Below are 64,481 nucleotides of genomic sequence, written 5' to 3'. Positions count from 1 at the left end.
CATTCAGCAAACAACGGAATTGCGAGAGCTAACTATGTACTGTCCCACAAAATTGCTAGACATAGCAAGCCATTCGCTGAGGGCGAATTCATTAAAGAATGTTTAATTGACTGCAGCAATACTTTGCCCCGACAAGAAAGAGCGTGTTGAGGACATCGCAGAGAATATGGAACAACAGTTGAAAGACATGGTAAAGGATTTCACCTATTTCTCTTTGGCCCTGGATGAGAGCAATGATGCACATGACACGGAGTAGTCGATATTCTTACGAGGCATAACTCCAGACTTTGAAATTACAGAGGAGGTTGCTTCAGTGCAGTCAATGAAGAGCACAGCCACAGGGAAAGATTTATTGGAGGAGGTTAATAAGTGTGTGTGGCAAAGTTGGGACTGAATTTTGAAAAGTTATTCAGTGTGACAACTGATAGGTGCCCAAACTTGACAGGAAAAAACATTGGCCTTTTGAAAAAGTTGAAGCACCTTTGGCAGCGATTACAGCCTTGGGTCTTCTTGGGTATGACGCTACAAGCTTGGCACGCCTGTATTTGGGGAGTTTCTCCCATTCTTCTCTGCAGATCCTCTCAAGTGCTGTCAGGTTGGACAGGGCGCGTCGCTGCTCAGCTATTTTCAGGTCTCTCCTGAGATGTTCGATCAGGTTCAAGTCCAGGCTCAAGGACATTCAGAGACTTGTCCCAAAGCCACTCCTGCGTTGTTTTGGCTGTGTGCTTAGGGTTGTTGTCCTGTTGGAAGGTGAACCTTCGCCCCCAGTCTAAGGTTCTGAGCACCCTGGAGAAGGTTTTCATCAAGGATCTCTCTGTACTTTTCTCCATTCATCTTTGCCTCGACCCTGACTAGTCTCCCAGTCCCTGCCGCTGAAAAACATCCCCACAGCATGATGCTGCCACCACCATGTTTCACTGCAGGGGTGGTGCCAGGTATCCTCCAGGCGTGATGCTTGGCATTCAGACCAAAGAATTCAGTCTTAGTTTCATCAGACCAGAGAATATTGTTTCTCATGGTCTGAGAGTCCTTTAGGTGCCTTTTGGCAAACTCCAAGCGGGCTGTCATGTGCCTTTTACTGAGGAGTGGCTTCCGTCTGGCCACTCTACCACTCCACAAAGGAACTCTGGAGCTCTGTCAGAGTGACCATCGGGCTCCTCGTCACCTCCCTGACCAAGGCCCTTCTCCCCCGATTGCTCAGTTTGGCCGGGCGGCTGGTTCCAAACTTCTTCCATTTTAAGAATGATGGAGGCCACTGTGTTCTTGGAGACCTTCAATGCTGCAAAAATGTTTTGGTACCCTTCCCCAGATCTGTGCCTAGACACAATCCTGTCTCGAAGCGTTACCGACAATTCCTTCAACCTCTTGGCTTGATTTCTGCTCTGACATGCATTGGCAACTGTGGGACCTTTATATAGACAGGTGTTTGTGCCTTTCCAAATCATGTCCAATCAATTCACGACTGGACTACCGACGTTATCTGCCCGAGGGAGTTATCCAACTGGCCCCTCCATCGCGACGTAACCTGAACGCCCATCTGCGGCCCGCTAATCGTTAGCTGTCTTATCGGCTGCTATCTTAATAGGTCTATCGGACAATTTTCTTGGGCCACTATAACTATAACTATTTTGCCAATTGAACAGGTCCTCCCTACCACACGGAACCCCACTAATCTACAGACGGAAACGCACGAGGTGGCTAAAAACAGACCTCCCTCCATCTTCTGCCAGCTTGCTACCTATGGCCCGGCTAGCTGTCTGAATCTCACTTGGACATTTATGATCACTCGGCTAAGCATGCCTCTCCTTAATGTCAATATGCCTTGTCCATTGCTGTTCTGGTTAGTGTTTATTGGCTTATTTCACTGTAGAGCCTCTAGCCCTGCTCATTATACCTTATCCAACCTTTCAGTTCCACCACCCCCACATGCTATGACATCTTCTGGTTTCAATGATGTTTCTAGAGACAATATCTCTCTCATCATCACTCAATACCTAGGTTTACCTCCACTGTATTCACATCCTACCATACCTTTGTCTGTACATTATACTTTGAAGCTATTTTATCGCCCCCAGAAACCTGCTCCTTTTACTCTCTATTCCGGACGTCATAAACGACCAATTCTCAAAACTTTTTTCCGTACCCTTATCCTACTCCTCCTCTGTTCCTCTGGTGATGTAAAGGTGAATCCAGGCTCTGCAGTGCCTAGCTCCACTCCTATTCATTACATTACATTACATTTAAGTCATTTAGCAGACGCTCTTATCCAGAGTGACTTACAAAATGGTGCATTCACCTTATGATATCCAGTGGAACAACCACTTTACAATAGTGCATCTAAATCTTTTAAGGGGGGGGGGGTTATAAGGATTACTTTATCCTATCCTAGGTATTCCTTAAAGAGGTGGGGTTTCAGGTGTCTCCGGAAGGTGGTGATTGACTCCGCTGTCCTGGCGTCGTGAGGGAGCTTGTTCCACCATTGGGGTGCCAGAGCAGCGAACAGTTTTGACTGGGCTGAGCGGGAACTGTGCTTCCTCAGAGGTAGGGGGGCCAGCAGGCCAGTGGTGGATGAACGCAGTGCCCTTGTTTGGGTGTAGGCCCTGATCAGAGCCTGAAGGTATGGAGGTGCCGTTCCCTTCACAGCTCCGTAGGCAATCACCATGGTCTTGTAGCGGATGCGAGCTTCAACTGGAAGCCAGTGGAGAGAGCGGAGGAGCGGGGTGACGTGAGATAACTTGTGAAGGTTGAACACCAGACGGGCTGCGGCGTTCTGGATGAGTTGTAGGGGTTTAATGGCACAGGCAGGGAGCCCAGCCAACAGCGAGTTACAGTAATCCAGACGAGAGATGACAAGTGCCTGGATTAGGACCTGCGCCGCTTCCTGTGTGAGGCAGGGTCGTACTCTGCGAATGTTGTAGAGCATGAACCTACAGGATCGGGTCACCGCCTTGATGTTAGTGGAGAATGACAGGGTGTTGTCCAGGATCACGCCAAGGTTCTTAGCACTCTGGGAGGAGGACACAAGGGAGTTGTCAACCGTGATGGCGAGATCATGGAACGGGCAGTCCTTCCCCGGGAGGAAGAGCAGCTCCGTCTTGCCGAGGTTCAGCTTGAGCTGGTGATCCGTCATCCACACTGATATGTCTGACAGACATGCAGAGATGCGATTCGCCGCCTGGTTATCAGAAGGGGGAAAGGAGAAGATTAATTGTGTGTCGTCTGCATAGCAATGATAGGAGAGACCATGTGAGGATATGACAGAGCCAAGTGACTTGGTGTATAGCGAGAATAGGAGAGGGCCTAGAACAGAGCCCTGGGGGACACCAGTGGTGAGAGCGCATGGTGCGGAGACAGATTCTCGCCACGCCACCTGGTAGGAGCGACCTGTCAGGTAGGACGCAATCCAAGCGTGGGCCGCGCCGGAGATGCCCAACTAGGAGAGGGTGGAGAGGAGGATCTGATGGTTCACAGTATCAAAGGCAGCAGATAGGTCTAGAAGGATGAGAGCAGAGGAGAGAGAGTTAGCTTTAGCAGTGCGGAGAGCCTCCGTGACACAGAGAAGAGCAGTCTCAGTTGAATGCCCAGTCTTGAAACCTGACTGATTAGGATCAAAAAGGTCATTCTGAGAGAGATAGCAGGAGAGCTGGCCAAGGACGGCACGTTCAAGAGTTTTGGAGAGAAAAGAAAGAAGGGATACTGGTCTGTAGTTGTTGACATCGGAGGGATCGAGTGTAGGTTTTTTCAGAAGGGGTGCAACTCTCGCTCTCTTGAAGACGGAAGGGACGTAGCCAGCGGTCAAGGATGAGTTGATGAGCGAGGTGAGGAAGGGGAGAAGGTCTCCGGAAATGGTCTGGAGAAGAGAGGAGGGGATAGGGTCAAGTGGGCAGGTTGTTGGGCGGCCGGCCGTCACAAGACGCGAGATTTCATCTGGAGAGAGAGGGGAGAAAGAGGTCAAAGCACAGGGTAGGGCAGTGTGAGCAGGACCAGCGGTGTCGTTTGACTTAGCAAACGAGGATCGGATATCGTCAACCTTCTTTTCAAAATGGTTGATGAAGTCATCCGCAGAGAGGGAGGAGGGGGGGGGAGGGGGAGGAGGGTTCAGGAGGGAGGAGAAGGTAGCAAAGAGCTTCCTAGGGTTAGAGGCAGATGCTTGGAATTTAGAGTGGTAGAAAGTGGCTTTAGCAGCAGAGACAGAAGAGGAGAATGTAGAGAGGAGTGAGTGAAAGGATGCCAGGTCCGCAGGGAGGCGAGTTTTCCTCCATTTCCGCTCGGCTGCCCGGAGCCTTGTTCTGTGAGCTCGTAGTGAGTCGTCGAGCCACGGAGCAGGAGGGGAGGACCGAGCCGGCCTGGAGGATAGGGGACAGAGAAAATCAAAGGATGCAGAAAGGGAGGAGAGGAGGGTTGAGGAGGCAGAATCAGGAGATAGGTTGGAGAAGGTTTGAGCAGAGAGGAAGAGATGATAGGATGGAAGAGGAGAGAGTAGCGGGAGAGAGAGAGCGAAGGTTGGGACGGCGCAATACCATCCGAGTAGGGGCAGAGTGAGAAGTGTTGGATGAGAGCAAGAGGGAAAAGGATACAAGGTAGTGGTTGGAGATTTGGAGGGGAGTTGCAATGAGATTAGTGGAAGAACAGCATCTAGTAAAGATGAGGTCAAGCGTATTGCCTGCCTTGTGAGTAGGGGGGGAAGGTGAGAGGGTGAGGTCAAAAGAGGAGAGGAGTGGAAAGAAGGAGGCAGAGAGGAATGAGTCAAAGGTAGACGTGGGGAGGTTAAAGTCACCCAGAACTGTGAGGGGTGAGCCATCCTCAGGAAAGGAACTTATCAAGGCGTCAAGCTCATTGATGAACTCTCCAAGGGAACCTGGAGGGCAATAAATGATAAGGATGTTAAGCTTGAAAGGGCTGGTAACTGTGACAGCATGGAATTCAAATGAGGAGATAGACAGATGGGTCAGGGGAGAAAGAGAGAATGTCCACTTGGGAGAGATGAGGATTCCAGTGCCACCACCCCGCTGGCTCGATGCTCTAGGGGTATGCGAGAACACGTGGGCAGACGAAGAGAGAGCAGTAGGAGTAGCAGTGTTATCTGTGGTAATCCATGTTTCCGTCAGCGCCAGGAAGTCTAGGGACTGGAGGGTAGCATAGGCTGAGATGAACTCAGCCTTGTTGGCTACAGACCGGCAGTTCCAGAGGCTGCCGGAGACCTGGAACTCCACGTGGGTCGTGCGCGCTGGGACCACCAGGTTAGAGTGGCAGCGGCCACGCGGTGTGAAGCGTTTGTATGGCCTGTGCAGAGAGGAGCGAACAGGGATAGACAGACACATAGTTGACAAGCTACAGAAGTGTTGTTTCTTGTATTATTGTCTCCTGTGTCTTTAGAGAACTGTTTCACTTTGATATCCTTTTTCTTCTGTCCTGATTTTCTCTTTCTTTTCTTCTGTTAACTAGATATTCTTTGTTGTTCTTCGTTAGCTAGCTAGCTTCTTCCAAAAGAGTCCCTAGCAACTGCTTAGCAACTGGTAAACAATTCAGCTTGCTAAGATAACTACAATTTTATGAAAAATAGTTATCTTCTTTGTTTGTTGCTTGTTTTTTCTCCTATTCAGTCTTGCAGTTTTCTTTTGCTTTTTCCGGATGTACTTCACTCTAAAAACCATGTAAATTTCAATATTTGTAGGAGCTCATTTTTCAGCTGCTGCTGCTCAAATTGGAGTTCCGGAACCTATTAACCTATAACCTAATCTATTCCCCAGGCACTCTCTTTTGATGACTTCTGTAACCGCAATAGCCTTGGTTTCATGCATGTTAACATTATAAGCCTCCTCCCTAAGTTTGTTTTATTCACTGCTTTAGCACACTCTGCCAACCCGGATGTCCTAGCCGTGTCTGAATCCTGGCTGAGGAAGTCCACCAAAAACTCTGAAATCTTCATCCCTAACTACAACATTTTCAGACAAGATAGAATGGCCAAAGGGGGTGGTGTTGCAATCTACTGCAGCGATAGCCTGCAGAGTTCTGTCCTACTATCCAGGTCTGTACCTAAACAATTTGAACTTCTATTTTTAAAAATCCATCTCTCTAAAAACAAGTCTCTCACCGTTGCCGCCTGCTATAGACCACCCTCTGCCCCCAGCTGTGCTCTGGACACCATATGTGAACTGATTGCCCCCCATCTATCTTCAGTGCTTGTACTGCTAGGTGACCTAAACTGGGACATGCTTAATTAACACCCCAGCCATCCTACAATCTAAGCTTGATGCCCTCAATCTCACACAAATTATCAATGAATTTACCAGGTACCACCCCAAAGCCGTAAACACGGGCACCCTCATAGATATCATCCTAACCAACACCTCTGCTGTTTTCAACCAAGATCTCAGCGATCACTGCCTCCTTGCCTGCATCCATAATGGGTCAGCGGTCAAACGACCTCCACTCATCACTGTCAAACGCTCCCTGAAACATTTCAGTGAGCAAGCCTTTCTAATCGACCTGGCCCGGGTATCCTGGAAGGATATTGACCTCATCCCGTCAGTAGAGGATGTCTGGTTATTTTAAAGAAATGCCTTCCTCACCATCTTAAATAAGCATGCCCCATTCAAGAAATTTAGAACCAGGAACAGATATAGCCCTTGGTTCTCTCCAGATCTGACTGCCCTTAACCAACACAAAAACATCCTGTGGTGTTCTGCATTAGCATCGAACAGCCCCCGTGACATACAACTTTTCAGGGAAGTTAGAAACCAATATACACAGGCAGTTAGAAAAGCCAAGGCTAGCTTTTTCAAGCAGAAATTTGCTTCCTGCAACACAAACTCAAATAAGTTCTGGGATACTGTAAAGTCCATGGAGAATAAGAACACCTCCTCCCAGCTGCCCACTGCACTGAGGATAGGAAACTCTGTCACCTCTGATAAATCCACTATAATTGAGAATTTCAATAGCATTATTCTACGGCTGGCCATGCTTTACACCTGGCTACCCCTACCGCGGTCAACAGCACTGAACCCCCCACAGCTACTCACCCAAGCCTTCCCCATTTCTCCTTCTCCCAAATCCAGTCAGCTGATGTTCTGAAAGAGCTGCAAAATCTGGACCCCTACAAATCAACCGGGCTAGACAATCTGGACCCTTTCTTTCTAAAATTATCTGCTGAAATTGTTGCAACCCGTATTACTGGCCTGTTCAACCTCTCTTTCATGTCGTCTGAGATCCCCAAAGATTGGAAAGCAGCTGCTGTCATCCCCCCTCTTCAAAGGAGGGGACACTCTTGACCCAAACTGCTACAGACCTATATCTATCATACCCTGCCTTTCTAAGGTCTTCGAAAGCCAAGTTAACAAACAGATTACCGACCATTTCGAATCCCACCGCACCTTCTCCGCTATGCAATCTGGTTTCAGAGCTGGTCATGGGTGCACCTCAGCCACGCTCAAGGTCCTAAACGATATCGTAACCGCCATCGATAAGAAACAATACTGCGCTGCCATATTCATTGACCTGTCCAAGGCTTTCGACTCCGTCAATCACCACATCCTCATTGGCAGACTCAATAGCCTTGAATTTTCAAATGATTGCCTCGCCTGGTTCACCAACTACTTCTCTGATAGAGTTCAATGTGATAAATCGGATGGCCTGTTGTCCGGGCCTCTGGTAGTCTCTATGGGGGTGCCACAGGCTTCAATTATTGGGCCAACTCTTTTCTCTGTATACGTCAATGATGTCGCTCTTGCTGCTGGTGACTCTCTGATCCACCTCTACGCAGACGACACCATTCTGTATACTTCTGGCCCATGTTTGGACACTGTGTTAACAACCCTCCAGACGAGCTTCAATGCCATACAACTCTCCTTCCGTGGCCTCCAACTGCTCTTAAATACAAGTAAAACTAAATGCATGCTCTTCAACCGATCGCTACCTGCACCTGCCCGCCCGTCCAGCATCACTATTCTGGACGGTTCTGACTTAGAATATGTGGACAACTACAAATACCTAGGTGTCTGGTTAGACTGTAATCTCTCCTTCCAGACTCACATCAAACATCTCCAATCCAAAGTTAAATCTAGAATTGGCTTCCTATTTCGCAACAAAGCATCCTTCACTCATGCTGCCAAACATACCCTCGTAAAACTGACCATCCTACCAATCCTCGACTTCGGCGATGTCATTTACAAAATAGCCTCCAATACCCTACTTAATAAACTGGATGCAGTCTATCACAGTGCCATCCGTTTTGTCACCAAAGCCCCATATACTACCCACCACTGCGACCTGTACCCTCTCGTTGGCTGGCCCTCGCTTCATACTCGTCGCCAAACCCACTGGCTCCAGGTCATCTACAAGAACCTGCTAGGTAAAGTCCCCCCTTATCTCCGCTCACTGGTCACCATAGCAGCACCCACCTGTAGCACGCGCTCCATCAGGTATATCTCTCTGGTCAGTCCCAAAGCCAATTCCTCCTTTGGCCGTCTCTCCTTCCAGTTCTCTGCTGCCAATGACTGGAACGAACTACAAAAATCTCTGAAACTGGAAACGCTTATCTCCCTCACTAGCTTTAAGCACCAGCTGTCAGAGCAGCTCACAGATCACTGCACCTGTACATAGCCCATCTACCTCTTCCCCTACTGTATTTATTTATTTATTTTGCTCCTTTGCACCCCATTATTTCTATTTCTACTTTGCACTTTCTTCCACTGCAAATCTACCATTCCAGTGTTTTACTTGCTATATTGTATTTACTTTGCCACCATGGCCTTTTTTGCCTTTACCTCCCTTATCTCACCTCATTTGCTCACATTGTATATAGACTTATTTTTCTACTGTATTATTGACTGTATGTTTGTTTTACTCCATGTTTAACTCTGTGTTGTTGTATGTGTCGAACTGCTTTGCTTTATCTTGGCCAGGTCACAATTGTAAATGAGAACTTGTTCTCAACTTGCCTACCTGGTTAAATAAAGGTGAAATAAAAAAATAAAAACATTTGAATTCACCACAGGTAGACTCCAAGTTGTAGAAACATCTCAATGATGATCACCTGAACTCAATTTCGAGGCTCATAGCAAAGGGTCTGAATACTTATGTAAATAAGAATTTTCTGTTTTTTATTTGTCATACATTTGCAAATATTTCAAAACCTGTTTTTGCTTTGTCGTTATGGGGTATTGTATGTAGATTGATGAGGAGAAAAATGTATTTAATCCATTTTAGAATAAGGCTGTAATGTAACAAAATGTGGAAAAAGGGGGTCTGAATACTTTCCGAATACAAATGCTTTTCCTGGAACATAATTTCTCAGCACAACAGTTGTAACATATCCATGATGCACTCATCAGGGAAGCATAAGTTAAAGGGATAGTTCACTCAAACATATTTTAGTATTTTGTTCATTAGTCCACTGTTGATATGGTTGCCAACAATGGGGACATGTCGGAAGGAAAGTCTCCAAGATATAGCACTTTCAGTAAAAATCGAACATGTGAATATGTATTTTCATCACTCTTTTTGCTTTTTAACAAAAGTGTTCCATCTTGAAGATTTTACATTTTCAAAAAAGCAAAAAAAAAAGAATTGGTGCTGGTTGTTTTGAACATTGAAATAAGTGAGGCAGGCACGGTCGTGTGAAATATAATATGCATTATTCTGCCTCCAGAGGGATATACTATAAAATGGGATCAATGAGTTAGCCAGCTAACTTGAATAAATATTCGGAAATTACTTTTTTTTTTTTGAAAACTAACTTGATATGACCATGGTCTAATTGACCCATCCAAAAGCACATACAGTGCCGTCAAAGTATTCAGACCCCTTGACTTAGTCCACATTTTGTTGCCTTACAGCATGAATTATAGATTCATTAAATATATTTTTGTATCACCCATCTACACACAATAACCCATAATGAGAAAGTGAAAATATGTTTTTAGAAATGTTAGGAAATTTCTCAAAATAAATACAGAACTCTCATTTACATAAGTATTCACACCCGAGCCACTACTTTCTGGGTAAGTCTCTAAAGAGCTTTCCACACCTGGATTGTGCAACATTTGCCCGTTTGTTCTTTCAAATTTCTTCAAGTGCTGTCGAGTTGGTTCTTGATCATTGCTAGACAACCATTTTAATTTCTTGGTAAACTGCTCCAGTGTAGATTTGGCCTTGTTTTTATGTTATTGTCCTGCTGAAAGGTGAATTAATCTCCAAGTGTCTGATGGAAAACAGACCAGGTATTCGTCTAGGATTTTGCCTGTGCTTAACTTCATTCCGTTTCTTTTGTTATCATTAAGCCAAATTACAATAATTATTTGGGCTTGCCATAACAAAGGGGTTGAATACTGTTTACTTTGTAAAAACATAATTCCATATTGTGTTTGTGTAGGCCAGTGACAAAAACATCTACATGTAATCAATTTTAAATTATGGCTGTAACACAACAAAATGTGGAAAAAGTCAAGGTGTAAACACTTTCTGAAGGCACTAAGTTTAACTTAATGAACCAGAAAATCGATAGTTTTTTCTGGTTGTTTGTCAAAGTTAGCTGGCTAACTCATTGATCCTGCGTTATTATACCCCTTTGATTTTGTGGACTTGACCAATGAAACAAAACAAGTCTCAAAATAAACCTGGTGGTGGTGCTCCTGTCTGGCAACCATCGCCCTCGTCCGTTGCTCCTCTCCCTCTCTCATCCCCTGGGCCTTCACGGTGCAGGCCACCTCCTTTTGGGGTCCAGTCCCAGCGCCATACATGAAGCATGTGGTCATAGAATGAGCAGCTGGCTATTAGGCAGGACACTGCAGTGCTGTCTTCTGAAGGGTTGGAATAAGGAGGTGGGCCTCCCACAGAGCTAGCAGGTGGCGGGGATAAGCGCCCAGGTATGTAGCGTCCTGCGTCATCCTCCAAGGAGGTGTTAAAGCTGGTAGCTGGAGATTCATACCTAATCCTCATGGCTCTCTGTCTTTGCTCTGTGGTCTACAGATGGGAGCAGGGAGGAGGCTGTTCCAGGGACAAGTGGGACCAGTCTGCCCCATAGGCCAGGTAGTTGTGTAGGAGGCTAGGACGGAACATGCTCTTCCGCTGCCCTCTAAAGGAACAAGTGAAAAATACAGGTTTGACACAATGACAAAACATTACCAGCTATTAAATTACAATTAGTACTATAAACCTTTTCTGTTGGATTGCCCCTTTAAAAATCAATCAGACATGGTAGTTGTAAAGGGTTAAGTTTTCATGTGAGCATCATGTCACTGTCTAGCCTCAGCTCTCACGCTTTGCTCGATTGTGTGGTGAAAGCCTGTGCAGGCTAGCCCCATTCAGACTCCCCAGGGCTTGCTTGCCTGGCAGTGAAGGATGTGGCAGTTGCCAGTGCTCATGGGTAGGATGCCACTTCAGTCACCACACTCCTCCACCCAGGGCATTCTCACTGAGAGGCTGGCACATGTTCCTCTCGTCCCACAGCAACACCTGCTTGTCATAGATAAAAATAAAGTTTACCTTTATTTTCCAAGAGCGACCTGGTCCAATAGCTGGTGTTTTCGCCCGGGACCTTTCGCATGTCAAGCAAAGTGATTACCACTACACTACAGAAACGACCACTACACTAGATAGATACAGATACAAGATCATAGAGTACTATAAGCCCCCTGCCATCAGAACAGCCTGATTTTGTTGGGCCATGGAGTCTACAAGGTGTCAAGAGTTCCACAAGGAAGCTAGCCCATGTTGACTGTATTGCTTCCCACAGTTGTGTCAAGATGACTGGATGTCCTTTGGGTGGTGGACCATTTTTTTGATACACACGGGAAACTGTTGAGTGTGGAAATACCCAGCAGTGTTGCACAAGGCGGTGCGCCTGGCACCTACTACCATACCCCGTTCAAAGGCACTTCAAACTTTTGTCTTGCCGATTCACCTTCTGAATGGCACATATACTCATTCCATGTCTCAAGGCTTAGAAATCATTCTTTAACCTGTTTCCTCCCCTTCATCTACACCGATTGAAGTGGATTTAACAAGTGACATCAATAAGGAATCATACTGTGGCTTTCACCTGGATTCACCTGGTCAGTCTGTCATGGAAAGAGCAGGTGTTCTTAATATTTTGTACACTCAGTGTTTCCTATAGGAATCCCATAGTGCTTTTTTGTAAGGGAAGTTGCATTTTGATGAAATAACATATTTTGTTGCCACCAGCAGCTACCTTATGAATGAAGACAATAGTATCTAACCACAAGATTGAGATAATTAACTATTTCCCATTTTAGAAATACTGATATGTATTTTGCAAGTACAGTAATTAGTACTGCATCTTAGTACTTACCATCTTCAGTATAGAGTAGTGTAATTGTTTTATTGTTTGTTTTTTTGCCTACAAAAATACATTACAGATGGGCTATTGTCAAAATGGTCCCTTACATTGATAAGACACAAGCACACAAACCCCAGCCACCTGGCTTGATCAAGCACTTCCCAACTCAAGTTCTCCCATTGACCTACCATACTCTGCCTTTTTATGAACTGTGGTTCAGGGTGACAAAATGCCACAATATTCCCTGTTATCCCTGGATAAAATGGTTCCACAAGGAAAGATGTCAAAAGATCAGTGAATCAACTGTCATATGATGTGATCTGTGTGGGAATGTTGGGAGAGTGTGTGAGAGTCAGAATAGATTATTCCCAGATGTTAGGTCACCTGTAAACTTATTTTCTTGTTTGTGTCTGCTGCATACAAGCACTTGCATTGGGCAAATGCGTGGGTTTGTCTCCATTTTTTCCCATTTACTAAAGTCTCCTTGATGCATTCTTAAGAAGGCTAAAATGCATTTTCGAACAGTACAAATAAAAAAGTTCAAGTCTGTGCCTGTGCACAGCAGTGTGTCTTCTTCAATGTGCTGGTGAAACTGAGTCTCCAAGACACCTAGCACAGAATATTGCATCCATTAGACTCGTCTTATTCCCAGTTGTGATTCCTGGCAGTCATGGCTGTTTTATTTTTGTGTAACTCATGTCAAAATAGCTTAGATACAGTCCCTACTATATGGGTAGCACTAAGGCTTTTTCCAGAAAGTTGTCTTGATTCAGCAAGAAGGCAGCTGGTAGGAAATGCACAAGAGCCTTTCTACACTAACTCAGTAATCGGAGTTTGATACAGAGAGGCAGAGACTACATCTGACAAATTGCATGCTTGGTACTAAACTGAAAGGGGAGGTGTAGCTTGATTTGATGTGTGTGTGTTTGGTTTGTGTAGCCTACAGGAGAGGTGTGGGGGGGGGGGGGGGGGGGGGAGTGGCTATGGATTGTCTATTCCCCCTGACACTACCCAGTGTGTATGTCTGGGCTGAGGAATTGTGTTGTGGTCAGAGCAGACATACACATTCTCACACACAGGCCGAGTTTGTTGTTGCAGCCAGACAATCTTAAAGAGCCAGTGGGTCTGCCATGGATTTAATAGAGCTGTTCTTTGTCTGCCTTGGTGCTGCAGTCGTAGTCTTTTATGGAGTGAAAATGGTCCGCTTCGCTAAGATGCTTTATCCCAGAGTTTGCTTTCCGCAGCCAGATTCCTTCTTTACATCAATGGGAGAGTGGGCAGGTGAGCTCTCTCTGTGTGTGTATGTATGTGTGTGTGTGTGTGTGTGTGTGTGTGTGTGTGTGTGTGTGTGTGTGTGTGTGTGTGTGTGTGTGTGTGTGTGTTTACCCAGAATAAATAACTGACATGCGCTGAAGTTACATTACTGATTATAAGTAACTTATTAGGAAGACAAATCTGTAAACACGTTTCATGAGGTTTTAAAAAACGAATGATGTAAATTCAGTCTTTGTATGAGCACTACATGACAAAGTCCTACTTCAGTCCCTGTTCCACTTGTGGTCTCAACTTGCTTCTAAGGTATTGTACTGGATGTAATGAAATGTGGCAACTTGTGACCCCACTGTGCAAATTATACTGAAGAACAAAGAGTTCCATCTGGAATGGGATTAAAGCCCATTATTTAAAAAAAATCCAGATCTTTAAATGTCTGGGAAACACTCTATAAGGTCACTCACAGCTAGGTGGATCAGTAAGGAGGCTTTATAGAATATAGGTGGGTAAATGAATGTTGTTTTTTACACCACAGCTATCAATGCCATTTTATTATCACGTCGATGTCATGTTGACACATTGTATTATCTGGTGGGGATGAAGTGTGTCATCTGACAGGGTCACCTGGGGAGATTATCGGGCTGACTGACATGGAGCCCAGGAAAAACAAGCATGATGTCTACACACTGTTTAGATACTATAAACTAAGTGTAAACGGTGTATGGCAGGGGTCTTCAACCTTTTCCTACCCAGGCAAACCGGCGACCCAGGGACCCCCATCATATTATCCGGTGAATGATGATGACAAGTAATCAATATTTTAAAATGAAATTGGTCAATAGTTTTTCATTATTTTGACCTGCCCACATTAACATTGAAAGAAGTGTAAACTCTAACATAGCCTATTAGCTAGAAAGGTAACTCCAAACTAGGGCTGGGACGATTATGGATTTTTGGGTAATGCTTAATTGTCATGTAAATGCAAAAAAAATAAAAATAATATGGAGCTTGTAATGCATCTTTGAAAGACATACCTAATGAATACAACACAGCTTTGGTGACACCCCTGTCTCAAAAAAGGAATGGTTTTGACTGTTTATAGAACTTTTGGAAATGAAGCTTCCCCTTCAACTTTATGTAAAAATGAAAAACTGCTATTGGGTAAACTATATCTACTTGAATATAATGTTGAATCCCCCTTCTCCTAAAATTCATGTATTAAGATGATTATTATACAATAATTGTGCCAGCTCTACTCCAAACACGTTCGCTAATTGCAGCTGTTTAGCTGGTTTAACAAAGGTTAGCAATATGTTGGCAAACATGTAATTACAAGTCAAGAAAGAGTGCCAGCAGACAGTGTAATTTGTCATGACTGGTACTCACGGGTACTTTTTCAAAGCCTATGTCAGATACTCCAGTGAGTGTAATTTGATCAATATTAGGAGGTGAAACAAAGCTAACATCATTAGAAAGAAGATATTCCCCTCCTTTCTACTGTTGGCAGAGAGGAATAGGCGAAGGGAGAGGTTTCACTCTCGCCAAAATCTGTCCAAAATAAACCCAATGTGTTTTTATGGGCTTATTTTGGACCTAATCTTGTAGTCCGTCTTCCCGACAATGACTCTCATTGTTAGGGTGGAGGCATAAGCATCTCGCCATTATATTATACTTTTTTAATGTATACAGTACCAGTCAAAAGTTTGGACACCTACTCATTCAATGAGTTTTCTACATTGTAGAATAATAGTGAAGACAAACTATGAAATAACACATATGGAATCATGTAGTAGCCAAAAAAAGTGTAAGACAAATCAAAATATATTTTACAAATGACAGATTTCCACTGGTCTAATGTCCATTGCTCGTGTTTCTTGCCCAAGAAAGTCTTATTTTTATTGGTGCCCTTCTAGTAGTGGTTTATTTGCAGCAATTCGACCATGAAGGCCTGATTCACCCAGTCTCCTCTGAACAGTTGATGTTGTCCTAAAACATTAGGAGCACCTTCCTACTATTGAGTCGCACCCCCTATTGCCCTCAAAACAGCCTCAATTCATTTGGGGCAAGGACTACAAGGTGTCGAAAGCGTTCACAGGGATGCTGGCCCATGTTGACTTCAATGCTTCCCACAGTTGAGTCAAGTTGGCACAAGAAACTGTTGAACGTGAAAAACCTAGCAGCGTTGCCGTTCCTGACACACTCAAACCAGTGCGCCTGGTACCTACTACCATATCCCGGTCAAAGGCAGTGAAATCTTTTGTCTTGACCGTTCACCCTCTGAATGGTACACATACCATGTCTTAATTGGCTCTCAGCTTAAAAACCCTTATTTAACCTGTCTTCTCTCCTTCATCTACACTGATTGAAGTGGATTTAACCGGTGATATCAATAAGGAAATCATTTCACCTGGGTTCACCTGGTCAGGCTATGTCTTGGAAAGAGCATGTTCCTAAAGTTTTGTACACTCAGTGTATATTTTCGCAGACCCCCTGCAGGATCCCCGGCTGAATACCCCTGGTGTATTGTCCTTTCCTATCACATATAATTGTATACTGTATACCCTATATCCCTCAAGTTCAAATCTGGACCTCGAAACCAGTCCGACTGCTTTTTGTCATTCTTCCCCTCCAAGGAATGGATCGAAATTTACAGAATGGTTACCTAGAGGAAAATGGGGGAGGGTTAGTAGGCTATAATATCAAGTGTGCCCAATGCCACCCCTCATCTCTGATTCTCCACTGGGCGGGCAATATCAATTGTGCCTATAGGCTATTTAGTGTGGTCTCAATCAAATGACTCATACCCTATAGGCTATGTAGTGCATGAATGGAGAAGCACAGAGCAAAGTTATATTTCTAGTATAGCTGCTGGGATGGTATAAATGAAACTAGGCTGGATATTCCAACCCTGAGCCCCGGCCTGCTCTGCTCTTGCTGATCCCAAACCTTTTTGTGTGCTGGCTAACTAATGGCTGTGCTGTGTAGGCCTACGGTGGCTGTTCTGGAAGAAAGTCAAAGGTTTCTTCTGGAAATAATTTGGGATTAGGCCTACTGTAGTCCAAATATTCTTGCGCGCGGACTAGCCTATAGCCTATATAGGCTAGTCCGCGAAGATGAGAAGGAGGACCGGAGATCAACTTTGATAGCTTGCTACTACTATAATTTATTTGATTAAAAACAATGTTTCTTGCCCATGATGTATTTATCAGTGTTATTGACCTCACAATAAACCAGATTCAAGTAACTTACATTGTGTTGCTGAAACTTGAAGCAGCAGCCGTGGCACAATCAATGGGAAATGGACAGCTCATGGTGCTGAAAGTAGGTATTTCAAGTATGCCTACTTCATTTAAACCATCTTCATTTTAATTAGACTTTACTAACAACAACAGGCCTTTGTGTTGGAGCCTATTTCTTCCTATTTAAAAAAGAAGAGGTAGACCTACCTGTTTGACAGATGAAATTAGGGCTGTTAAGTTAAAACCAAGACTCAAATTCAAATAAAATGTTATTTGTCACTTGCGCCGAATACAAAAGGTGTAGACCTTACCGTGAAATGCTTACTTACAAGACCTTAACCAACAATGCAGTTCAAGAAGTAGAGTTAGGAAAATATTTACTAAATAAACTAAAGTGAAAAAAAATAAACAAAATAAAAAAGTAACAACAAAATCACAACAATAGCTAGGCTAAATATGGGGGGAACCGGTACAGAGTCAATGTGCGGGGGTATAGGTTAGTCGAGGTCATTTATAAAGTGACTATGCATAGATAATAAACAGTGAGTAGCAGCAGTGTAAAAACAAGGGGGGGGGTCAATGTAAATAGTCCAGGTGGCTATTTGATTCATTGTTCAGCAGTCTTATGGCTTGGGAGCCCTTTGGTCCTAGACTTGGTGCTCCGGTACTGCTTGCCGTGCAGTAGCAGGGAGTCTATGACTTGGGTGACTGGAGTCTTTGACAATTTTTTGGGCCTTCCTCTGACACCGCCTAGTATATACGTAGGTCCTGGATGTCAGGAAGCTTGGCCCAATGTACTGGGCCGTACACACTACCCTCTGTAGCGCCTTACGGTCAGATGCCGAGCAGTTGCCACACCAGGCGGTGATGCAACCGGTCAGGATGCTCTTGATGGTGCAACTGTGAAACATTTTGAGGATCTGGGGACCCATGCCAAATCTTGAGGGGGCATGAGAGAGTATGCCATAATCCTACCATTTTATTAAAGAAAAGGACACAAAGCACAGGCCTACCCCTTGTTAGCTTAAGATTTTGAAGAAAATAAAGCAGATCTGATTATATAAAGTGATCTATGACATTGCTCTGGTCCGCAATGCTTTATGCTAGAAACAAGCTGTAAAATACCTGGGAAAGATGTGACTGATGCATATGGGGATATCATTGTTTTGTTCTTTGACATTCAGAGGCTGAGCTACAACCTTCTATAGCCGGGAGACAAAAAGCGTACTTAGCTTGGTAGTAAAATAATTCTGTCACCTGTCAATCGATTAAGCTATTCATTTTCTGTACAATAGAAGATGTTTAAACCCAGACAGCTTTTGGGGAAACACTTTTCTCATTGGGTTAAGCAATGGAGAAGAGTAGCCAGCAGTTAAAGCTTACATTTCCCTGTGTCAGTAGGTCTACTCTGTCTGGGGTGGAAAGGTAGCCCTACATTTTTAAAGTACCATGCTCCGATTCCTAACTATGTCTCAGATTGAATTATTTGCCAACAGGGACAGTTTCATTGCAAACAAGACACACTGATTTGGCATTAGAGAAATATGTTAAGATGAACACACAGGCCTCTCTCTCTGTTCATTCTTAGCCTGTAATTTCTGTCATTTGTGTGGTATTAAAAAAAAATCTGCTAGTATGTAAAATTATGGAGAATTGCATGAAATGTTTATAAAAGGCTATTTTATCTCGGACCTGCAAACACAATGATAGATTCATGCAATGCTTTAACTATAAAGGAGATATTTCCACCCCTACTCTTGTCCATGGTGGTCTGTGAACCCACAACCTAATGACTCGCAGCCCTGTGCACTATAAAAATTCCTGCGTTGCCATGTAAGGCTTACAGGACGAAGAACAGTTTCTAAAACTGCCTATCTAAGTCTGTCCAAGAAGTGAGGGTAAATGGTAGGCATGTTCTCTGCTATGCACTGTTTTAATTATTATTTTGGGTATAGGGGAGGGTCATTTCTTTTTTTCTCTCCACCATTTAGGGAGCGTTTAGATCAAATATATTTTGCTGAAGGGAGGGCCATCCATTATCATTTCAGAGAGGTCTGATTTTCTCCATGTAACCCTTATTATAAATAACGTTCACTCCCTAATTTAGACCTGGAACACCAGGTGTGTGCAATTAATTATAGGGAGAACAGAAAACCAGCAGTACTCCGGACTTCATAAGGTTTTAATACCCCTGCCGTGTAGCCTACGTGTGAAATTTTCTGTATCAAATAAAATAAATTCACATTTTATAAGTCACATGCGCCGAATACAACAGGTGTAGGTAGACCTTACAGTGAAATGCTTACTTATGAGCCCCTAACCAACAATGCAGTTTAAAAAAAATACAGATAAGAGATAAAAGTTACAAGTAATTAAAGAGCAGCAGTAAAATAACAATAGTGAGACTATATACAGGGGGTACCGGTACAGAGTCAATATGCGGGGGAACCGGTTATTTGAGGTAATATGTACATGTAGGTAGAGTTATTAAAGTGACTATGCTTAGATGATAACAACAGGGAGTAGCAGCGGTGTAAAAGAGGGGGAGGGGGGGCAATGCAAATAGTCTGAGTAGCCATTTGACTAGATGTTCAGGAGTCTTATGGCTTGTGGGTAGAAGCTGTTTAGAAGCCTCTTGGACCTAGACTTGGCGCTCCGGTACCGCTTGTCATACAGTAGCAGAGAGAACAGTTGCCATACCAGGCAGTGATGTTGACACACCAGCATGACATTTAAACCGAGGTCATCAATGATGGCCAGCCCTCAATGGGAGGCTGAAAGCACAGATAAATGTGAAGCATCCGCTTAGCGTTTCCACTCACTAACAAATATGGTATTGAAAGGAAGCCCACTGGCCGGCATTGGGAGAAGATGGAACGAGATGGATTTTCGCTGACATTTTGCACATATGCTCATCAATTAAACATTTGATCTCAATAAAATGTGTTATGACCATAGTGGACTAAGTTTTGTAGACTTTACCCTTTGCGAAAGTTTTTAAAAATAGCGTTGCACAGGCGAAATGCACAGGTGATTTGAGTTATTGCACACACCGCACTTCAGAGTAGGTGTTCCCTAACGGAAATATGCAGATGTATGCTAGAATGTGCCAATAGGATCTCGCTAGCTCGTGCTTGGATCTGCCCACCTTCTTGCTTGTTCTGCCCACTATGACTAATTTGTTCCCATTGGATACAACAGGCTGTGGTCTATCTTGGTTTAGTTATACAAGTCTTTCCTAAAACGCAGACACGGACACAAACACACACTGAAGGCTACGCAAACACAAACACAGACTGAAGGTTAAACAAACACACATCAACTTCCTGTGTTCCTGAGGCAGCAGTCTCCCGGTGTTACTAGGCCGTCTTCTCCTCTGAGCTGTTCCGCCTCCCACAGTGCTAGCTAAAGCTGTAGTGTTCTCTTTCACCATAAAGGATCAACAATACCCAGCCTAACGGCCTCCTTTTTTCCCAAGCTCCACTTTCATTCCATTCCAATCAAGTACATGGGGAAAAAAGCCTTTAGAACAGTATGTTCCAGGGTGAATTATTCCTTTCTTTCCCCTTAACTTGGAGGAGTCTTTCCAGCTCATTGGAAATCAAATGAACATGAGTGCGTTTCTCTTTCCTTTCACCATCAAGCCTTTTTCAGTGTTAGGTTGGAGTGTGTGTAGCCTTCAGTGTGTGTGTATTTGGTTTGTGTAGTGTCCCATACCGTGTGATTTCTAATTTGACTGTGGGAGGTTTCTGGTGTGCTTTGCATCTGTTCTTACTTCAGCTCTCTGCCCTGAAGCGATGCAGGAGAAGACTAGCGTAAAGAGGAGAAGGACAGACATTCCTAACACTGTACAGTCAGAGGCTAGATAACCACATCTTGCTATTGAGGGAGAAAGAGACACCGGCTAGCTTGGATAGCCCTGAGACCACTATGCTCGAGCCAAACACCACAGCTTTCAGATGCTGCTGCCTTTGTTATAATAGGGTCACTAACCAAACGCTCCCTTCAACACCCCCCCCCCCTTCCCCTCAGAGAAGAACATTCCGGGCTTTCGTGTTCCATTCGGTTCCATCTCGAAGGTTGTTATTCTGAACTTTTATGTTCACTATCCTATGTGAAGTTAACCATGCGGTTGGCAGTGGATGCTGCTGAGGGGAGAACGGTTCATAATAATGGCTGGAACTGAGCATATGGAATGGCATCAAACACCTTGAAACCATTCCATAGCATTCAGTCATTACCTCAAGCCCATTCTCCCCGATTTAGGTGCAATCAACCTCCTGTGGCGGTTGGATTTTAACAGTGACGAGGCAAGAATGCAAAATGTTTTTTTCTTACCAGAGTGAGGCTAAACAGCCGGCGAATTGTACAATTATTTACAAAAGAAAAGAAACTGGACTGAGCAACGGAACATAAACTGAATAAAAAAATGGGTTCAAAAGAAAAGCCAGGCTCAATCATGCCTGAAAAACCTATCAGCATACCAACCCGTTCCCGGTCCTGTCTCTCAAACAAAGAAATGACAGGGATTAAATGAGGCCCGTCATGCATCAGCCAGTCAGAATAAGCCATTTGACATCATGATTAATTGGGCCAGTTCATTTTGCATGGCCCAGTGCCCCAGGTGGGTGGAGATTTCACTTCATGACCAATGGAATGGCACCAGGCAATGCAAAACTGGCCTGGTCTCATTCACTAGACGTAACATAGTAAAAGTAAATTCAGTGCACTCAAATTAGAATATGTTAAGCTTGGTATGGTTACATAAAACAGAAGGTTACTTAAGGAAAAAAATGAAAGAAGGGTCAGGCGTATAACTTGAATGTCTTGCAACCAAAATGTTGCATGTTCGAATTTCATCACTGACAACATTAGAGGGAGTGGGGAAGGGTGGGGGGGATTATTCTATGAATTTAATTGTTTTTTTCCCCCTACCATACCTTTCCTGATTGGATAAACTAATGGACAACAATCTACGGTACCTGTAGTTAAATAATTATACATATATTCCTAATTTCTTCAAGTGCTGAATTTTCACCCACAGCGGCCAATCCACCATTCTGATTTTAACTCCAACCCTCTGATGTTCACAGATTCACCCATCTTTCCCAGTATAATGTCATTTTGCTATTTCCAGTTGCAATACAGCCATCCATTTCACTTTGATGTCTTATGAGGGTCCTGAACCTCCCTAATTGTAGCATTTCTACTAATATTGCTCTATAAATAAATACTTTCCCCAAGAGTATAATAATATTTCCCATTGACGGATCGTGTTTTTTTTTGATCCCGTAACAATACAGTCTGCAGGTTGATCTGAACCCCGATATAATGACATAACATACATGCCTGGACCTGACTCCAAAAGCGAGCCACCGATTGACAGTACTAGAAAATATGTTATATTGATTCAGTTTCCTCGTTGCAGAAATCAATATAAAATAAATTATAGAAAGTAAATGTAAATCATGCACACTGAAATTAGTATGATATGTTACGTTTGGTATGGTTACAGTGCATTCTGGGAAAGTATTCAGACCCCTTGACTATTTCCACATTTTGTTACGTTACAGCCTTATTCTAAAATGAATACAAAAATCATCAATCTACACACTACCCCATAATGATAAAGCAAAAACAGGTTTTTAGAAATGTTATTAAAAATATAAAAACTGAAATCACATTTACATAAGTATTCAGACCCTTTGCTCAGTACTTAGTTGAAGCACCTTTGGCAGCGATTACAGCCTCGGGTCTTCTTGGGTATGATGCTACAAGCTTGGCACACCTGTATTTGGGGAGTTTCTCCCATTTCTTCTCTGCAGATCCTCTAAAGCTCTGTCAGGTTGGATGGGGATTGTTGCTGCACAGCTATTTTAAGGTCTCTCCAGAGATATTTGATCGGGTTCAAGTCCGGGATCTGGCTGGGCCACTCAAGGACATTCAGAGTATCATGACACAAGGCGAGACCCAGATGCTGACACAGGAGGCAGATGGTTGGAGTCTTACAATGTTTATTAATCCAAAAGGAGTAGGCAAGAGAATGGTCGTGGACAGGCAAAAGGTCAAAACCAAATCAGAGTCCAGGAGGTACAGAGTGGCAGACAGGCTCGTGGTCAAGGCAGGCAGAATGGTCAGGCAGGCAGGTACAAAGTCCAGAAACAGGCAAGGGTCAAAAGCGGGAGGACTAGAAAAAGGAGAAATGCAAAAAGCTGGAGAACGGGAAAAACGCTGGTTGACTTGGAACATACAAGACGAACTGGCACAGGGAGACAGGAAACACAGGGATAAATACACTGGGGAAAATGAGCGACACCTGGAGGTAGTGGAGACAATCACAAGGACAGGTGAAAACAGATCAGGGCATGACACAGAGTCTTGTCCCGAAGCCACTCCTGCGTTGTCTTGGTTGTGTGCATAGGGTCGCTGTCATTTTGGAAGGTGAACTTTCGCCCCAGTCTGACTCCAAGCAGATAACATGTGCCTTTTACTAAGGAGTGGCTTCCGTCTGGCCACTCTACCATGAACACCTGATTGGTGTAGTGTGCAGAGACGGTTGTCCTTCCTGAAGGTTCTCCTATCTCCACAGAAGAACTCTAGAGCTCTGTCAGAGTGACCATCGGGTTCTTGGTCACCTCTCTGACCAAGGCCCTTCTCCCCCAATTGCTCAGTTGGGCCAGGCGGCCAGCTCTAGGAAGAGTTTTGTTGCTTCCAAACTTCTTCCATTTAAGAATGATGGAGGCCACTGTGTTCTTGGATGTTCAATGCTGCAGAAATGTTTTGGTACCCTTCCCCAGATCTGAGCCTCGACACAATCCTGTCTCGGCACTCTACAGACAATTCCTTCGACCTCATTGCTCTGACATGCACTTTCAACTGTGGGACCTTATATAGACAGGTTACCACAGGTGGACTCCAATCAAATTGTAGAAACATCTCAAGGATGATCAATGGAAACAGGATGCACCTGAGCATAATTTCGAGTCTCCTAGCGAAGGGACTGAATACTTATGTGAATACGTTATTTCAGTTTTTTTTATTTATAATACATTTGCAAACATTTCTAAAAACCTGTTTCCGCTTTGTCATTTTTAAATTTATTTTACCTTTATTTAACTAGGCAAGTCAATTAATAACAAATTCTTATTTTCAATGACGGCGTAGGAACAGTGGGTTAACTGCCTTGATCAAGGGCTAATTATAATGGGGTATTATGTGTAGAGTGATGATTTTTTTTTTTTTTATCAATTTCAGAATAAGGCTGTAACTTAATAAAATGTGGAAAAAGGGATGGGGTCTGAATACTTTTCGAATGCACTGTACATAAGACAGAAGGTTACCTAAGGTGAAAGTAGGGTGGTTGGTGGGCGATTAACATAAATGTCTTTGTAGCAAGTATTTAATATAATACCTTAAATTGAAACAAATGGATTGATGTGTCAATTGTTTTACATGTCAGTTCATAGACCCGATGGCAAGGTATTGAGACATCAAAAACCTGTTCCCAACTGACTTGAATTGCATACAGTATTGCTGTCAAACCTTTTGACTTTAAGTGAAACGACTCCGGGATGCTGGCCATCTAGGCAGATTTGCAAAGAAAAAGCCATATCTCAGACTGGCCAAAAAAAAAGAAAAGATTAAGATGGGCAAAAGAACACAATCACTGGACAGAGGAACTCTGCCTAGAATGCCAGCATCCCGGAGTCGCCTCTTCGCTGTTGACGTTGAGACTGGTGTTTTGCGGGTACTATTTAATGAAGCTGCCAGTTGAGGACTTGTGAGAGGTCTGTTTCTGAAACTAGACACGAATGTACTTGTCCTCTTGCTCAGTTGTGCACCGGGGCCTCCCACTCTTCTTTCTATTCTGGTTAGAGATAGTTTGCGCTGTTCTGTGAAGGGAGTAGTACACAGCGTTGTACGAGATCTTCAGTTTCTTCACAATTTCTTGCATGGAATAGCCTTCATTTCTCAGAACAAGAATAGACTGACGAGTTTCAGAAGAAAGTTCTTTGTTTCTGGCCATTTTGAGCCTGTAATCAAACCCACAAATGCTGATGCTCCAGTTACTCAACTAGTCTAAAGAAGGCCAGATTTATTGCTTCTTTAATTAGCACAACCGTTTTCAGCTGTGCTAACATAATTGCAAAAGGGTTTTCTAATGATCAATTAGCCAAATAAAATGATAAACTTGGATTAGCTAACACAACGTGCCATTGGAACACAGGAGTGATGGTTGCTGATAATGGGCCTCTGTACGCCTATGTAGATATTCCATAAAAAAAATAAGCCATTTCTAGCTACAATAGTCATTTACAACATTAACAATGTCTACACTGTATTTCTGAACAATTTAATGTTATTTTAATGGACAAAAAAAATAGTTTTTCTTTCAAAAACAAGCACATTTCTAAGTGACCCCAAACTTTTGAACGGTAGTGTATATATTTTATCTATCTGGAGACGCCCGACAAATTGTTTGGGCATCAATAACCGTATAAAAAAAAATCAAGACAGCTGTTACACACGGTGGGATCATTTTGTGTTGGTAAAAATAATTATGCGAGAAATGGCGATGGAAATGCCTTTATGCACAAATATTTATATAGGGTACTATATAATTGCTGACACAAAGTTTGGAAAAAAAGTGGTATGTGGATGACACTTAGGCGAATAAACAATAAATGGACATAAATGGATACAGTTTTTAGAAAAGGGGTGCTTTTTTAAGTACCGGGAATATAACATTTAATAACTAACTCATAACTTAACTCATTAATTGAGTGTAACATTGATGTGGCAACTCTCTTCTGCTCTGCTATTGCACGATTCTAATTTCTACATACAGTTGAAGTCGGAAGATTACATACACTTAGGTTGAAATCATTAAAACTCGTTTTTTAGCCACTCCACAAAATTCTTGTTAACAAACTATAGTTTTGGCAAGTTGGTTAGGACATCTAGTTTGCATGACACAAGTAATTTTTCCAACAATTGTTTACAGACAGATTATTTCACTTATAATTCGCTGTATCACAATTCCAATGGGTCAGAGATTTACATACACTAAGTTGACTGTGCTTTAAACAGATTGGAAAATTCCAGAAAATGATGTCATGGCTTTAGAAGCTTCTGATAGGCTAATTGACATCATTTGAGTCAATTGGAGGTGTACCTGTGGATGTATTTCAAGGCCTACCTTCAAACTCACTGCCTCTTTGCTTGACATCATGGAAAATCTAAAGAAATCAGCCAAGACCTCAGAAAAAAAATTGTAGACCTCTACAAGTCTGGTTCATCCTTGGGAGCAATTTCCAAATGCCTGAAGGTACCACGTTCATCTGTACAAACAATAGTATGCAAGTATAAACACCATGGGACAACACAGCCATCATTCCGCTCAGGAAGGAGACGCATTCTGTCTCCTAGAGATGAACCTACTTTGGTGCGAAAAGTGTAAATCAATCCCAGAACAATAGTAAAGGACCTTGTGAAGATGCTGGAGGAAACAGGTACAAAAGTATCTATATCCACAGTAAAACGAGTCCTATATCGACATAACCTGAAAGGACGATCAGCAAGGAAGAAGCCACTGCTCCAAAACCGCCATAAAAATGGTTTGCAACTGCACATGGGGACAGAGATCTGACTTTTTGGAGAAATGTCCTCTGGTCTGATGAAACAAAAATAGAACTGTTTGGCCATAATGACCATCATTATGTTTGGAGGTAAAAGGGGGAGGCTTGCAAGCCGAAGAACACCATCCCAACCGTGAAGCACAGGGGTGGCAGCATCATGTTGTGGGGGTGCTTTGCTGCAGGAGGAACTGGTGCACTTCACAAAATAGATGGCATCATGAGGATGGAAAATTATGTGGATATATTAAGCAACATCTCAAGACATCAGTCAGAAAGTTAAAGCTTGGTCGCAAATGGGTCTTCCAAATGGACAATGACCCCAAGCATACTTCCAAAGTTGTGGCAAAATGGCTGAAGGACAATAAAGTCAAGGTATTGGAGTGGCCATCACAAAGCCCTGACCTCAATCCTATAGAACATTTGTGGGCAGAACTGAAAAAGCGTGTGCGATTAAGGAGGCCTACAAAGCTGACTCTGTTACACCAGCTCTGTTACGAGGAATGGGCCAAAATTCACCCAACATATTGTGAGAAGCTTGTGGAAGGCTACCCGAAACGTTTGACCCAAGTTAAACAATTTAAAGGCAATGCTACCAAATACTAATTGAGTGTATGTAAACTTCTGACCCACTGGGAATGTGATGAAAGAAATAAAAGCATAAATAAATCATCCTCTTTACTATTATTCTGACATTTCACATTCTTAAATAAAGTGGTGATCTTAACTGACCTAAGACAGGGAAGTTTTACTTGGATTAAATGTCAGGAATTGTGAAAAACTGAGTTTCAATGCATTTGGCTAAGGTGTATGTAAACTTCCAACTTCAACTGTAGATCTCAAATGAAGGTACTGTATCCCCAGTAAAATTGCAGCACAACTCATGAGCTCACCTCCTGCACTGCTCACACCTAATCCAGTCCCCACCTGAGATTGAAAACAGCTCCTCACAGAAAAGACACTCTGCATCCCCTTCTTTGGTGGCTGATGTGGCTTGTTGGAAGAACCTGCTTCGTTTTCTTACCCTCTCTCTTTTCTTCTTTTTGATGTTTCTGTCGAGCCTTTTCCTCCATCAACCTTTTGTAAGGTGAGGCTGTCAGTTCAGCCGCAGACTCAGCCTTTCTCTTCCTCAGCCTCGCCTCCTGGAGCGTCGGCCTCGGTGACAACTCCAATAGAACTGCTCCAGCTGTTGGTTGTTGGTTTAAGCAAAAACGAACCAGGGTGGTGGTGGTAGTGCTAGTGGCAGTAGTGCCAGTGGGGGTAGTGCTCGTGGTGGTGGCTGTAGTGCTAGTGGCGGTAGAGGTGGATGTGGTAGAGCTGGTGGCGGTAGAGCTAGTGGTGGTGGCGGTAGAGCTAGTGGTAGTGGAGGTAGAGCTAGTGGTAGTGGAGGTAGAGCTAGTGGTAGTGGAGGTAGAGCTAGTGGTGGTGGCGATAGAGCTAGTGGTGGTGGCGATATAGCTAGTGGTGGTGACGGTAGAGTTGGTGGTGGCAGTAGAGCTGGTGGAGGTGGTGGCAGTGTTAGTGGTGGTGGTGGTAGAGTTGGCAGTGGTAGAGCTGGTGGCGGTAGTGCTAGTGGTGGTGGATGTAGTGGCGGTGGCGGTAGAGGTGCTGGCGGTAGTGCTAATAGTGTTGGCGGTAGAGGTGGTGGCGGTAGTGCTAGTAGTGGTGGCGGTAGAGATGGTGGCGGTAGTGCTAGTGGTGGTGGCGGTAGAGATGCTGGCGGTAGTGCTAGAGGTGCTGGCGGTAGTGCTAGTAGTGGTGGCGGTAGAGGTGGCGGCGGTAGTGCTAGTAGTGGTGGCGGTAGAGATAGTGGTGGTGGCGGTAGAGATGCTGGCGGTAGTGCTAGAGGTGCTGGCGGTAGTGCTAATAGTGGTGGCGGTAGAGGTGGTGGCGGTAGTGCTAGTACTGGTGGCGGTAGAGATGGTGGCGGTAGTGCTAGTGGTGCTGGCGGTAGAGGTGCTGGCGGTAGAGGTGCTGGCGGTAGTGCTAGTGGTGCTGGCGGTAGAGGTGCTGGCGGTAGAGGTGCTGGCGGTAGTGCTAGTAGTGGTGGCGGTAGTGCTAGTAGTGGTGGCGGTAGTGCTAGTAGTGGTGGCGGTAGAGGTGGTGGTGGTAGTGCTAGAGGTATTGGTGGTGTTGGCGGTAGTGTTGTATTTTGAGACAGGCTTGAATAAGGTAAGTAGCCAATAGGCAGAGGGTAGCATAATTTGTCTGATGCTCTAATAATGGTATGGGAATAATAATGTATTATGCAGGCCTACATTGAACGCCACACATTGGCTGCTACTGTAGACTGAATGATAGATAGCTATTTCCATGTTAAAATGTTATGGGATACATTTTCTCCATTGTTTTTGGTGGTAGGCCACTCTGGAAAGTCTATATTATGATCAAATAGCCACAGTAGCCTACTTGAACACTGTCTGGAACTGTAACTTAAAACAGGTACAGCCTCAGTGTTCACAGTAAACACGTGCTGGAAGATACACAGAATTAGAGGGAACATTGCCTGAAGCTGTTTGAAACATCTTTGTAGGCCGTAAAAAACTGGTCAACCGTAGGCTTAATAAAGCCCACGGCCCTCGCAAGACTGGTTGCTTGCGGTACTCGAACTGAAAGTTGAGGGTTGCACTTAAGCCACTGAACCAATCCACCCCTCCATGCCCCTTTCCTTTCTTGAACCTGTGCTTGATTCCCATCCTCTCTGCCAGATCGAAGGCGAGTCTTCTCACGTCCCATGATGTTATGCCAAATAGGGTTCTTTCCATTTGTTGAATGTGGTTGAGGTCACTTTCATATGTGGAAGAGAAAACTGGCACCCGCCCATTTGGCTGAAGCCTGGGTTTTTCACCTCATTTCCTTTGTGTTGCCGTAGTGTTCTTGATGGAATGTTGGACACCCTGGCAGCTCCCTTTAAGATCTGCCCATTTTCCATTGCCTTCAGTGCATGCTGTGTTGACTCAGGGCCATAGCTTCCATTGCTTCAGTCTGTTTTCTTCTTGTATGTTCTCATCTGAAATTAAAAACATTGAATTATATTAGTAACTGTAAGGAACTGACCCTTAACCTGACCCCTAATCTAACAAATGCCCCCTAACCCTAACACCTAACCCCTAATCTAACAGATGGCCCTTAACCCTAACTACCCCACACAGGACTGTGTACCTTAAGACTAACCCGTTTCTTTCAAACCACATGACTTAAAGTATTATTATTGACCTACAGAGGGATAGGTGCCAATTTAAAAGCTCTCTCTTAAAAACGTAGCTAGCTATCTAGCTATATGACATAAAATGCTGTGTAAAATAACTAAACGGCTTTAAAGTAACATTAACTGTAAAGCTTTCTGTCACATTTACAACTGCAATTACGATATCTTATTGAATGTATTTTACCTTGTAGTAAGGTTATACGTAGCTAGCTATCTAGTGAACGTTATATGACATAAAATGCTGTGTAAAGCAACTAAAAGACTATAAAGTAACATTAACTGTAAAGCTATCAGTCACTAGTGGAAACATTTACAACTGCAATTAATTATCTTTTTTAATGTATTTTACCTCAGACGATCGGGTAGTAAGGTTGCTAGCTAGCTCTGCTAGCAGTTTATGCTAACTAGCTAGCTGGCTAGCATTTACAGCCAGTAAGGTTGCTAGCTAGAAAATGAGCATAAACTACCACTAACTGGGATAGTCATTGTCTAAATGACAAGTAGAAACACATTCAGAACCATAAAACTAGCCCCCAGGGGCCAGTTAACCCCAACAAGGTGGAGGCGAGTTGCTCCCAACACACTCATCCAACATTTTACTAACTTACTTTACTGAAAAATTATCTAAACGTTTCTCTCTAAACAAGTGGATTATTTATCTTAAGGGGGGGGGGGCTAGTTAACCTCAGGGACTAGTTACCCCCTAGTAATGGGGCAGCAGGTAGCCAAGTGGTTAGGGCATTGGGCCAGTAACCGAAAGGTTGCTAGATCGAATCCCCGAGCTGACAAGGTTCAATCTGTCATTCTGCCCGTTCCTAGGCCCTCATTGTAAATAAGAATTTGTTCTTAACTGACTTCCCTGGTTAAATAAAAAAAAGAACCATCATATTGAAGTACACTTGGAGTCAGTCATGATGTGGTGTGTTGTCCTTTAGAACTACACACACAACCTCATATATAGACGACTTCTATATCTGTCGTTTCCATTACACATGTTGCAATTACTTTTTCTTGCGACATTGCTTTTGTCGAATAAAACTGGGTCAATGGAAGCCTGCCTATTAATTGATTTATCAAGACAACTCCTCCACGCTTGTCTCGAAGCAGCGCGATGACGCTGTTCCAATCAAAGCGGTGCTGAAATGATCATCTAGGTGACATGATTATTGCTTTAAATTACAGTTAACACTTGGATATGACTTTGGGAGTTTCAGTATAAAACAGCAATTTGATACATGCCTTCAATTGCATTAGCCTACTTTATTCCAATATTTTCATCATTCAGGTGAGTTTTCCAGTCTCTGCCGCCCGCCTCTTCTGCATTGTTCTCAGCACCAGTTTAAATCAATATACTGTTTTCTAGAAATATGGTTCCTTTTTGGGTTAAAGCTCATTTAATTTCTGTGATATTGGACTGGGCCTGGGCTCGGGTTTCAGTTTACCGGGCTTGGATCAGACTTGGCTCTAACTTTCAGGCCCGATGAAAACTATACTTACCAGTGGAGCAGTCCACCCATGCTGCGGTGCATGAAGCCTCTAGTGGTGGGACATTGTACTGCCTGGATACTTCTATCAGTAGCAATGTGTAAATATATTTTGCAGTGACATCCTATCCCATCTTGCTCTGTTGCAGTGGTCACTGGTGGGTCAGACGGGATAGGGAAGGCTTACGCCTTTGAGGTAAGTTACCATTGCTGTCTCTGAATGTGACTGTGGCTGTTCATGACATACTATCTGTCCATCACTAACTCCAGTGGTTCTATCCCACCTGTCCATCACTAACTCCATGTGGTTCTATCCCACCTGTCCATCACTAACTCCAGTGGTTCTATCCCACCTGTCCATCACTAACTCCAGTGGTTCTATCCCACCTGTCCATCACTAACTCCAGTGGTTCTATCCCACCTGTCCATCACTAACTCCATGTGGTTCTATCCCACTGTCCATCACTAACTCCAGTGGTTCTATCCCACCTGTCCATCACTAACTCCAGTGGTTCTATCCCACCTGTCCAACACTAACTCCAGTGGTTCTATCCCACTGTCCATCACTAACTCCAGTGGTTCTATCCCACCTGTCCATCACTAACTCCAGTGGTTCTATCCCACCTGTGCAACACTAACTCCAGTGGTTCTATCCCACCTGTCCATCACTAACTCCATATGGGTCTGTCCTACCTGTGCAGCTGGCAGGACGTGGGCTGAACGTGGTGATCCTGAGCAGAACCAAGGACAAACTGGACCGGGTGGCACTGGAGATAGGTGGGAGGAATTAACGTCCTTCTCCTGGAATGAGCAACATTGTCTTTGAGGGTTAAGATCAGGAGTGTCAAACATACTGCCCGCAGGGGTTCAGTCCATCCCAAGGGTGGTTTGTGTAAAAAAATATATATATATATTGTTTTTTGAAATTATAATGGACCTACATTTATAGAGTTTCTTGACTGTTTCCAGCTCTCTAATAATCACGGAATTTAAAGCTACACCGTCAGGGTCGAATTATCTAAAACGATGGATATAGGACTATTTTTGCACCATTTGACAGCGAGGAAATATAACACACATTCGGTGCAGCCCTCCGGACCTTGATGAAGACCATATATGCCCCCCGGTGCATAATGAGTTTGACACCCCAGGTTTAGATGTTAGGTCAATGTATCTCTTGAACTTCATTTTGTGACGTTTCTCTTTCACAGGAGAAACCACGGGTCAGAAAGTGAAAGTGATCGTAGCCGATTTCACTGAGGATGACATGTATGAACACATTGAGGAGAACCTGAAAGGCTTAAATATCAGTGTATTAGGTGCGCAGTGTCCTTCATTATTACTCCTTGTTATATTTACTGATCTTTAAAAATGTTCTACCTATCCCAATGACAGCTGCCGAGTGGCATTAACCTGGTCTTATCCAATTCATGCAGTGAACAATGTGGGGATTCTGCCTAGTCATATTCCCTGCAAGTTCCTGCAGACTAAGGACCTGGAACAGGTGAGAGGAAACATACAATATTGGTTCACCTACAGATGTAGGATCTTAATTTGAGCCAGTTTGCTACAGCAGGAAAATAATCCTGCAGCAACAGGAAATGTGAATTATTTTGTGTATTATAATTAATATACATTTTTGTAGGGGCTGATGCGTTTGACGTTAGGGCAAACCAATCTGAAATGTTCAATTGGAAATTACAAACTTTAGAAGCCTTTTAAACGTTGAATACACTACAAGTTTGCAATTCCTGCTATGCACACATTTTATTTTCAACAAAAGAGTGATCAAATTAAGATCCCGTCCTCATACCTCACCTGTCCTCTTACCTGTTCCTCACACTCCCCTTTCCTCTCTCACCTCACCTTTATCCAACACGCTGCGTGACACAGTGGAGGCTGCTGAGGGGAGAATGGCTCATAATAATGTCTGGAATGGAGTCAATGGAATGCTATCAATGACATGGAGTTCACGTGTTTGATACCGTTTCATTAACTCCATTCCAGACATTATTATGAGCTGTCCTCCTTTCAGCAGCTTCCACTGCTGGAATGGAATAAATGGAACGGTATTCAAAAGATCAAACATGGAAACCACGTTTGACTCCATTCCATTCATTTCATTCCAGCCTCTACAATGAGCCCGTCCTCCTATAGCTCCTCCCACCAGGCTCCACTGGTGTGATGTCATAATATGCCAGTTATTACGTTGATGTGGATCCACCTCAAGAATTGCACTTATATTTGGCGAAAGGCTCGTAGCACACATACTCAGGCTGACTGGCTCTCGTTCAGGCAAATGAAAAATAAGTGCATTCAGGCTATCAGGAAGGCCAAAGTTAGTTACTTTAAGGAGCAGTTCTCTCTCTGTGGGTCTAACCCCAAGAAGTTCTGGAAACGGTTAAAGACCTGGAGAATAAACCCTCCTCCTTACTGCTGCCCATGTCCCTTAATGTTGATGATGTGGTTGTTACTGACAAGAAGCACATGGCTGAGCTCTTTAAATCATCACTTCATTAAATCAGGATTCCTAATTGACTCAGCCATGCCTCCTTGCCCGTCCAACATTTCCTCATCTCCCACCCCTTCTAATGTGACTAGCCCTGACGCTCCTCCCTCTTTTTCCCCTGCCCTGCTACAAAGTTTCTCCCTGCAGCCGGTCACTGAGTCCGAGGTGCTAAAGGAGCTCCTAAACTTGACCCCAAAAAAACATCTGGGTCAGATGGTTAAGACGCTTTCTATCATTGCCAAGCCTATCTCTGAACTTTTTAACCTGTCTCTCCTCTCTGGGGAGGTTCCCATTGCTTGGAAGGCAGCCACGGTTCGTCCTTTATTAAAGGGGGAGATCAAGCTGATCCTAACTGTTATAGGCCCATTTCTATTTTGCTCTGTTTATCAAAAGTTTTGGAAAAACTTGTCAATGACTGACTGGCTTTCTTGATATCTATAGTATTCTCTCTGGTATGAAATCTGGTTTCCGCTCAGGTTATGGATGTGTCACTGCAACCTTAAAGGTCCTCAATGATGACACCATTGCCCTTGATTCTAGGCAATGTTGTGCGGCCAAAGATTTTGATATGGTAGATCATTCCATTCTTTTGGGCTGGCTAAGGAGTATTGGTGTCTCTGAGGGGTCTTTGGCCTGGTTTGCTAACTACCTCTCAAAGAGTGCAGTGTATAAAGTCAGAACATCTTCTGTTTCAGCCACTGCCTGTCACCAAGGGAGTACCCCAAGGCTCGATCCTAGGCACCACGCTCTTCTCAATTTACATCAACAACATAGCTCAGGCAGTAGGAAGCTCTCTCATCCATTTAGCTACAGTCTTCTACTCAGCTGGCCCCTCGCCGGATTTTGTGTTAAACGCTCTACAACAAAGCTTTCTTAGTGTCCAACAAGCTTTCTCTGCCCTTAACCTTGCTCTGAACACCTCCAAAACAAAGGTCATGATTACAGGTGTGATTACTACCTCTGAGGGCTTAGAGCTTGAGGTAGTTAACTCATACAAGCACTTGGGAGTATGGCTAGACAGTACACTATCAGCACATATCAAAGCTGCAGGCGGAATCGCTCCTCTTTCACACCAGCTGCCAACTAACCCTGAATCAGATGACCATGCTAGATTACGGAGACGGCAGGTAAGGGTGCACTTGAGCGGCTAGATGTTCTTTATCATTCGGCCATCAGATTTGCCACCAATGCTCCTTATAGGACACATCACTGCACTCTATACTCCTCTGTAAACTGGTCATCTCTGTATACTCGTCGCAAGACCCACTGGTTGATGCTTATTTCTAAAACCCTCTTAGGCCTCACTCCCCCCTATCTGAGATACCTACTGCTGCCCTCATCCTCCACATACAACACCCGTTCTGCCAGTCACATTCTGTTAAAGGTCCCCAAAGCACACACATCCCTGGGTCGCTCGTCTTTTCAGTTCGCTGCAGCTAGCGACTGGAATGAGCTGCAACAAACACTCAAGCTGGACAGTTTTATCTCCATCTCTTCATTCAAAGACTCAATCATGGACACTCATACTGACAGTTGTGGCTGCTTTGCGTAATGCATTGTTGTCTCTACCTTCTTGCCCTTTGTGCTGTTGTCTGTGCCCAATAATGTTTGTACCATGTTTTGTGCTGCTACCATGTTGTCATGTTGTGTTGCTACCATGCTTTGTTGCCATGTGTTGCTGCCTTGCTATGCTGTTGTCTAAAGTATCTCTTTATCTCTTGTTGTGATGTGTGTTTTGTCCTATATTTTTATTTGATTTATTTTACTTTGAATCCCAGCCTCCATCCCCGCGGGAGGCCTTTTGCTTTTTGGTAGGCCGTCATTGTAAATAAGAATTTGTTCTTAACTGACTTGCCTAGTTAAATAAAAATGTTACCTGTGGAAGACAAGGAAGGAGGAACACACTTCACTATTGTTTTTTTTCCCTTCCAGAGAATTACAAAAGTGATCAACTGCAATGTGAAAGCCTTGGTCAAGGTGGGTAGATATTGAAGCCCATCAGTGGAGTTTATGTTAAAGGGATACTTTGGGATTTTGGCAATGAGGCCCTTTATCTACTTCCGCAGAGTCAGATGAACTCATGGATACTATTGAATATCTCTGTACACAGTTTGAAGGAAGTTGCTGACTAGGGTTAGCACAATTACTAACTAACACTTTACTGAGAACACATTCATTTACAGCAACAACCTGGGAATAATGACAGGGGAGAGGATGAATGAGCCATTTGTAAACTGGGGATGATTATGTGACCCAGATTGGAAATTTAGCCAGGACACCAGGATTAACACCACTGTGCCATGGGATCTTTTATGTGACCAAGGAGAGTCAGGACACCCATTTAACATCCCATCTGAAAGATAGCACTCTACACAGGGAATTTTTTTTTAAATGAGAGGAAAGGTTGCCTCCTACTGGCCCTCCAACACCACTTCCAGCAGCATCTGGTCTCCCATCCAGGAACTGACCAGGACCAACCATGCTTAGCTTCAGAAGCAAGCCAGCAACAGAATGCAGGGTGGTATGCTGCTGGCATACCACCCTGCATCCCATGTTAGTGCAATGAATGGAAGTCTGTGGTAACTGCTAGCATGTGGTAACTGCTAGCATGCTAGTAGATACCATAGACTTCCAGTCATTGTGCTAACGCTAGTTAGCATTGGCTCGCGAAACTACTTCCTTCATACTAAACACAGAGACATAAAAATGGTATCCACGAGTTCGTCTGACCAGGACCGGCGTTATGGGCGGACCTTAGGGGCCCTGGCCCGCCCTAACATACCTTATGCCCCGTCCAAATTAAATATTTAAATATTGATAACTTATTTGACCGAGACACCCGCCAACAGAAAGACCCATCCAAGCAAGCGAAACAGCGTCTCTGTCTCAGTATGTGTAGCCCATGTATCTGATGCTGTCAGAACTAAAAGAGTATGGCATGACATTTGCTTTTTTGCTAGTCCGCATCACATACAGTACATTCGGAAAGTATTTAGATCCCTTGACTTTTTCCACATTTTGTTACAGCTGTATTCTAAAATGGATCAAATAGTTTTTTCCCCCTTATCAACACACAATACCCCATAATGACAAAGCAGAACCTGGTTCAGACATTTTTGCAAATGTATTAAAAATAAAAAAACTGAAATATTACATTTGCATAAGTTTTCAGACCCTTTACTCAGTACTTTGTTGAAGCACCTTTGGCAGTGATTACAGCCTTGGTTATGACGTTACAAGCTTGGCACACCTGTATTTGTGGAGTTTCTCCCATTCTTCTCTGCAGATCCTTAAAGAAGTATTTAATCCACTTTAGAATAAGGCTGTAACTGTGGAACAAGTCAAGGGGTCTGAATACTTTCTGAATGCACTGTTCATGGGGTTACATATTGTAAGACAGAAGGGTGCTGTTTTAGTCGATCGGAAGCCAGAACTGCGCACTGCCCACGCCACCACCAAATTAAATGACGAGACAGGATGGCACCGGTTGAAATAGAACAAGCAGGTAACAATTTTACGGGCTTTTATCAGCACAAAAATCACTGAGGGAGCAGGCCCTACATCTCAAGCAAAATAATAAAATCATCAACGCACTCAACAGCTTTCGTTGTTTAGGCTATGTGACATGGACATGTGCCGACTGATTGCCAACTGCCAATTGACTTTTTGCATATCAACCCATATTCATATTGTCATTATTGCTTTTGTGATGATTTTCACTATTATCAAGCACACTTGCCGCTTGTAATGATGTTTTCGTCATTTGACCATGCATCTTGCTGACCTTGCTCTTGGTGGTTGCCCTATTTCTTTTTATTTTGTCGTTATAAAAAGAAGCTTATACCGGGTTCCAACACCAATGCTTAATGTTAATAGTTGTAACAAAGGCACTCCATGAATACAATTTATTGAACACTTAATATTATAAGAAACAAATAAAAAATGACAGTCTACATCCAAGTAGGAGGTCCCGTGGAAAAACAACTTTCCCCTCTATGGAAATCACATGCCTGTCCAATGGATTTTTCTTTCTGGCGCCGGCCCTGCATCTGACTCATTGCCAAAATCCCGAAGTATCCCTTTAATTAAGTGTCTTTGTTTTTAACTGACTTGTCTTTGTTCCACAGATGTGCCAAATAGTCCTGCCAGGGATGGAGAAGAGGTGTTTTTGGAGAGGTTTTCCTCAAGCCAATATTTGAGACTTCACATTGTCAATTAATCAAAAGTCCAATTTATTTATACTGAAACGAGAATTAGTCCAATCTAAAATCCTGTTAATTACTGGATGAACATATGTTGATGAATGTCAGGAGAGGAGAACCTGAGTAATCCTGACTGTCTAATTCCTCTGCAGAGGGAAGGGAGTGATCGTGAACATCTCCTCTGGTGTTGCCAGTGTTCCCTCCCCCATGTACACCATGTACTGCGCATCAAAGGCTAGTACAGAACTGCTATCTCTTTCTAAGCACAGGATGATCGGTCAGTTGTACACGATGCTTCTGGAATTAGTAGTTTGTATAACAAATAATCAAAGTGATTTCAATGTTTCTGTCTTGCTGTCTTTGTACAGGTTTTTGTGGAGAGGTTCTCTCAAGGTCTGCAGGCTGAATATAAAGCAAAAAGAATCATGATACAGGTGCAGTGATGCATCAGTGTGCATGGATCTATTTTACATTCATATAAAAAGGGGGAGGTCACTCAAATTGTTTGTACATGTACTGACGGTGTATATTGGCTTATTCATCCCCCCCTCCTCTCACCTGTAACTATTCCCCAGGTTGTTGCTGTAAATCAGAATGTTCTCAGTCAACTTACCTGGTAAAATAAGGGTAAAATAAATAAATACAAATTGTATTCATTGGTTTGTACAGCAACGTGAATGTGAATTCAGGAGGTGAGCTAAATCAAGATTTGAAAAATCTTAAGGGAAATAAATGGGATTTTTCTATTCTTGAATTTTAAGGTAAATTCACTTCCCCACTTGACTGAATTTAAATGGAACTGACCTCAACACTGTCTACTCTAAATGTTTGCTTTACTCTATGTTTCTTCCCTGTGTCTCTGTGTCCAGGCAGTGGCTCCATTTGGGGTGTCCACCCCCATGACGGGCTACCAGAAGTCCAACATGGTGACCCTGACAGCGGAGGACTTTGTCAGGACATCCCTGGAGTACCTCCAAGCCGGGGACAAGACCTACGGCAGCATCTGTCACACAGTACTGGTAAATCACATCAGAACATTTACACATATGGAAAGTAGGAGTATTTACCTTGTTTTTAGTCATTGAAACAGGTGTGTGTGTGCGCTGTGTGTTGTCTTTACAGGCTTGGATGGTACAGGCTGTTCCTCAGCAGATCCTCCACAGTGAGACCATGCAGGACAGTCTACTAGAGTATGTGAAGAAAAGAGTGGGGACATAGGTCATAGGAGATCAACTGCAACACATGCACTATTTTATCATCATGTACTGTATGCATGTCTGTAAATAAGATATGCCTTTTAAATAACTTTTTCACATGTATGTTTTTCTAAAACAAGAGGACTGTACAGGCATTTTTAACTCATATTTCTAGTAAGTTGAACTCAAAATCAATGTTTATGTGATACTGACTCAAAATGAGAAGTCACTCCAACCTTTCCCAGCATGCTCTGCTACAGGTCGATTTTTTGGAATCTGTGTTTTTTAATGTACATTGAGTGATTGATTGATTCATCTTATACTACACAAAGATAAATAATACATGTTTATAAAAACTAATCCAATAATTTAGTTTGAATTTTGAACTTCTTACTGAAATGGTTGTTCCAGTTTAAATGGCTTAGGCGGTCTCCTCCCATTGTTCCTAACCCTGGCAGTCATTATCAGGTTGCGGGTGAATACAAATTTAAACTGTTGGATAGCCTAACAGGCTGGATTCCAATAGAAATTACAGCATAATGTGATTTGCAGGTAGAGGACAAAATGCAGGTACATTTCCCCCTTTGGAAGATTCCTGGAAATCCTTCAACCAGGATTTTTTACAAATCTGGGAATTTTGGGAAAGTTACCAGAATTCTGCAACCCTACTTGAAGGACTGATGTGGCCTGTAAACCATGAGTTTCAGACCACTGTATAAGGGTATATAAAATAAGGTCTTATAAGATATGTAATGTATTGTCATAAAAAGTTTAATTATTATCATAACATTTGCCTAGGAATTCAACAACCATGTCTCTGTCACTAACAAATACAGTCATGGGTGGTAACTCTACAATTCATTTGAAAAGGCAAGGCACACTAGGAAATTATATTTAACATTTTCAAGCTGATATAACTCAAATCTGGACCCCCTACAGGGTCACAGTGACTATCGGTTTGAATAATTACTACAAATTCACTTTGTAACTATACTCAGATATATTTAGTGCAACAGGTTTCCTCAAAAGTTTTACAGTGAAGGAAGAGAGGGCCGGTGGCACTGTTGTCTTACTGGGCCAATCAACTACGTAAACGTGTCTCATGTTTCAACCGCTCTCGGAGCGCTAGGCTAAAGCCAACACAGGAAGACAGAACGCTTCTGAACTTTTGCTTTTTGAGTGTAGTTAACTAACTGTTTTGTATGTACTGATTATATTTGACCTGTTACGGCTAGACGTTCCCGACAACATCCGGTGAAATTGCAGAGCGCAAAATTCAAATGAAACTAGAAATATTTAACTTTCATAAAATCACAAGTGCAATACACCAAAATAAAGCTTAATTTCTTGTTAATCCAGCCGCCGTATCAGATTTCAAAAAGGCTTTACGGCGAAAGCAAACCATGCGATTATCTGAGGACAACGCCCCATCATACAAATGCATGACAAACATATTTCATCCAGGGAGGTGCGACACGAAAGTCAGAAATAATGATATAATTCATGCCTTACCTTTGAAGATCTTCTGTTGGCACTCCAAAATGTCCCAGAAACATCACAAAAGGTCTTTTTGTTTGATAAATTCCTTCTTTATATCCCCAAAATGTCCATTTATTTGGCGCGTTTGATTCAGAAATACACCGGTTCCAACTCGCCCAACATGACTACAAATTATCTAATAAGTTACCTGTAAACTTGGTCCAAACAACTTTCCTAATCCAACCTTAGGTATCCTAAAATGTAAATAATTGATCAAATTTAAGACGGAATATACTGTGTTCAATAGCGGATAAAATCAACGTGGAGTGAGCTCCAGGTCGTTCGCAACAAACAATAGAGTCCACTTGGCTTGACACTCACACTGAACAGCCCTACTTCTTCATTTCTCAAAAAAAAAACATCAACCAATTTCTAAAGACTGTTGACATCTAGTGGAAGCCATAGGAACTGCAACCAGGTGCCTCAAATATAGTTTCCCATAGAAAAGTAATTGAAAACAGTGACCTCAAAACATTTTTTTCCTGGATGGTTTGTCCTCGGGGTTTCGCCTGCCAAATAAGTTCTGTTATACTCACAGACATTATTTTAACAGTTTTAGAAACTATAGTGTTTTCTATCCAAATCTACCAATTATATGCATATCCTAGCTTCTGGGCCTGAGTAACAGGCAGTTTACTTTGGGCACGCTTTTCATCCGGACGTGAAAATAGGGCCCCCTAGCCCAAAGAGGCTAATTGATCAAATTGGGGTAATCAGTTTCCCTCTCAAAAAAATCTGTCAATTTACAGTTACATTTGAGTAATGGTAAAATATAGTTTCTAAGAAAAGGTGGGCTTTGCTAAACTCAAACATTTCAAGTATTGCAACTTATACTTATTAATTGACTTTGACTTTAGGCCTTCCGAGCGGCACAGTGGTCTAAGGCACTGCATCGCTGTGCTACAGGCGTCACTACAGAACAGGGTTTGATCCCAGGCTGTGATGCAGCCGGTCACGACCGGGAGACCCATGAGGTTGGGCACAATTGGCCCAGCGTCGTCCGGGTTAGGGGAGAGTTAGGGGAGAGTTTGGCCGGCTGGGATGTCCTTGTCCCATTGTGCTCTAGCGACTACCTGTGGCGGGCCAGGCAGATGCATGCTGTCGCCGGTTGTACTGTGTTTTCTCTGACACATTGGTGCAGCTGGGTTAAGTGAGCAGTGTGTCAAGAAGCAGTGCGGCTTGGTAGGTTCGTGTTTCGGGGGACACATGGCTCTCGACCTTCGTCTCTACCGAGTTCGTACAGGAGTTGCAGCGATGGGACAAGACTATAACTACCAATTGGGGAGAAAATAAAAGTGACTGACTTTAAAAGATTATGTAGTGCTCACTTCCCCATATTGACTACATTTAACTAGTGTTTTTATGTAAAGAGAAATCAAAATAACTATTGTAAGTTGACTTACATGAAAAATGTAAGTACACCTTACTCAAAAAACTATTTGAATTACTCATATGATGTTGTACTCCACACTTCAGCTATTTAAGTTTCTTAACTAAATTGTTTTAAGGTAATCAGTTTCCTAAAAATGTTTAAGTAGCCAGAACTTATCCGGTTTTACAGTGCAGGAAATGTATACTATTCTGAGAATATTTCAGCAAAATGGCAATAAGACATTCAATACCTGCCAAAAAACCATGGGCTTTAAGATTGTCTCTACTGTATTCTGAAATAAACTTGGAAAGTATTGGCATGCATTTGAAAACAATAACATACTCACTCACTCTAGTCAGAACTAAGAAACTCAGAAATGTTCAACTTGCTAACTGGCTGTAGTTATACACGTGCCGTGTTCAACCAGTTAGCAAGTCAAACATTTCAGAGTTTCCTATTTCCGACTAGCATGTGAACACGGCATTCACCCAGGTATTTGAATATAGTATTTCAAATACGTATTTGTAGGGGATCATTTCCCAATTGGGAGACGGTGCTGTGTGTGTGTGTGTGTGTGTGTGTGTGTGTGTGTGTGTGTGTGTGTGTGTGTGTGTGTGTGTGTGTGTGTGTGTGTGTGTGTGTGTGTGTGTGTGTGGGTGTGTGTGTGTGTGTGTATATAGAGAAAATAGGAACTTGTCATTCTTGGTGTGTGGAGGCCTACAGAACACCCATTGAAGAAGAGTGTGAGGATATCTCTACGGATACACACAAACACGCATGTCTGCAACTCTCATCAAACACGCACAGCGCAACTCTCATCAGTGTAGTCTCTTCCAGGGTGCAAGACAGACAGGGAGCGCAGTTCAGCGTGGTGGGGAGTAGATGGCCAGACCGTTGTTTCTGTCTGTTTGTCTACACTCTACAGTAAATCACTAAAACTGATGCTTTTAACACTCACATACAGTTGAAGTCAGAAGTTTACATAGGCAAATACATTTAAACTCAGTTTATCACAATTCCTGACATTTAATCCTGTTAAAAATACTCTGTCTTAGGTCAGTTAGGATCACCACTTTATTTTAAGAATGTGAAATGTCAGAATAATAGTAGAGAGAATGATTTATTTCAGCTTTTATTTCTTTCATCACATTCCCAGTGGGTCAGAAGTTTACATACTCAGTTAGTGTTTGGTAGCACTGCCTTTAAATTGTTTAACTTGGGTCTGTTTTGGGTAGCCTTCCACAATAAGTTGGGTGAATTTTGGCCCATTCCTCCTGACAGAGCTGGTGTAACTGAGTCAGGTTTGTAGGCCTCCTTGCTCACACACGCTTTTTCAGTTCTGCCAACAATTTTTCTATAGGATTGAGGTCAGGCCTTTGTGATGGCCACTCCAATACCTTGACTTTGTTGTCCTTAAGCAAATTTGCCACAACTTTGGAAGTATGCTTGGGATCATTGTCCATTTGGAAGACCCATTTGCGACCAAGCTTTAACTTTCTGACTGATGTCTTGAGATGTTGCTTCAATATATCCACATCATTTTCCATCCTCATGATGCCATCTATTTTGTGAAGTGCACCAGTCCCTCCTGCAGCAAAGCAAGCTTCACGGTTGCGATGGTGTTCTTCGGCTTGCAAGCCTCCCCCTTTTTCCTCCAAACATAATGATGGTCATTATGGCCAAACAGTTCTATTTTTGTTTCATCAGACCAGAGGACATTTCTCCAAAAAGTGCGATCTTTGTCCCATGTGCAGTTGAAAACCGTAGTCTGGCTTTTTTATGGCGGTTTTGGAGCAGTGGCTTCTTCCTTGCTGAGCGGCCTTTCAGGTTATGTCGATATAGGACTCGTTTTACTGTGGATATAGATACTTTTGTACCTGTTTCCTCCAGCATCTTCACAAGGTCCTTTGCTGTTGTTCTGGGATTGATTTGCACTTTTCGCACCAAAGTACGTTCATCTCTAGGAGACAGAACGCGTCTCCTTCCTGAGTGGTATGACGGCTGCGGGGTCCCCTGGTGTTTATACTTGCGTACTATTGTCTGTACAGATGAACGTGGTACCTTCAGGCGTTTGGAAATTGCTCTCAAGGATGAAACAGACTTGTGGAGGTCTACAACTTTTTTTCTGAGGTCTTGGCTGATTTCTTTTGATTTTCCCATGATGTCAAGCAAAGTGTCACTGAGTTTGAAGGACGGCCTTGAAATACATCCACAGGTACACCGCCAATTGACTCAAATTATGTCAATTAGCCTATCAGAAGCTTCTAAAGCCATGACATCATTTTCTGGAATTTTCCAAGCTGTTTAAAGGCACAGACAACTTAGTGTCTGTGCCTTTGTGATACAGTGGAATTGTGATACAGTGAATTATAAGTGAAATAATCTGTCTGTAAACAATTGTTGGAAGAATTACCTGTATCATGCACAAAGTAGATGTCCTATCCGACTTTCCAAAACTATAGTTTCTTAAATATTTATTTGTGGAGTGGTTGAAAAACGAGTTTTAATGACTCCAATCTAAGTATATGTAAACTTCCGACTTCAACTGTATACAGAAAGCCTCAATTATGGGCTGATGGGAACATCAGCAAACCAACAGGGCAACATATAATAAATTATAAGAAGCACTGATAACTTTTCATCCCACTTACCATAGCTGATGTTGTGCCAGCTTGTCAGAGCAGGTTGACTGGCTAACCAATGGGTGACTGGAGTGATGGACTGTCATGATGAATTATCTTCCTATGGTAAGGGAGAAAAGATTAGGAGAGGGTCAATTATACAGTAGTTAGAGGAAAAGAGGTGGAAATGAGGGATGGAGAGGGAGAGACAGATAGATGTTAATAAAAAGGGGGTCAGATTTACCTATACCAAAGTCTTTCTTTGTTCTGCATATTACCGTTGGAGTCCCTCCAAGGCAGAGAAAGAGAGAGATTAAGCGATTATTAACACACAGCAAGATATAGGGGAGACAGACTGGCAGACAGAATAATACACAACACACACACACACAGGCAAAAGAAGGCAGACAAGGACACACGTACACACACACACACTCATGGCTCCCAACATTGTCCAGCATGTCTTGTGCGTCTCACTGATAAATCAGTGTCATGGGAGCATATTAGGTTGGCTGACATTTATCCAGAGAACGTAACGTGTAACAAAGAATGTAACGTGCCAACATGTAATATATTTTCAGTCTATGTCCCCATCTAGTGGCAGTTTATGGTCATCACAAGCAGAAAAAGGAAGGTCGGAGTCTGTTATTTGTTATTATTAGCAGTAGTTAAATTGAGCCAGAGCTTCCCATGAACCTGGCTCCTGCACCTTACAGGTCCCAATGAGGAGTAGGATAGAAAGTAGGATAAAAGACTTAACCCTAACCGTAAAATGGTAATACGTTGTATTTACAGCCATAATTCAGCTAGCCCTAACCCTTCCCAGTTAACAACAAACATTCCCATAACTTTAGAGAACGTTCCCTTATAAGTCTCATAAGTCAACTAACGTTTTTATAGGAATGTGCTTGGAATTTTTCCAGGAGAACATTCCCTTAATTTCAAATAGAATGTCTCATAATTTAACATATTCATGTTCTAGAACTTCTCATAATTTCACATATAGACACGTTTTATGGGATGTTGCAAGAATATTCATGTGTCCAGTTCTCTGTGGGTTAGGACAATATTCCATTAACGTCCCACCAAACATACACAGCACATTGTTGCTGTAACGGCTGTCTATGGAAGAAGTGGACCAAAATGCGGCGGAGTTAGGGTTCGTCATATTTAATGTCACGAACACTATGCATTTACAAAAACAACAAAAACTGACAGCCAACACAGTCCTGTCAGGTGCAACCACATTGACAAGCACAATTACCCACGAAACACAAAGGAAACGTAGGCAACTTATGTGTGACTCCCAATCAACCACAACCCTCTACAGCTGTGCTTGATTGGAAGTCACACGGCCAAAATCAATGAAACAATAAAAAACACACTCCCTTCTGCCACATCCTGACCCAACTACACCCTCTACTGGTCAGGACGTGACAGTACCCCCCCCCCTCAAGGTGCAGACCCCAGGATGCACCTAAAAAAATAACACACAAGAAAATCCCCAACAAAAAGGAACACCTAAACAATAAGGGAGGGAAGGGAGGGTGGCTGCCGTCACCGACGGCACTGTGCTACACCCTCCCTCCCCAACCCACCTATCCTGGAGGTGGCTCAGGTGCAGGACGTGGACCTCGCTCCACCTTCGGCGTCCCCCACTTCGGTGGCGCCGATAGCTGCGCCGGGCAGACGGGCCCCTCGGGCTGGGCCGGAGGGCAGGAAGGCAGGAGGGCCCCTCGGGCTGGGCCAGAGGACAGGCAGGGCACCCCGGCAGCTCCGGGCAGTCTGGCCACCCGGGCAGCTCCGGGCAGTCTGGCCACCCGGGCAGCTCCGGGCAGTCTGGCCACCCGGGCAGCTCCGGGCAGTCTGGCCACCCGGGCAGCTCTGGCGACTGTTGACTGGCGGGCAGCTCTGGCGACTGTTGACTGGCGGGCAGCTCTGGCGACTGTTGACTGGCGGGCAGCTCTGGCGACTGTTGACTGGCGGGCAGCTCTGGCGACTGTTGACTGGCGGGCAGCTCTGGTGACTGTGGCAGTTCCGGCTCAGGATTCACCAGGCTGGGGAGACATAACGGAGCCCTGGCTCTGGGCGTAGGCCCTGGACTCACCAGTCTGGGAAGACCCGCTGTTATTCAACATGTTCTCACTCGGCAAGTGGTACCCCCCCCCCCCCCCCCCGTTGTTTTTACACTTCTGCTACTCGCTGTTTATTATCTATGCATAGTCACTTTACCCCTACCTACATGTACAAAATAACTTGACTAACCTGTACCCCCGCACATTGACTCAGTACCGGTACCCCCTGTATATAGCCTCGTTATTTTTCTGTAACTTTTTATTTGACTATTTTTACTTCAGTTTATTTAGTAAATATTTTCTTATCTCTATTTCTTGAACTGCATTGTTGGTTAAAGGCTTATAAGTAAGCATTTCACAGGAAGGTCTACTACACCTGTTGTATTTGGAGCATGTGACAAATGTTATTTTATTTTATTAGAATTCACATCTGCTGGTTCTACAGCACTCTGATCTTCCTGCTATGCCATCATGTCAATGTCCTGTATCAGTTATTTAATCTGACTATTCTCTCATCATTGATTTTATTTGCATATTTCAGCAATTTAAGGGCTTTCCGTATAGTTGTCTAACGTTGGTGGGCATATTAACCTGTTTCAATGATACTCCTGAATCACTATGGTCAATAAAATATTTCCTTGAGTGTACTTTTAACAGAGCTGAGATTTACTTTAAAGTGCATTCACCTTATTGCTTACACCTATCAAGTTTATTTCAAATCTACACAAGTGCCTAAGGAGAAGGGATTAGGGTTTCTTCTGGACAGGGCCTAACTATACTAGCTCAATAAGAAAATGCCCTAGAGATATTCCTTATTGGGGCAGTGGTTAAGGTGTTTGTCCTTGGTGCTGGTGGCCTAGACCTGGTAGACCTGCTAGGGGAGTCACCCTACTCTATAGGTCTTCACGGATCCACCTGTGTCCCGTGGTCTGGGCCGGTTCTGATATGATTATCTCGGGTCTGTGTGATTGTAACTGACTTGTCTGGAAGTGCCCGTACAGACCCCAACGCGACTGCTGCAGTATAGAGCGAGAGAGATAAATTGTATAATTTAAGCTGCTGCTCTTGCTTTTCACAACAGTGGAGTGTGGCCTGTGTTGCTTGTTGTTGTTGGTCAATCATAAGTCATCAAAGCGGCAATAGGCTACAGTCATAGAGCCTCCATGTGTGGCAAAAGTTAGGAGATATCTAATCAATGGAAGATGAAATTAAAATGACGAAATTAAATGTTAAAAGAGAAGAATAGGCTACAACGACCAAGAGTCAATAGGTAGGCTGCTACTTAATATTCTGAATGGAGTTGTTGTTATTGTAACTGTAGGAAGAGAAAGTGCATGCACTGCAGCCTCAATTAGCCTAGCTAGCTAACGTTCCCATGAAACGTGTCTATAACATTAATATCTTACATGCTGAGAACATGGCAACCATGTTCTGTGTATGTTTTGGTGGGACGTTGATAGAATATTCTCCTAACCCTCAGAAAACTGGACACTCAAGCATTAGGGGAACATTACAGTTAACATTACAAAAATGTTTTCTCACCCTAGAAATTGTTAGCTGGGTAGCATTATGTCCACACCAAGGTTCAATCTTCGCCATAGCCCTAACCTGTTGATAAGTAATCTATGGATGTTTGGGATTTAATTGTCTTGAGCATTAAAAATAATTCTGACTTATCCTAGAACCATGGTTACAATTCAATGACTGAACAGAATCAACTGATGAAGGAAGCACAGATTTGTAACGGACCTCCTATCATTCATAATGAAACAGGGTCCTAATCATCAGTGCACACTGTAGCAAAACTTTTCACAATGGAAAAGAAAAACAATTATTTCTTACTGGAAAAGTTCAGGTAGTCCCTCCCCATTTGATACTGTTTCATTCCGAGTGAATACGACCCAGCACTTGGGGTTCTGTCTCTTCTATGAGTTTCATGACAGACTGCTATGGCAACTATAGCCAAAAGAGAGCACTAAATATACACCTTTCATTGCAGTTCCAATGGCACAATTACGCCCGATTCATTCCGATGTCAGACTCCATTGCATTATTACTGAGAAATAATAGATACCTGTAAGGGATGCTTTTAATCACCATTTTATCTCTGCAGGCTTTTTAATAAATTGTGGTTTAATTGATCCTGGTCAGCCAGTCGACTGCCTGCCTCTCTCCCAGCCTCTCGTTGTTTCGATGGAAGTTCCATCTATTTATAGTGAATCTTTATTTTCATTTCAACAACTTTCTACTTGTGATGTGCTAAACGCCTTGCGCAAGATTGATGTAAAAACAAATCCACTTGGACTGATTTGCTTGACCCTTTCTTGCTGCAGCTTTCTGCTCCTCTGATTGCAGAATCTTTAACACATATTTTTTACCGTATAATTATTTCTCGTACCATCCCCAGGGTCCGGAAGGCGGCCCATATAAACTCCCCCTTCAAAAAGGTGGTGACCCATGTGACCTAAATAATTATCGCCCCATTTGCAAACTCTCTTCCCTAGCAACAATTCGAAAAGCTATGTTTCAAAAAGCATGTTGATGAGTAAATGAAGAAATTAAGAATTAAAATAGCCTTCTATAGGAACAGGTTATGTATTTGGTTAAATAGCAGAAAACAAGTCATTCAGTCAACATTCAATCCGGTTATTTACAACGGCAATATCATCTATATGAATGCAGCTGTCACTGTTTGAAGCCATTGTGCGCAGTTTATCATAGCGCATTGCGCTTTATTACAAGCGAAAGGTTCAGTAGACATCATTGCATTTTGTATCAGAAAGTAGGCTGGCCCTCTTTGAAGTCTCGTATATCGATGCATTGCACTCTTTTTGTTTATAAAGCCCTCTTGCATAAACTTCCACCATACCTTACCTCATTGTTAACCTTCAGACGAATAAATTACCAGACCTGGACTAAGGGATGGCTAACCCTGGAGATCCCTTCAATCTCCACCAAGTTAGGTTCATTTACTTTTTGCACCTCTCATGTGAAATGATCTCCAAAACTCCTTAAACTTGGTGGAGTTGGTGCCTCTACAGAAGGTGTTCCCAAACCTTTTTGGCCCACAACCCCATTTTGATATCAGAAAATTCTCACGACACCAACCGTGTGAAAAAGATGATGTAATTAACAGCCAGTGTTTACTTTTTTATTTGGGGCTATGGCAGTCAATTGAAAACAGTATTACTGATTTTCTTCTCAACTTACCATCACATACTTTGAATATGGGGCTATGACAATCAATTGCAAATTAGTCTGACATAATGTATCTTATCTCACCACCGCTACTCAGGGGCGTTGTCAACAGTGCGCACCTCATCTCTGCTGTAACATCCAAACTGGATTGATATTTGGTTATAATGCAGATAAAAGTACTGATTCCAGCTTTATTGCGCTTTGAAAACAACTAGAAACTCTGAAAAAATGTGAGGTCAAATCATAAGGTCAGTGATCTTCATGTCGGAAATTCTGAGCTCTAGAAAGAGGCCCAGAGTTCCCAAATTGGATTACAGTTCAAAAATATTTTTCCCAGTCGGAGCTCGTTGCCAGTTGTCTTGAACACACTGAAGTCGAACGCCGGAGATTTCCGAGTCCACAGTTGTTTTGAACGCGGCATTAATGCTCTGAGGCAGGGTAGGTTATTCCCATTGAGTCAGGAGCCAAAATTAATCCGTAGTGACCTGTGACTGCATTCGGTCAGATGACAGCTCGATCAGCTGTTCGATTTCACTTACCGGCATGTCAACTGAGCCACGACCACATTCAAACGGATTGGGAAGTAAGGCCCCAAAGTGCTCTTCCAAGCGTTGGAGGTGAGCAGCCATCACTCATGTGGGAAACTTACTGATGCTGTTTGCTATTAGAAACATGCACAGCTGAGGGAAAGCATTCTACTCATCTGTAGAATGCTTTTGTATTTCCCCTGCATGCTTGCATTCAGTTCGTTCAGTTTTACATAGGCAATGAGACATTTTATTTTCATTACACAGGAAAGTCAAGCAAGTCCGTTTTTACATTATTGGGAATGACAACAGTTCCTCTCTCAATGCAACATTTTTTTTACAACACTGCCCCTCGATAACCAACAAGTCTTGGTATGAAATAGAACATTGTCATGCTCTGATCCCATATTTACACATAGTTTTGCTAACAGGCGTGCGTGCAGTAGATGTGGTTTGATGTAGTGTACAATCGAAGTTACCTGCTGCAGTATATTTTCACGTTCTGTGCCACCAGTTGCTCTTGGGGGATCATACAATGCATCCATCTGGCAGAGGGAGACACATTCATAACTAGAGTCCAGAGGCCTGCCCTCTGTCCCGCCATAGATGGAGCACCATCTGTGCAAAAGCCCACCATTCCAGGTGAAGCTGGTTAAGAGAATGCCAAGAGTGTGCAAAGATGTCATCAAGGCAAAGGGTGGTTATTCTAAGAATGATTCCATATGTGTTATTTCATCATTTTGATGTCTTCACTATTATTCTACAATGTAGAAAATAGTAAAAATAAAGGAAAACCCTTGAATGAGTAGGTGTTGTAAAACTTTTGACTGGTAGTGTATATACTGAACAAAAAATATAAATGCAACATGCAACAATATCAAAGATTTTACAGGGGTATAGTTCATAGAAGGAAATCAGTCAGTTGAAATAAATTCATTAGGCCCTAATCTATGGATTTCACATGACTGGGCAGGGGCACAGCCATCCACTTGGGAGCCAGGTCCACCCAATCATAATATGTTTTCTCCCAGAAAATATCTTTATTACAGACAGAAATACTCCTCAGCACCCCCGTCCTCCTCAGACGATCCCACAGGTGAATAAGCCAGATGTGGCTGTCCTGGGCTGGCGTGGTTACACGTGGTATGCGGTTTGTGAGGCCGGTTGAACGTACTGCCAAATTCTCTAAGACGACGTTGGAGGCAGCTCATGGTAGAGAAATGTACATTCATTTCTCTGGCAACAGCTCTGGTGGACTTTCCTGCAGTCAGCATGCCAATTGCACGCTCCCTCAAAACCTGAGACATCTGTGGTATTGTGTTGTGTGACAAAACTTAACATTTTAGAGTGGCCTTATATTGTCCCCAGCACAAGGTGCACCTGTGTAATTATCATGCTGTTTAATCAGCTTCTTGATATGCCACACCTGTCAGGTGGATGCATTATCTTGGCAAAGGAGAAATGCTCACTAACAGGGATGTAAACAAATTTGTGCACAATGTTTTTGGAGAAATAAGCTTTTCGTGGATGTCGAACATTTCTGGGATCATCTATTTCAGCTCATGAAACATGGGACCAACACTTTACATGTTACGTTTATATATTTTTTCAGTATAGATACACTATCGTTCAAAAGTTTGAAGTCACTTAGAAATGTCCTTGTTTTTGAAAGAAAAGCACATTTTTTTTGTCCATTAAAATAATATCAAATTGATCAGAAATACAGTGTAGACATTGTTAATGTTGTAAATGACTATTGTAGTTGGAAACGGACAATTTTTTTAATGGAATATCTACATAGAGTTGAAGTCGGATGTTAACATACACTAAGGTTGGAGTCATTAAAACTTGTTTTTCAACTACTCCACAAATATCTTGTTAACAAACTATAGTTTTGGCAAGTTGGTTAGGACATCTACTGTGTGCATGAAACAAGTAATTTATCCAACAAGTGTTTACAGACAGATTATTTCACTTATTATTCACTGTATCACAATTCCAGTGGGTCAGAAGTTTACATACACTAAGTTTATTGTGCCTTTGGAAATTTTCAGAAAATTATGTCATGGCTTTAGAAGCTTCTGATAGGCTAATTGACATAATTTGAGTCAATTGGAGGTGTACCTGTGGATGTATTTCAAGGCCTACCTTCAAACTCACTGCCTCTTTGCTTGACATCATGGGAAAATCAAAAGAAATCAGCCAAGACCTCAGAAAAACAATTGTAGACCTCCACAAGTCTGTTTCATCCTGGGGAGCAATTTCCAAACGCCTGAAGGTACCACGTTCATCTGTACAAACAATAGTACGCAAGTATAAACAACATGGGACCACGCAGCTGTCATACCGCTCAGGAAGGAGACGCGTTCTGTCTCCTAGAGATGAACGTACTTTGGTGCGAAAAGTGCAATTCAATCCCAGAACAACCTTGTGAAGATGCTGGAAGAAACAGGTACAAAAGTATCTATATCCACAGTAAAAACGAGTCCTATATCGACATAACCTGAAAGGCCGCTCAGCAAGGAAGAAGCCACTGCTCCAAAACCGCCATAAAAAAAACAGACTACGGTTTGCAACTGCACATGGGGCAAAGGTCGTACTTTTTGGAGAAATATCCTCTGATCTGATGAAACAAAAATAGAACTGTTTGGCCATAATGACCATTGTTATGTTTGGAGGAAAAAGGGGGAGGCTTGCAAGCCGAAGAACACCATCCCAACCGTGAAACACAGGGGTGGCAGCATCATGTTGTGGGGGTGCTTTGATGCAAAACGGACTGGTGCACTTCACAAAAAAGATTGCATTATGAGGTGGGAAAATTGTGTGGTTATATTGAAGCAACATCTCAAGACATCAGTCAGGAAGTTAAAGCTTGGTCGCAAATGGGTCTTCCAAATGGTCAATGACCCCAAGCATACTTCCAAAGTTGTGGCAAAATGGCTTAAGGACAACAGTCAAGGCATTGGACTGGCCATCACAAAGCCCTGACCTCAATCCTATAGAAAATCTGTGGGCAGAACTGAAAAAGCATGTGCGAGCAAGGAGGCCCCCAAACCTGACTCCGTTACACCAGCTCTGTCAGGAGGAATGGGCCAAAATTCACCCAACTTATTGTGGGAAGCTTGTGGAAGGCTACCTGAAATGTTTGACCCAAGTTAAACAATTTAAAGGTAATGCTACCAAATACAAATTGAGTGTATGTAAACTTCTGTCCCACTGGGAATGTGATGAAAGCGTAGAAGGCCAGCATCCCGGAGTTGCCTCTTCACTGTTGACATTGTGACAGGTGCTCAGCTGCCAGTTGAGGACTTGTGTGGCGTCTGTTTATCAAACTGGACACTCTAATGTACTTGTCTTCTTGCTCAGTTGTGTACCGGGGCCTCCCACTCCTCTTTCTATTCTGGTTAGAGCCAGTTTGCACTGTTCTGTGAAGGGAGTAGTACACAGCGTTGTACGAGATCTTCAGTTTCTTGGCAATTTCTCGCATGGAATAGCCTTCATTTCTCAGAACAAGAATAGACTGACGAGTTTCAGAAGAAAGTGCTTTGTTTCTGGACATTTTGAGCCTGTAATCAAACCCACAAATGCTGATGCTCCAGATGCTCAACTAGTCTAAAGAAGGGCCGTTTTATTGCTTCTTTAATCAGAAACAACAGTTTTCAGCTATGCTAACATAATTGCAATAGGGTTTTCTAATGATCAATTAACCTTTTAAAATGATAAACTTAGATTAGCTAACACAACGTGCCATTGGAACACAGGAGTGATGGTTGCTGATAATGGGCCTCTGTAGATATGTACACCTATGTAGATATTCCATAAAAACAATCTGCCGTTTCCTGCTACAATAATCATTTACAACATTATCAATGTCTACACTGTATTTCTGATCAATTTGGTGTTATTTTAATGGACAAAAAAAAGTGCTTTCCGTTCAAAAACAAGCACATTTCTAAGTGACTCCAAACTTTTGAACGGTAGTGTGTATATATAGAGTAATTGTTGTTTATTGATGTTTTCATGCAGGGCTTATCTGCAAAATAGGCCGTGGTCTCAGCATGACTCCTTGGCTATAGCAAATTAAAAATCTCTGGGAATTTCCACTGATAGATCTCTTTGATATAGGCTAGTAGTTACTCAGGCTATTGTGCGTTCTGCTTCCAACCAACAGTTTGAACGATGAATATCACTTTCAGCTGAAATTAAAAAAAACTTTTTTCTTTTCTTCACAGATGGGACTTTCCACACCTGATTTACAAGGTAATTATGTGGTGGGGCCTTGAACATGTTAAATACCCCCTTTCAATGTTCTATTTCAAAGCCCTTTCATGGATCAAATGATATGGGGATGAGTCAATTGAACCCTTGTCACATTGGAAGAGTTCAGCTTTTAAAACAGAATGTTTGATGGGGAGCGCAAAAACAGGTGAGTGACGTGAGAGAGAATGAGAGACAAACAAAGAAAGATAGATAGACATAGCCAAGGGGAAGTAAGGGTGCTGAGGGTGCTGCAGCCGCCCCTGATGAATCCAAACAATATATACAGTATATATTTGAACATTTAAAAGAATATTTTAAATATAATTTTCCACCAAACTAATGCACTGGGCCTTTTAGTCCTGTAAACGTCGACAGCAAATTATATCAATCTCTCTCTCCCTCCTTTCTTCCTCACAGTTCTCACACATCATTGATCTGGGTGGCTTGGAGAAAGCCCCATGAAAACTGTAGCTCTCACCTAATATTGTCCATTCAGTGATTTACACAAGGAGGGGAGGAAAAAATGTAATATAGTGGTCCTGTGTGGGTGGGCAAGAGGACAGAACTAAAAGCCTAGCAGTCTTTGAAGATGTGTCCTTCGTGACGGCCCTCCACTCTGAACACTGAGTGCTTGTTGTTTCAGTAAACAGAGGAAAGGGTCAGAGGAGCATCCAAAACAAGCCCGACAGCCACCACGGCCCACCCAACACGCATGGTTTGGAACCAGGCCGGACCACTCACCTCAACACACAGGCAGGCCCATGACAAGATATTTTGTTTTTTTTACTATAGCTTTCATATGGCTGGTTTCTCAATCAGAGGAATGTGCTGAGCTTGTCAGTTTGACACACCAGAATAAATATTCTAATATATACATTCTCTGACATATGTATTTCTGTGACATAATTACCACCTTGTCCCTCAACTTTAGTTTTTGTGAACATCAACGATTTTCACCGCGTTTCAAGGCTTAATTATTTCTCCCCGAAGTAATATCACTTCACTCCTCGACCCAGATCTTTGAAACTCAGAGTATAATTCCTACCCTTCATCTCCTCCTAAACAGGATGCTGTCAAGGAGAAGGTGAACTGTCAGCAAGCAGGCGGGGAGCGGGAAAGACAGAGGCAGAGAGAGAGAGGACCCCAAATTACAGGAAGAGCAATGGAAAGACAAAAAGGGAGAGAACGTGAGTGCGCACACAAGAGAGAACAGAGCGCACTTTACTCCACTCACATATGGCGGGGCTTTGCTTTTGTAGCCCTGCAAAAATAAACACAGGAGAGGCTACAGCTGGGGGGGAGAGGAGAGGGGCCAGCGAGCCGCTTGCTTACCGAGCCCCCCGTTCGCTAAACAATGGATCAGATGAAGCAGGCCCCTTTGGCAGTGCTAGACACGGCCCAGAAATGCCTTTCTTCTTTACGATTAGATCTCCCTACTCCAAATATTTACTCTACAGAAACGCACAATTTTCCATTGCATTTGTTCTGTTTGAAAGGAGACCTCCCTCGCTATCGGTCTCACCTTTTACAGTTTGACATGAGGGGGTTCAGTGTGTAGATGCATCTCTTATCCAGAGAAACAGGATGACACTGACCTTATTTTACAAATCTATCATAGAACCACACATTTACTATTTCAGTCATTCCATCTAGGTGTGGAGAATGAGGTTTCAAGGAGATCGGAGTTCATTTTAGTTGTCTCACCAGTGGATCATTAATATTCAGGCAGGGGACTTACACTCTTTTTTTTAGGAACCAGAGACTAAACAGGAGGATTATTCCTGTGTGTGTATATCCAGTCTACCTCTTTTATGATGTAGAACAATAAGGAGAGGAAGGGCCCAGGAGCTAGTAAATTAGACTCAGTTACAGCTAACGGGTCTCCTAGGAAACCAAGACAGGAATGGTTGACCAATTGTGTGTAATTTCCTAATGAAATGAGAGAGGGGAATGTTTTTTTTTAATTCAGAGACCGCCTTGGAGCGTTACCATAACAACTGTGGGATATTCCCCACCCCCCCCTTGATGGAGTTGTTTGCTTGCTGAGTCACCTTGCTTGCTAAGTCACCTATCTTGGGGCAGCAGGTAGCCTAGTGATTAGAGCGTTGAGCCAGTAACTGAAAGGTTGCTTGATCGAATCCCCAAGCTGACAAGGTAAAAATCTGTTGTTCTGCCCCTTAACAGTTAACCAACTGTTCCTAAGCCATCATTGTAAATAAGAATTTGTTCTTAACTGACTTGCCTAGTTAAATGAAGGAAAAATGTTTTAAAAATTGCCCCATAGGCCTTAATGAGACTTATATACACTCACTACATGGCCTCTTATTTACTGTATGCCGATGAATACCTGTGTAATGAACATAAACTCAGCAAAAAAAGAAACGTCCTCTCACTGTCAACTGTGTTTATTTTCAGCAAACTTAACATGTGTAAATATATGTATGAACATAACAAGATTCAACAACGGACATAAACTGAACAAGTTCCACAGACATGTGACTATAGAATAATGTGTCCCTGAACAAAAGGGGGGGGGGGGGTCAAAATCAAAAGTAACAGTCAGTATCTGGTGTGGCCACCAGCTGCATTAAGTACTGCAGTGCACCTCCTCCTCATGGACTGCACCAGATTTGCCAGTTCTTGCTGTGAGATGTTACCCCACTCTTCCACCAAGGGATCCGGGCTCCTCGCTGGCCATGGCAGAACACTGACATTCCTGTCTTGCAGGAAATCACGCACAGAACGAGCAGTATGGCTGGTGGCATTGTCATGCTGAAGGGTCATGTCAGGATGAGCCTGCAGGAGGGGTACCACATGAGGGAGGAGGATGTTTTCCCTGTAACGCACTGCGTTGAGATTGCCTGCAATGACAACAAGCTCAGTCCGATGATGCCGTGACACACCGCCCCAGACCATGACGGACCCTCCACCTCCAAATCGATCCCGCTCCAGAGTACAGGCCTCGGTGTAACGCTCATTCCTTCGACGATAAATGCAAATCCGACCATCACCCCTGGTGAGACAAAAACGCGACTCATCAGTGAAGAGCACTTTTTGCCAGTTCTGTCAAGTCCAGTGACGGTGGGTTTGTGCCCATAGACGACGTTGTTGCTGGTGATGTCTGGGGAGGACCTGCCTCACAACAGGCCTACAAGCCCTCAGTCCAGCCTCTCTCAGCCTATTGCAGACAGTCTGAGCACTGATGGAAGGATTTGTGTAACTCGGCAGTTGTTGTTGCCATCCTGTACCTGTCCCACAGGTGTGATGTTCGGATTTACCGATCCTGTGCAGGTGTTTTTACACGTGGTCTGCCACTGCGAGGACGATCAGCTGTTCGTCCTGTCTCCCTGTAGCTCTGTCTTAGGCGTCTCACAGTACAGACATTGCAATTTATTACCCTGGCCACATCTGCTGTCCTCATGCCTCCTTGCAGCATGCCCAAGGCACGTTCACGCAGATGAGCAGGGACCCTGGGCATCTTTCTTTTGGTGTTTTTTAGAGTCAGTAGAAAGGCCTCTTTAGTGTCCTAAATTTTCATAACTGTGACCTTAATTTCCTACCGTCTGTAAGCTGTTAGTGTCTTAATGAACATGCACCTGTGGAACGGTTGTTAATTGTTTATGGTTCATTGAACAAGCATGGAAAACAGTGTTTAAACCCTTTACAATGAAGACCTGTGAAGTTTTTTGGATTTTTACGAATTATCTTTGGAAGACGGGGTCCTGAAAAAGGGACGTTTCTTTTTTTGCTGAGTTTCGTAGTACTAAACGTAGTACATACACAGTAACACTATAGTATAGAATAGCCACTTACAAACATTTTCAACCAAAAAGGGAAAGGATAAGATGGTAAACACTATGGCAAGCAAAAAGATATAGAGGACTGAGAAAGGGAGGCATAAGGAGAGAAATGTAAGTGGGTGAGGGGATAAGGTAAAATAACTGAAATCGCTGAATGAACACGACAATAATGAGAAAGGAGGAATGGTTGGATGGACAGACAGACGATGAATAGATGGTTTTAGGAATATCTATTTTTGGGGGGGGGGGGGGGGGCTAATAGCAGCTGATGCATTATTTAAATGACTTATACATCCACATGCAAAATACATGTGGCAAAAATACCACATTCTGCCAAGGTTACCATCGCCTTCTTTTCTCAAATTCTTAGTTCCTCATGAAGAGCTGCGAGCTCCAATACAGCAGACGGACAGGTAACTGCCAAAATAAAACAAACACCAACATAAAGTGTCTTAATAGGGCGTTGGGCCACCACGAGGTGACAGAACTGCTTCAAGGCACCTTGGCATAGATTCTACAAGCGTATGGAACTCTATTGGAGAATGCGACACCATTCTTCCACAAGAAATTCCATCATTTGGTGTTTTGTTGATGGTGTTGGAAAACGCTGTCTCCGGCACCCCTCCAGAATTTCCAACAAGTTTTCAATTGGGTTGAGATCTAGTGACTATCACACACACCCGTTAAACCCCCTATGCCACCCCACGTTCCGAGATCTCTTCTTCTAGCCATGGTAGCCAAAATCATGGGCAACTGGGCATTTTTATACATGACCCTAAGCATGACGGGATGTTAATTGCTTAATTAACTCAGGAACTGAACCTGTGTGGAAGCACCTGCTTTCAATATATTTTGTTTCCTTTATTTTGGCAGTTACTTGTCGTTTCTATCTCTGTAGAAACCTGAGAGGAAAGGTCTCCATTGGCCTTTCTTTCACCAATCAAACCACACGCTCTGTCTGTCTCTGCCTGACTTCTGCAAGTAAACCCAGCCAGCCAGATGGATGGACAGACTCTTGGGTAATTGCGACAGGGAATCCAGAAAGTCCTCTCACCGTCCTGACACACAGAGAAAAGACTTAGAAAAAGCCAGCAGTCCATTTTTGGTCAAAAGCGATGCCCAAAATAGGGAACAAAATACAGCAAAACCGGGTGAAAAGATGGTAGACACAAGTGGACCCATAATCCAGTGAACACAAACAACTCTTTGACTCTTGTACTTGTGTATTTTAGTCCTCAGTGCTTCTTGCTAAACATGTTCCACCTGTTTTTTTTTATTGACATCCATCCAGAGGACAGAACAGCACTCGGTTTGCATTTCTCACGTCACTGAAGAGCTGGAATCCTTTTAGATAGCTTTTAGACAGGACAACATTGGGAATCATTGGGGCATGATGTACTGTAGAGGTGTCCAATTCTTTACAATCATTAAGTGCATTTGTACATTTCTAAAACCTTAAGCCTGACTGTCATTGCACTTGAACCAGACTGAGCAAAGAGGGGAGGGGAGGTAGATGGGAATCTGTTCGTGGCGTGAGTTTGAGGAGGAAAGAGACATAGAAAGGGCTTTTTTATTGTCCTCAGTCTCGGATTTGAACAGGCGTGGCAGATGTGTGGCCTGTCTGTGTGCACCTTCTACCACCCAGAAGGGCTACACACACAGCTTTGGCAGCGGAGCAGTGTTCTGTTGAGGCACGTATTAGTCTTGTTGTTTATTGATAGCTATCAGCACTTTCTCATTTCAGCTAAACAAAACACATTAACAGAGCTGCACCCTTTGGGGCTCTGCTTACCTCAGCTGAGAGGTCAAACAGCTGCGTGGCTTTCTCTCTCGCACACACGCACCTCTATTCAGTAACTATCAGAGATGGTATACAGCAGTCGTCCCCAAAATGGTGGGCCAGGACCCACAGATGGGGCACATCCAAATCCTACTGGTTCTCTATATGCAAAAGACTGTAGGTGCACAACTACACTGCACATCTGCAATAGTCAGTGGATGACAGCCTGTGAGGTGAAGGGAAGCATCAGTCTGATGGTTTGTGGGCCCGTTCAAAACGCTACCCCTGTTCCCTATATAGTGCCTATGGGTGATGGTTAAAACTAGTACGCTATATAGGGAATAGGGTGCCTTTTGGAAGGTGCCTGTGGTGGGATGAGGGTAATGGGCGGGGGGTTCAGCAGCTCTTTTCTCAGCCTCCCTTTTACCTCGTTAATGCTGTAATGGTGCAGCAGTGGCCTCCACTCTGAGGCCATTAGAAGCAGAGCTGAGCACAACCACAGCCTGTCATTTTGCAGAGTACTGATGCGGGAAGGAGCGCCCAGACATGCACCCACCACAGGCTCTGCCCCCAGACAGCCCCTGGCCCACTTCCCATACACACCGTCTATTGAGAAAGAATATATAGGAAAAGACAGACACACAGATAAAGTGAGTGAACAAGGGGCGGGGGGGGATTTGGGCTCGAAATGACAGGTCTAATTTAAAAGGGAGATTTTTATTAGGACCACCAAGGGTCCTGCCATGTAAGTGACCAGACATGAGATTCTCAGGCTGGTGGTCACTAATTAGTTCAGCAGGAAACTCGGGTTACCACCACTGACACAGTCAGACCATGTCTGGCCTAAGTCAATGGCACATGGCATTAATGTTCTGGATTACAATGTACATTTCCATACTGCACAAACATACATGAGCACGCACACACATGGTTTTGTCTACACGGTTGACTTACACACACACACACACACGTACTTATCTATAATTTCAGGATAGGTTACAATAACCAAAACGATTACATTTTTCGTTTAAAAAAAGCATCATAATAATAAAAGTCGAACGCAAAACACATTTGCATGTCGTCATGTCTCCCCCAGAATCACTTCTTCCACAGGAACTTGTCGTTCCTCTTCCAGAGTGACGTATTCCCTTTCTCCTCTCCTCCCCCTGTTCCTCCTCTGGCCCTGATGCTAGCACTCTCACACACCCTCTCTACCTCCGACGGGTCCGTCAGTTTGTTGATCCTCTCCTCGTTACCCTCCTCCAAAATGTCCCAGAAGTCTCTGTGGCTGTTCTTTGACCTCTCAGGGGCTAGAGAGAAAAGTGGTGTAATGGGGTGTGTGAGGGGTGTGGTGACGGATCGAGAGGGGGGAGTAGTAGTAGAAGAAGGGCCTGGGATGGATTTTGTCAGGGGCCGAGGGTGGGGTGTGCTGGGCGGTTTGGGAGGCGTTGTAGGGTGACAGGAGGCAGGTGTGGCAGAGTGAGAAGTGGGTGTAAAGACAGCCCGTGAGGTAGGGGTTTTTGGGAAGCCCCTCTGAGGCTCTGAGGAGGCCTTGCTTCTGGGTCGCAGCAGGTCGTCCAGGATGGAGGTGTCTCCTAGCAGCTCTGTGAGGAGGACCTGCTGGCTGGGGGGAGAGGAAGGCTGAGCTCTGTACCGCTGCCTCCCCACAGCCTCACTCTTCCTGGGGGAGGACAGCAGGCTGCTCCTCCCTCTCTGGGGGCTGGCTGTAGGCTTAGCCTCGGGATGGTTGAGAGCTGAAGAAGATGAGGAGGAAACGGGTTGAGCTCCAGAGGCCCCTGGTCCCAGAGGACTACTCCTACTATTGTCCAGGTCTGAGCTGGAGTACTGAGCAGCTCTCGATATTCTACTATTACCACTCTTCTTCTTCCCTCCTCTGGCGTTCCGGACCCTCTGCTCCTCAGAAGAGGGAACATCCCTCTGGGGTTCTGGGAGGGACCTTTGTGGGGTTCTAGGTTCTGCTTGGGGTTCTAGAGCAACTCTTTGGTTCCTTTTGGAGCTGGGTCTGTGTTTGGTTGTAGAGGAGGAGGAAGGCTTGGAGGCTGTCCTGTCAACTTTGGGCTGGGCTGTGTGTGGTTCTGCGAAGTTCTCCCTGATGATGGAAGCCACCTCAGGGCCCTGGTCAGTGTAGTACTGTCGTAGCTGAGCCAGTCTCTGGGCAGAGGTACTCCTCAGAACCTCCTCAGCAAACTGTCTCAATGAACCGGATCCAAATACACACGCCATCTCCTCCAGCTGCTGCCTACATGGGGAACACACACACACACAGGATTCGGCTCAGAGAGCGTAGGAAAGTTGCGTGATAACATATTACAAACTACTAGAAAATAGGAAAATGTTGGCTTGAAAGTAGGTGATGCTTCGTGGATAAACACTATATATACAAAAGTACGTGGTCACTCTTTCAAATGAGTGGATTTGGCTATTTCAGCCACACCCGTTGCTGACAGGTGTATTAAAATCGACCACACAGCCATGCAATCTACATAGACAAACATTGGCAGTAGAATGGCCCGTACTGATGAGCTCAGTGACTTTCAACGTGGCACGGTCATAGGATGCCACCTTTCCAAGAAGTCAGTTCGTCAAATTTCTGCCCTGCTAGAGCTGCCCTAGTCAAACATAAGTGCTGTTATTGTGAAGTGGAAACGTCTAGGAGCAACAAGGACTCAGCCGTGAAGTGGTAGGCCACACAAGCTCATAGAAAATAGTCTGTCCTCGGTTGCAACACTCACTACCGAGTTCCAAACTGCCTCTGGAAGCAACTTCAGCACAAGAACTGTTCGTCGGGAGCTTCATGAAATGGGTTTCCATGGCCGTGCAGCCACACACAAGCCTAAGATCACCATGCGCAATGCCAAGCGTCGGCTGAAGTTGTGTAAAGCGCGCCGCCATTGGACTCTGGAGCAGTGGAAACACGTTCTCTGGAGTGATGAATCACGCTTCACCATCTGGCAGTCTGACGGACGAATCTGGGTTTGGCGGATGCCAGGAGAAAGCTATCTGCTGTAATGCATACTGTCAACTGCGATGGAGGAGGATTAATGGTCTGGGGCTGATTTTCATGGTTGGGGCTAGGGCCCTTAGTTCCAGTGAAGGGAAATCTTAACACTACAGCATACAATGACATTCTAGGCTATTCTGTGCTTCCAACTTTGTGGCAACAGTTTGGGGAAGGCCCTTTCCTGTTTCAGCATGAGAATGCCCCAGTGCACAAAGCGAGATCCATACAGAAATGGTTTGTCAAGGTCAGTGTGAAAGAACTTGATTGGCCTGCATAGAGCCGGACCTCAACCCCATCGAACACATTTGGGATGAATTTGAGCGCGAACTGTGAGCCAAGCCTAAATGCCCAACATCAGTGCCCGACCTCACTAATGCTCTTGTGGCTGAATGGAAGCAAGTCCCCGCAGCAATGTTCCAACATCTAGTGGAAAGCCTTCCAAGAAGAGTGGAGGCTGATATAGCAGCAAAGGGTGGATCAAATCCATATTAATGCCCATGATTTTGTAATGACATGTTCAACGAGCAGGTGTCCACATACTTTTGGTCATGTAGTGTATATTTAGGGTACATTTCTGATAGTCATGGAATGATATAGTGCCCTTTTTCTAAGGCGCAACTGTCCCCAAAACAACATGGACTAACCATATTCTGTCACAGCCATTAAAACAGAAACTAACCATATTCTGTCACAGCCATTAAAACAGAAACTAACCATATTCTACCACCACCATTAAAACAGAAACTAACCATATTCTGTCACAGCCATTAAAACAGAAACTAACCATATTCTGTCACAGCCATTAAAACAGAAACTAACCATATTCTACCACCACCATTAAAACAGAAACTAACCATATTCTACCACCACCATTAAAACAGAAACTAACCATATTCTACCACCACCATTAAAACAGAAACTAACCATATTCTACCACCACCATTAAAACAGAAACTAACCATATTCTACCACCACCATTAAAACAGAAACTAACCATATTCTACCACCACCATTAAAACAGAAACTAACCATATTCTACCACCACCATTAAAACAGAAACTAACCATATTCTGTCACAGCCATTAAAACAGAAACTAACCATATTCTACCACCACCATTAAAACAGAAACTAACCATATTCTAACTAACCAAGGTTCTGGGAAATGGTTGAGAGGGTTAGCTCAGAGGTGGTCTCTCTCTCTCTCTCTCTCACACACACACACACACACACACACACACACACA

At 43.5% G+C, this 64,481-nt stretch overlaps 2 protein-coding genes across 3 annotated transcripts in view; one reads left to right on the top strand and one right to left on the bottom strand.

Annotated features, from left to right (window-relative positions):
* The first annotated feature begins 13,322 nt into the window (after positions 1 to 13,322).
* Positions 13,323 to 39,406, top strand: hsd17b3 (hydroxysteroid (17-beta) dehydrogenase 3). Of its 2 annotated transcripts, XM_014171037.3 has the most exons (12): positions 13,336 to 13,579; positions 31,286 to 31,332; positions 31,838 to 31,913; positions 32,348 to 32,455; positions 32,573 to 32,640; positions 34,341 to 34,427; positions 35,578 to 35,622; positions 37,773 to 37,807; positions 38,000 to 38,081; positions 38,216 to 38,281; positions 38,717 to 38,866; positions 38,970 to 39,406. In XM_014171037.3, exons 1-12 carry the CDS (start codon positions 13,429 to 13,431, stop codon positions 39,063 to 39,065), a joined length of 1,011 nt encoding a protein of 336 aa, XP_014026512.1. In that variant the 5' UTR covers positions 13,336 to 13,428; the 3' UTR covers positions 39,066 to 39,406. The 2 variants fall into 2 exon arrangements, with proteins under 2 accessions (XP_014026513.1, XP_014026512.1); XM_014171038.3 differs by lacking the exon at positions 34,341 to 34,427 and having other exon boundaries at positions 13,323 to 13,579.
* A 20,234-nt stretch (positions 39,407 to 59,640) lies between these two features.
* ercc6l2 (excision repair cross-complementation group 6-like 2) overlaps positions 59,641 to 64,481 on the bottom strand; it is a 20,392-nt gene continuing 15,551 nt past the window's right edge. Inside the window, exon 20 of the mRNA XM_014171040.3 lies at positions 59,641 to 62,475. Coding sequence (XP_014026515.1) covers positions 61,314 to 62,475 — 1,162 coding nt within the window. The 3' untranslated portion in view covers positions 59,641 to 61,313. The remainder of the gene's footprint in view (positions 62,476 to 64,481) is intronic.

This window comes from Salmo salar, chromosome 24 (assembly GCF_965601325.2).
Source record: "Salmo salar chromosome 24, fSalSal1, whole genome shotgun sequence".
Taxonomy (NCBI): Eukaryota; Metazoa; Chordata; class Actinopteri; order Salmoniformes; family Salmonidae; genus Salmo; species Salmo salar.
The sequence above is the reverse complement of the archived record's forward strand: the minus strand, read 5'-3'. Positions and strand labels throughout refer to the sequence as shown.

Excerpts from the sequence above, each read along its gene's own strand:
- hsd17b3 (XM_014171037.3), top strand. The coding sequence starts at position 13,429 with ATGGATTTAATAGAGCTGTTCTTTGTCTGCCTTGGTGCTGCAGTCGTA. Across the intron at positions 37,808-37,999 it reads CTGCCAGGGATGGAGAAGAG|AGGGAAGGGAGTGATCGTGA; the intron begins GTGTTTTTGGAG and ends ATTCCTCTGCAG. Across the intron at positions 38,282-38,716 it reads CAAAAAGAATCATGATACAG|GCAGTGGCTCCATTTGGGGT; the intron begins GTGCAGTGATGC and ends CTCTGTGTCCAG.